This window comes from Chenopodium album, chromosome 9 (genome assembly GCF_948465745.1).
Source record: "Chenopodium album chromosome 9, dcCheAlbu1.1, whole genome shotgun sequence".
NCBI lineage: Eukaryota > Viridiplantae > Streptophyta > Magnoliopsida > Caryophyllales > Amaranthaceae > Chenopodium > Chenopodium album.
The window spans coordinates 51528470-51589417 of record NC_137842.1 but is presented as its reverse complement, the minus strand read 5'-3'; the positions used below and the strand labels follow the sequence as shown (position 1 = coordinate 51589417).

General features: G+C 34.6%; 4 protein-coding genes across 5 annotated transcripts; 2 read left to right on the top strand and 2 right to left on the bottom strand.

Annotated features, from left to right (window-relative positions):
- Window positions 1-13230: 13230 nt before the first annotated feature.
- LOC145558555 (ubiquitin-conjugating enzyme E2 36-like) lies at window positions 13231-17977 on the top strand. Of its 2 annotated transcripts, none has more exons than XM_081619832.1 (8): window positions 13231-13380; window positions 13514-13541; window positions 13714-13800; window positions 15097-15155; window positions 16322-16363; window positions 16440-16513; window positions 17076-17173; window positions 17669-17977. In XM_081619832.1, exons 1-8 carry the CDS (start codon window positions 13345-13347, stop codon window positions 17689-17691), a joined length of 447 nt encoding a protein of 148 aa, XP_081475958.1. In that variant the 5' UTR covers window positions 13231-13344; the 3' UTR covers window positions 17692-17977. The 2 variants fall into 2 exon arrangements, with proteins under 2 accessions (XP_081475958.1, XP_081475957.1); XM_081619831.1 differs by having other exon boundaries at window positions 13233-13380; window positions 17747-17977.
- Window positions 17978-19489: 1512 nt separating this feature from the next.
- On the bottom strand, window positions 19490-21334 carry LOC145559850 (uncharacterized). Its single transcript, XM_081621133.1, has 3 exons — window positions 20960-21334; window positions 20323-20364; window positions 19490-20237 (listed from the first exon to the last, which is right to left on the bottom strand). Exons 1-3 carry the CDS (start codon window positions 21134-21136, stop codon window positions 19692-19694), a joined length of 765 nt encoding a protein of 254 aa, XP_081477259.1. The 5' UTR covers window positions 21137-21334; the 3' UTR covers window positions 19490-19691.
- A 3388-nt stretch (window positions 21335-24722) lies between these two features.
- LOC145558554 (ketol-acid reductoisomerase, chloroplastic-like) lies at window positions 24723-29634 on the bottom strand. The gene is made up of 10 exons (XM_081619830.1): window positions 29187-29634; window positions 29002-29094; window positions 27986-28051; window positions 27730-27870; window positions 27321-27548; window positions 27094-27211; window positions 26871-27010; window positions 26623-26790; window positions 26222-26377; window positions 24723-25214 (listed from the first exon to the last, which is right to left on the bottom strand). Exons 1-10 carry the CDS (start codon window positions 29496-29498, stop codon window positions 24852-24854), a joined length of 1785 nt encoding a protein of 594 aa, XP_081475956.1. The 5' UTR covers window positions 29499-29634; the 3' UTR covers window positions 24723-24851.
- A 27792-nt stretch (window positions 29635-57426) lies between these two features.
- LOC145557703 (uncharacterized) lies at window positions 57427-59278 on the top strand. Its single transcript, XM_081618877.1, has 3 exons — window positions 57427-57493; window positions 57851-58459; window positions 58548-59278. The coding sequence occupies exons 1-3, from the start codon at window positions 57427-57429 to the stop codon at window positions 59276-59278; spliced, it is 1407 nt and encodes a 468-aa protein (XP_081475003.1).
- The last annotated feature ends 1670 nt before the right edge of the window (window positions 59279-60948 follow it).

Sequence of the window (60948 nt, the reverse complement as noted above, 5' to 3'; positions counted from 1 at the left end):
TATTAAGACTTAATCAAAAGGTTGTATTATTAAAAAAGAACGGGCCTAAGGTTGTATTATTTTCCGCATTTTTTCCTTAAAAATATTAGTCTTCCCTTAGTTCTTCCATCACCAATTTTATTTCTGACTGTTTTATTAAGGGGGTCATCCCCTCCCTCAATTAATAATTCTTATATTTCTCTCATTCCTAAATGTGATATCCCTGTTTCCATGAAAGACTTCAGACCTATTAGCCTTTGCAACTCTATCTATAAACTTATCACTAAATGCATCTTTAATAGGCTTAAACCGATTATGAATGACCTTATAAGCCCTTTTAAATCTAGTTTTATCCCTAATAGAACTATAGAGGAGAATATTATAATTATCAAGGAGCTGCTCACCATTTTATCAAAGCCTCTAAAAAGCTAACCTCATGGCCCTAAAGATTGATCTTATAAAGGCTTTTGACAGCCTTGAATGGGATTTTATTAAGGATGTCCTCCTTAGTATTAATCTCCCTAGTAATATTGTTAATATTATTCTCAATTGTATTTGCACCCCTAATATCTCCCTTCTTTGGAATGGTGAAATAACTTAGTCTTTTTCTCCTTCTATGGGAATTAGACAAGGCGACCCTTTATCTCCCTACATTTTTGTTCTTTGTCGTGATCGTCTCTCTTGTATGATCCAAGATAGAGTCAATAATGGTGATTGGAAGCCTATGAAAATTGCTAAGAATGTCAATATACCTAATTTATTCTACGCGGATGATGTCTTTCTTTTTGGGAAGGCATCTAAAAATAAAATCAAAGTTATGATGGAGGTTCTTGATCAATTCAAAAGCATTTCAAGTCTTTCTATCAATATTCAAAAGTCTTCTGCCATTTTTCCAAGAAAAATGAATTACAATTTTAGGAGATTGATAGGTTGTCGTACACCTGTCAAAAATAAATTCATAACAAAACCAACTAACAATGTAGTAGGGTAAGTAGGGTCGAATCCACAGGGAGATGGTATTCAATCTAACCTCTAAGAAATGGAAAAACTAAACTATGTCACGAAATTGGGATAGGGAAGTAGTCTAAATTAAAATAGGAATAAAACAATTGATAAAAAGACCTAGGGTTGTGGTTCACCATGCTTATAGTTCTAAATCTATCAAATATCAATAACAATTCAATCAATCAATTATCTAGAGCAATTGTTAAGCCTACGGTCGGATCTTAACGCTCTCAAGTCAACATATGTAGTTCGGTCGCTAACATAATCAGAATTGCTAATTGTAGGTAAGCCTCTAAAAGTAAGATCTTTCGATTCAAACTCTTATTAACATGAATTAATCATACAATTGATCAGGTTGCAAGATTATCAATAAAAACACTATCAATTAGAGATATGAATAATCAAAATATTAAAATTATCAATCAAGATTCATAATATAAACATGGATTCCCAAACCCAAGAAATAAAACTACTCTAACATGAAATAAATAAATAAAACTAGATCTAAGGAATAAAACATAATAAAAAGCAAGAAAATAGAAATAAAATACCTCAATGAATTAAAATAGTAAACCCAAGAATCATCCATGGAAGAATCCATGGAGATGCCATGAGAAACTAGGGTTCAAAAGAGAAAACTAAAAAGAACGTAAAAAAAATAAAAGATATAAAAGGCATAAGGGAAAATATTTATCCCTTGAGTATTTATATTATCCTAAAACTAATCTAAAAATAATTAAAGAAAAGAAGTAAGAAAATATAAATTACATAAGTTGAATTATTAGTGGACGATAGAAGATGACGTGGCCCGAAGACTTGTGACGATGTGAATGAAAAAGCTACTCGAGGCTTCAAGGCTGCTCGACCAGACCTGCGGGCGCAGGCTGGTGGCCGCGGCCTGGCAGCAGCACCTGCTGGTGTCGAGTGGTCGCGGGACAGGGGCGCAGCAATTATCCCGCGGGTGGCTGACAGCATCACTTGGATTCAAACGCCTATAACTTCTGTTCTAGAAGGCTTCTTGGGGCGTGTGACCTATCATTGGAAAGCTCTTTAAGTCTAGTTTCCAACGCAATTTGAATCGCATCAATCCGATTTGTAGAACTTAAGTTATGATCAAAAGAGTGGACAAAGTTCAGTTTTGCCACTTTATAAAACATCGTTTAACTTCGTTTCTAACTCAAATTCATTTCCGAAAGATGCATAGCGACCCTTGTGAATGCTATAATCATTCCTCATGCATATAAATCTCAAAATCAACATCCACAAACACGGGATCTTCAATTAATAAACTCAATTCATCGGCTTCCATCCAAATATCATCCGAATCAACTCCAAACACTACGAAAGCGTCCAAATGTCTATCAAATCACCTGAAACATTAAGAAAAACACAAACGGAGCGTAATAGTGTACAAAACAAAAAAAATTATGTATTTACGACCTAAAAAACGACTAAAAGACCTAAAAAGCAACTATAAACTTAGCATAAACGTGCCTATAAATCCTATATAAATGTGATTTATCAAATTCCCCCAAGCTAAACCGTTGCTTGTCCCCAAGCAACACTAAACTCAAGACGGAGAAACAAGACAAATAGGATTTCCAGGGAACCAGAATAAGACCGACTCGACTCTCGAGCAAACAATCAAACCAAAGTTATTAAGACCAAAATCTAGCTCGGATACAAATATAACCACTCAACATCATGATCCACAATTGAAACCAAACTTGGCCACAAACGATTTCCCAATCAAGCTAGTCTTCGCCGCACACCTTGTAGAATATAAATATTTGATGCAACAAAGGGTAACTTGACGATAGCAAGAAATAACGTTCACTCAATCACAAAATACACATGCCGATCAAAAGGACTTTACAAGCTTGTAATGGGGCAAAGGTAAAGGAGTAGGATAATATTTAGGAAAATGTGAGTAAAGAGCCAACTTGGGGAGCAAAAACATAAACGCGATCAAATAATGATCTAACTCCAATTGACATCACCAACTTTCTCCAAACATAATAAAAAACCAAGATTGAAATCAACTATACATCGTCATGAATAATTTTATTTCTTTCTTTTTCCTTTTTCTTTGCCTTTTTCTCTCAATTCTTTTGGCTTTTTCAATGAAGTACACATAAACAAGATTTTTATTCCTTTTTTTCCCTTCTTTTTTCAAGTAACACTTCTCAACTATAAATACACCTTTTTTCAAACTTTATTCCACCATGTTTTGCATAAATTGAAGCTTGACACACAAACAACGACACCACATCAATAAGCTCCCCAAGCTAGCTAGACTTGGGAATAGTAACCAATGGGGCTAAAGTGGCTTGTAATGTAGCTATATATCAATAAATGGAAAAGGCAACAACATGGGTGAGCAAAGGGAACAAATGTATCTAAATATCATCTGAAGGTTACCTAAAGAACATGGCCTTTATCATATGCAACATGCGTGAATCATAGTCGAATTACTAATAAATCTCAAGCCAAAGTCATTGAAATAAAATTGCATCAATCACATAAACACAGAGTAAGGTGATCTAACAAGAGAATTGGCTAGCTATACTTGATATGGGACAACCAATCTTCCACAAACCATTCAATTGGTTCACACAATGTCAAACAGTTAGCAATGTATAGCACATACCGATTGAATTTTAGAATTATAACTAAGATCCAAAGAAGCTCAAGAGAGTCAAATCAAATCCGCACACGGTTCGAAATCAAAATATAAAAGATAGACACAAGTATGCACTATCAAAACAACTAAAAAAAACTAAGAAAGCAATACATTGTTTTTCGTTGTATGTAAACTCCCACTCCTAATGAATGGTACAAACCATACAACACCTAAAAAGCAATAAAAAAACAAACTAAACACAACTAACATGCACAAAGTGATGATAACAATCTTTCTCCCCCAAGCTAAACATCACATTGTCCTCAATATGAACAAAGAGGAACTAAAGCATAAATAAAGGAGATACACAACTCACAAAGGGGTGGTAAGCGAAGGGAGCGTAAAAGGTATAGACACCTCCACCACAATTGGTAGTTGTAATTGGATAGCCGACGTAGCCAAGGAACTTAGCTATGTTTGTACCTAGAAACAAAGTTCATCACTTGAACACACACATTAGCATTATTATTTAAATAACAAAAAAATGAAATAAAAAAGGAAGTAGAAAAAAAAAACAAAAAGAAAATTGGGTTGCCTCCTAATTAGCGCTGGTTTTTAAGGTCCCGCACGACCCTACTCAATTCGTCAATCGGAAGAATCCAATGCCTTGAGTAACTTATCATATGCCCCTGCAAACATATCATTGAGCACCACATATGGCTTGAAAGCAAGCACACAAATCTTGAAATACAAGGGGTTAGAAAAAATAAGAGAAAAATAATCGAAAAAAGAAAAGTTAAAATAAAAAGAAAAAGAATGTATACACCTTACCCCTGCTTGCCCCTTAGGCAATGTAGACCTTTTTGAATAATCATCAAGGTCCACATGACCAAGTGTATCATGAAATGGAGACATTTTGAGAAAGTATGAAGGATTTGACATAGTGAATGAAGGAACTAGATCAAGCCTATGGGAAAACGGGATATGAAGGGGAGATGGGTTAGGCTTAACATAAATGTTTTTACCTTCAACTTCACCCTCATGAATAAGCTTGTCAAAAAAAATTTCGACTACCAAAAGATCCAAAACCATTGGTTTCTCAACCAAAGACTTCATGATAATTGGTTGTTCTTCCTTCTCCACTACCTCTTTATCATCATTCCAAAAACTTTCACCATCAGAATCATAAATACATGGGAAATTATTATCCTCTATTATACTTTCATTTGACGAGGAGTAAATATCATGAGTCAAATTAGTGCTTTCCTTCACTGAAATACAATCCTCAAAACCAATATCATTATCATCATGTATCACCTGTTGGTTAGTATATTGTTGCACAACAAGTAATTCAATAGATTTTGAAATACGTTGACAATCATGCATCAATTCATTAAGTTCTTCATGCTGATTAACAATAAACTCATTCATCATATTGAAAAGTTCCCTACACTCCGATGAATTGGGTTGAGTATAATTATCCACTTGGGATTGGTAAGAGGAATTAAAATCATGCATATAAGACTCACTAGGGTAATAAGAATTTTCACAGGAATTCATGCATATATTTTGTGAATTTTGATAATCATATGATGCATCAAACATAGAAACATTAGCATTATAATACCCAGAATTATAATCATATTGCCCTTGATAATTAAGATCATTCATCCCATACGAATTATAATCATACCACTCCATGAAAATACAATATGAGTAAAACAAAAAGTAAGTATATACACAATAAAGATAAGAAAAATATATATACAGATTAGTCTCACCAAATAAGAAGCTAAATAAAATTAAGCCGTCTCCCCGGCAACGGCGCCAAAATTTGATAGGTTGTCGTACACCTGTCAAAAATAAATTCATAACAAAACCAACTAACAATGTAGTAGGGTAAGTAGGGTCGAATCCACAGGGAGATGGTATTCAATCTAACCTCTAAGAAATGGAAAAACTAAACTATGTCACGAAATTGGGATAGGGAAGTAGTCTAAATTAAAATAGGAATAAAACAATTGATAAAAAGACCTAGGGTTGTGGTTCACCATGCTTATAGTTCTAAATCTATCAAATATCAATAACAATTCAATCAATCAATTATCTAGAGCAATTGCTAAGCCTACGGTCGGGTCTTAACGCTCTCAAGTCAACATATGTAGTTCGGTCGCTAACATAATCAGAATTGCTAATTGTAGGTAAGCCTCTAAAAGTAAGATCTTTCGATTCAAACTCTTATTAACATGAATTAATCATACAATTGATCAGGTTGCAAGATTATCAATAAAAACACTATCAATTAGAGATATGAATAATCAAAATATTAAAATTATCAATCAAGATTCATAATATAAACATGGATTCCCAAACCCTAGAAATAAAACTACTCTAGCATGAAATAAATAAATAAAACTAGATCTAAGGAATAAAACATAATAAAAAGCAAGAAAATAGAAATAAAATACCTCAATGAATTAAAATAGTAAACCCAAGAATCATCCATGGAAGAATCCATGGAGATGCCATGAGAAACTAGGGTTCAAAAGAGAAAACTAAAAAGAACGTAAAAAAATAAAAGATATAAAAGGCATAAGGGAAAATATTTATCCCTTGAGTATTTATATTATCCTAAAACTAATCTAAAAATAATTAAAGAAAAGAAGTAAGAAAATATAAATAACATAAGTTGAATTATTAGTGGACGATAGAAGATGACGTGGCCCGAAGACTTGTGATGATGTGAATGAAAAAGCTACTCGAGGCTTCAAGGCTGCTCGACCAGACCTGCGGGCGCAGGCTGGTGGCCGTGGCCTGGCAGCAGCACCTGCTGGTGTCGAGTGGTCGCGGGACAGGGGCGCAACAATTATCCCGCGGGTGGCTGACAGCATCACTTGGATTCAAACGCCTATAACTTCTGTTCTAGAAGGCTTCTTGGGGCGTGTGACCTATCATTGGAAAGCTCTTTAAGTCTAGTTTCCAACGCAATTTGAATCGCATCAATCCGATTTGTAGAACTCAAGTTATGATCAAAAGAGTGGACAAAGGTCAGTTTTGTCACTTTATAAAACATCGTTTAACTTCGTTTCTAACTCAAATTCATTTCCGAAAGATGCATAGCGACCCTTGTGAAGGATATATTCATTCCTCATGAATATAAATCTCAAAATCAACATCCACAAACATGGGATCTCCAATTAATAAACTCAATTCATCGGCTTCCATCCAAATATCATCCGAATCAACTCCAAACACTACGAAAGCGTCCAAATGTCTATCAAATCACCTGAAACATTAAGAAAAACACAAACGGAGCGTAATAGTGTACAAAAAAAACAACTTATGTATTTACGACCTAAAAAACGACTAAAAGACCTTAAAAGCAACTATAAACTTAGCATAAACGTGCCTATAAATCCTATATAAATGTGATTTATCAGAGATTTATTTGTGATATATGTACCACTAACACTACCAATATTGGTAAATACCTTGGCATTATTATATCTCATAAAACCACTTGGATTACTTTCCTCTTTTAGATAAGACTTGTTCTAAAATCAAAAGATGACAAGCTAAACTTTTAAACATGGATAGCAGGTGTACTCTTATTAAATTTGTGTTAAATTCGTACCCGGTTTATGCCATGCAAACTAATATTCTTCCTAAGTCGAGTCTTTCTCATATTTTAAAGAATTGTAAACAATTTCTTTGGAATAGAGTTAATAGGTCTAGATTCATTCCTTGTACTAATGGAAGGTATTTTGTGATCCTATGGATAAGGGTGGTCTAGGTATAAGAGATTTGGGTAGATGGAATTTATCTTTCATGGGTAAGTAAGGTTGGAAGATCTTAACCCAAGATCATAAGCTTTGGGTTAAAATTCTTAAAAATAAATATCTAAAATTCTCTAATTTCCTTGATTACACCTCTAGACTTACTGACTCAATAATTTAGAAGAATATTTTGGCTGGAAGGGACATCTTAAGGAAAGAAATTGTCATAAATATTGGTGATGGGGAGGATACTTCCCTTTGGTTTCATCGTTAAATAGGCAACTACCCTATTTATCTCATCCCTAATATTTCTATTCCTGATTCTAAAGGCCATTGGCGTGTCTCTAATATTATTAGGAACAACTCTTGGTACTTAAATGATATTTTACATATTATCCCTTCCTCTTTAGTTTCTCTAATTCTAGCCTACCTCCTCTCTACCCTTGTCCATGTTCATGATAGACTAAAATAGACATTAGACAAGAGTGGATCCTTCTCCATTAAATCAGCTTATACCCTTCCTCATAACAATCTATTGAACTTTGTTGCCGATAAATTAGCTATTACGGGAAAAACTAAGTTTAAAACAAGAGAAAGTGTTCCTTTCACTTACCCTCCTATTGAACTATTTGAAACTTATGCAGCAAAGATACCAGACAGGGCTAGCTAATGTTTTTTGCTTTAACCTATCTTCCAGCATATCCTTTTGTCATCCTTCTGATGTTGAAGTTTAATTCTCTAAAGACAACAGTGTTCCAAGTTCCTATACAACTTCTTTTGCCTACCTATTTTTAAGTTTATCCTGCCGTGAGCTACATGTGCTTCAACAGATCCTTTTGCTGTTCTAATGTTGTTGAAGATTATCTTGTTTATCTTCCGCTAATGAAAATTTCTAGTTCTAACTTTTATAGCTATTATATATTTGTTATCCTTTATATTTTGTAACATAAACTTATTGCTCTTTGAGTGGCTAATTAAGCGCTTGAAGTGTCTATCTTTAAAGTCATCAGTAGCTTTATCATCTAATATATATATATATATATATATATATGTGTGTGTGTGTGTGTGTGTGTGTGTGTGTGTGTGTGTGTGTGTGTGTGTGTGTGTGTGTGTGTGTGTGTGTTAAAAATAAGATGGTGATAGATTAAATAGGGATTTTTTTTAAGAAGTCCCTAGCAAAGAAAGGCTTGCTTATGCTTGCTTGGGATACAATTTGTCAACGTAAATCCCAAGGTGGTCTTGGTCTTCGTAAATCGGATGCTATTAATTCTGCTTTCTTGGCTAAACTTAGTTGGAAGATTATGTCTGACCAATCTAACATATGGGTTCAATCTATCATTGCTAAAAAATTACGTAAAACCCTGTTCCTTACCTACAATACTCATCCTAGAGACTCCTAGATTTGGAAAAAAAAAAAAATTCTTCAAATTTGCCCTCTCTTAATTAGAGGACTTCGCTAGAATGTAGGTAATGAGTCTTCTATCCTTTTTGGGTAGATATTTGGTGTGCTCACACCAATCTTATTGCCCTTCTCAATTTGGATCTTGATCAAATTGCAAATATCGATGTCACGGTTGATATGTTCATCAATGATAACAGTTCTTTGGATATCCCTCTTTTTCTTATTATTCTTCCCAATAATAATGAAGTTCATATTATTCGAGGAATCCCCCTCCCCTCCTCCCCTGTTCTTGATGAACCATGTTGGGGTCTCTCTAAAGATAGTCATTCACTTAAATCTGCTACTTGGCTTGCTCATTCCCATGTTCATCCTACCTCTAAATGGGAATTTATTTGGATTTGAAAATTTGACATTCCTCCTAAAATTAAGATTTTCCTTTGGAAAATCCTCCATAACAGTCTGCCTACTACTTTATCTTCACGTAATATTGATGTCCCTAGTTTTTGTACTCTTTATTGGAATCATTTTGAATCCCATGATCATCTTTTCCTCTCTTGCCCATTTTCTCTATAGAACTTTGGTCTTCTTCTTCTGTCCTTCAGTGGCTTGGTCGCATCCCTCAAAATATCCATGATTTATTTCGCTTTCTCAAAGTCAATTTGCTTAGACTCCTTCCTAAGATAACTATATTATTTTGGAGTATTTGGAAACATCGTAATGCATCAGTTTTTAAAAACTCTTATGCTAATATCCATAGTATTTTTATTCAAAATTCTCTATGTTTAAGGAATAATAGTCTCGATCTCTTCTTAACGCCATCCACTTTCCTACTACGACTCCACCGCCGCTGCCGCCTCCAAACTCCTCACCCATTGTCTCGTGGTCCCCATCCCCTTCCAATTTTGGTAAACTTAATTTTGATGGTTCTGCCAATCAGAATTCTGCCACTGTAGGTGTGGTCATTCGGGACCATCTGGGTAATCATGTGGCCAGTCGTACTTATAATTTAGGCACTTGTACGGCCTACCTTGCAGAAGCTATTGCCCTTTGCAATGGCCTCCTTCTTGCTAGAGAATTTAATATTTCTGATATTTTTATTGAAGGTGATAATTTTACTGTTATTAATATTTTGCAGGGTCGTTTTAGTAATCCATGGAAACTTCAGCTTCTTATGACTGATGTCAAAACTATTTTGGGTTCTTTTCTGAGCTTTCAGGCAAGACACATCTATCGGGAAGGAAATCGCTCAGCAGACTATGTTGTCTCTCTCGACTATTGAAGATATATATAGATCCATTTTTAGATAGTAAATTTTCTTATTTTTTTACTCCTTGATATATAGTTTAGGTCACGGTCATGTGAGAAGATGTACCTAATCTCCTCCATGTATCTTACTTTACAAAAAAAAAAAAAAAAAAAAAAAAAAAAAAAAAGATGGTAAGATTTGTATCTTAATACTTGTTGGTCTCAAGTTAAAGTCTTGCTATAAGTATAGATTCGTAATTATCTTCGAAATTGTCCCTTAAACATGGTTGTCTTTGTCTGTTTCTTGTAATGATTCATAAATGATTTACATGTTTTTGTAAAAAATTTGTTGGCAACACTAATTTATCCTATTATGTGTCCCTAACCATACTATGTCGAATCCATAAATTCTTGTGCATTGTCAAGTATATTCACTTATGTTAAAATAAGCTAATTCGCCTGACGCCTATTGATGTCAATATCTAATCCAACCCAAATCCGACTTGAAGCTATTAAGAGAAACTTGAATCTGACCTGAACCAAACTCGAACAATATGAAATCAACTTGATTTGACCATATATCATTTTTTGTAATAATATTACTTTGTAATCCATAAATTTTAAACTACTTCTGATAGTTTTATACCAATGTAAGATTATCGAAATTCGATCTGAAATCTAACCTAGATGACCAAGATTCGATCTTAAATCTAACATGAACTCGACCTGTTGACTCAAATCCTCCCTACTAATATGTAACCAAATTGACTTCCCATTGACACAAACCTAAACCTAAAGATATTCAACTCGATTTATAACTAACCAACCCATTTGACATTGTTACACCCAAAGATAAAAGTTTTTGACTTTTTTATAGTCTTTCTTGACTTTGACCAAGTTGAGAAAGTCCTAGAGTTAGTGAATGGTCTTTGGGCTAGTTTGATTAAAACATAGCATCCACATATCACGCTTTCTAATTAAGGCCCAATAATATATAGACCGGATTAGGAGGCTAATGTATGATTTTAATTTTCAAATTAACGTTGACGCCAAGAAGCATAACCGTACAACGGTTATGAGAGTCAGTCATAACCGCTTCATTTTGCCTATAAATAGAAGTACAACGACAGATTTAGGACATCAACAAATCAATTAACAACAAGCATTTCATTTCTTTTAAGCTTTCGTAGTTTCCCTTGGCTTAATAGCCAAGTGATAGTGTAGTTTATCACATAGCATGTATTGAAGATCGTTCTATATGACCATGGAGGAAACCTCTCCTTCAATTTGTACAATTATAGATCTTCTATCCTTTAATAAATGGAATGCATTTGTATATTTTGTTATATATGTTTATCTACTCATTTCTTTGAGCAATCTAATAACTTATTTTACTTCTTTTGGAAAAGCTTCCTTATTATTTGTTTTATGTTAGCAAGATTATCAATCTTTGAAATTGATAACTCGAGGGGTAGCCCCTAATACTCTAAAACAAAATAAAGTATTTATCTTATTGTTAAAGAATAATATTTACCTCAACAGACATGTCTAGCTCGAGGGTTGCTATCATTCTGGGATTTCAGCAAGGAAAGAGGTTGACATTGGCTTGTCTAGAGGGAACGATGAGGCCCATAGACCTGTAGATGTGTTACTTTATTCCTGGGATTGTGGTCGCGATGTCTGTGTAGATTTGACAGGATCTTCCCCTTTAACACACTCAGGGCTATCTGACTTTATTCCTGGACGGGTTGTGGCTGATGCAGCTCATCAGAAGCGGGTTAAGTATGAGGCTCGTTGTCAGGTGATTGGATATGGTTTCATTCCGTTCTCCGTTTCTTCGCTTGGGGAATTAGAGAAGGAAGCTGTGGCATTGCTTAAGAGAGTTTAGAGGTTCTCGATGACACAAGATATTGGAGCACATGCTGCACCTCATACATTTATTAGGGTAGACTTTTCTATAGCTTGAGGAGTGGGGGCCCAGATTGTATCTCAGCATCCCACTAATTTTCTATAGGTTGTATGTTTTTGAGATATAATGATGATGATGATAATAATAATAATAATAATAATAATAATAATAATAATAATAATAATAATAATAATAATAATAAAATCTGCTTTACTCTGCTGCAATCTACTTTACCTAGAGGCTCAAAAGAACAAGGCTTAGATCTAGGTTATTAAAGAGTATTTATCTTGTTGTTAAAGAATAATATTTACCTCAACAGACATGTATAACCCAGATCTAGTCTGTTTTTTCGCAGTTGTTGAAAGCTGGTCTCGAAACCAGGTACATATTTGGGTCCCTCATTCAGAAATGAACATTTACTATAACAAATATGAATATTTTCTAACTAAACATATTTTACAATAATTTTGTAATTCTCAATAACTAAATGTTCATTCATGTAGTATGATACTCATTCTTATAAAATAAATGTTCATTTTCATGCAATATGATGCTCATTCTTATAAAATAAATGTTCAGTTTCCTGCAGATAATGTTTATTCGTATAAAATAAACATTGACTTTATTAGGAGAAGAATTGGCCAAGAAAGCTTCGGTGACACCAAGAATAGGGTTGACGACGACCCCATCACGTTGACGACGACCACCACCACCGAGCTCCACCCATCAATGGAGGACTTTTGGAGGTGATTGCTTGTGATATGGCGGAGGATGTGGCTTATAGTGCTGCCGCCATTTCAGGATAAATTTAAAATTTTGAAATTTGGAGAGAGAAAATGGTGGTGGATTTGGAAAAAGAAGATGACAAAAAATTGGTGAACATATATTATAAGAATGAACACCTGATCGTATGAAAATGAACATTTAATTTTGTACGAATAAATATCCTATATCAAGAAAATGTTCATTTTTGTTATATTAAATTGTGAACTTTAATATTATAAGAATGAATTTTTTTTTTTTTTTTTTTGACAGAATAAGAATGAAAATTTGATATTATAAAAATGAATATTTAATTTTGTAAGAATACATATCCTATAAAAAGAAAATGTTCATTCTTGTTATATTAAATATTCATTTTCAAAATGAGCTTGAGACCAACTAAAAATTTGCGCCGTTTTCAATTCGGCTAGGCGAACACAAACCCACACCCACCCGGCCTAGTTGGCTAGTTGCACGACTTGTCACGGAAATACAACTTTATACCACTACCACTTTACAGCTTCTTGCATAAAGCCCTCCTCCATTACCATTTTCCAATATCGATTCCAAATTTCCAATCTTCAATTCTGCCTCTTTCTCTCTCCTGATCTACCACCCCTTTTCCCCTCTTTCATCTCCATTAATGGCGAACAGTAATCTTCCTCGAAGAATCATTAAGGTAACCCCTCCATGAATCTCCTCCTCTAAATCTTCGATCTTCATTTCAATATTTGTTGCATCATTTTTACAGTTTTCTTGCTTTTTATTAATGGCGGCTTCTTTTTCTTTGATTTGTTTGGTAAATTGAACAGGAAACTCAGCGGCTTCTTAGTGAACCAGGTAGTTTTTTCCTTCTATTTCCCCCAAATTTTAATGGGTTTTTGTTGTCTGAAAATTAGTTCGATTTTACTATTTTTAGTATTGATTTTGATGCTTGAGATTCTATTTTTTGAAATTGTAATTGTTCTGCAGTTTGTGTATAATTTATAATCCTTTGGAACTTTCAATGTAGCTCCTGGAATTAGCGCTTCTCCCTCTGAAGAGAATATGCGGTACTTTAATGTTATGGTTTTGGGTCCATCTCAATCTCCTTATGAAGGTTTAATTTTTAATCCATTTTAATTTCTTTGTTTTTTTTTTTATTATTTTTATTAAGTCATTAAAATTGCATGTTGTTTGTTGCTTATTCTTGTTTGTATAGCCTGTAATGTTTGTGCTTGTATGATTAATTTTTTATTTACTTATTCATGGATCTTTGAATTCAATGAGATTGGTATACTCGCGTATTATTGTGGATCGAATGGACATCGGGTTGGAAAGAATCTTGTTGTGCTTGAAGTTTTGCTTACATATATGTGGATCTCTATATAAGTATGTAACAGAAAAGCTGTGGAAGTTAATGTTAAACTTCCATAGAAAAGATAGGTATTATAGGTCTCTAGTGGTTCAAAGTTTTGTGTTGTTTCGCTATGTTTTTAGAAAGAGCTTTGTAAATGTTTGTTGGTGAGTGAAAATTCATTCTAAGTAATCTACTTATATTAAGCAAGAATTATTAACAAAGATTCATCAATGAGTGCCCTTTAAGAGTAGATCATATTAGCCTTTTCTTCTTCCTTAACCTTCAAAACTTTGTACTATTAGTTTATATTGAAACTAAATTTCACATCATTTTTGAAATTTTTGTCACATCGCCCCTTGTACTCAAGAACGCACTATGGTATCCTTTGAATCCTCTTCCACCATTTATTTAAACGAGTCATGTTAGGAAAAAATATATAAATATAAATTCTAATTTATTATAGGAAATTGTTTAGCGTTGACATTGATAATATAGTTGATGACTCTTACCATTTCTGGAAGGAGTAATACATAATCATACTTGACATTGAACCAAAAGTTTGGACCTTGCAACATAAACAGGCTTGGAATATTATTAGGATGTGATAATGCAGTTGAAGATATTGCAAATCGCTTAGTAGCCTCTTTAATACTTAAAAGTTAAAAAGGACAGGACTCAAAGTCTTTGCTAAAGCCTATCCCACTCCTTTCCTTTTCACCAGATTTTTTTTAGTACTACATGTCTTTGGTATCCCAGCTGGAACCCACTAATCCTCCCATTTCCTCCAGCTTTATTCTTGGATATCTATCATAATGCTTTCCTGGGAAAAGTAAACACAGCATGATGTATAGACCCATAATGCTGTTGTGGATCTGCTTTTGACATATCAATGATATCATCATGCCAATCATGAGCATATAGGTGAAGAGTTCAATTTATCATTATCAGCATACATCCTTTTGACATTATTTGGCATATTTTGCAATCCTTCAACACCAGTTCTCCATTTGTTTTTCTGGATTCTTTTATTAAATTTAGAATTTTTCTCATGTATAGGGGGCGTCTTCAAGTTGGAGTTGTTTCTACCAGAAGAGTACCCAATGGCACCTCCAAAGGTATTATGCATTCCATGATTCTTTCAGTGTCCAGTATGGCTTTGGCGTACATTTATAGTGGCAGCTTTTTATTGTATATCACACCATTACCAACCCCCACAAGGAGGGTAGAAGGAAGAGAAATAAAGGAAGAAGGTTGATTATGGAGAACTTGATTATATGCTTCTTAGGACTGATACTTCTAAGACCTCTTATGCTGACATAATTCCATGATTTAATGACAGTCTTTCTGATCATTGATCAATCTAGTTATGTCTTTACTAATAGATTTTTGCCATCTCTTTGCACTTCTCATCTGGCCAATGCTTTTAAGTTATGATCTTTCATTTGCATCTTTTGTCCAAATATTAAGTTGATAAAAATGCTATCACATAGTCAAAGATGATGTGTAAAAGGCAGCTAAGTAATTAATAATTTTATTTTGGTCTCACTTTCATTGATTATGAGCAAAAGATTGTAGTTATCTCTTTAAAACCATGGAACTCAATTTTAAAAATTTACATGAAGAATAAATTCTTGTAGCATGATTTTTCAGTGATTGAATTCTGAAATTTTAACTATTTTGATGAATTAATGTGGAGGAATTTAGAAAGACCGCTTTTCAACTCAACTAGGGCTATGACTTGTTTGTTTTTGCATTCGTGATAGAACCAGAACCTATGATCTTATTGTTTGGATTGACAGTCTTGAGTTGATTATATGTTGCAACTAGTTGGGCAGATATTTAGATCTCCACTATAAAAAATTGTTCTCTGATGTATGACCAATTGCTCTATCTGCATAGAGAACTTATGTTTCAATTGCGGCTTTTGCTATTATTAGTTGCTGCCAAGGTCCTAGGTCCACCAGAAAGATATTTCCAGGGATAAAGTTTCTTATATGCTCATCCTAGCTGACTTTGAAACATTATTGTTGATCTGTCATATCTTCTTGCCCTTTTCCAAGGATTAATAAAGACAACAAGCTTGTGTTTAATTTATTTTAACTTCTGTGTTTCTTGTTTTGTCTAATGACTGTTGGCTTGAATGTGGTATAAGCTTTAACAAATTGACATTTCTGTTGGCTAATGTTCTCCGGCGAATATTGCAGTTTGAGAAATGAAGTTTACTGCTCTACAAATCGAGTTTTTGTTCATTTTTATACTTATCTTTTTGTTTTTGGAACAGGTCCGCTTCTTGACTAAGATTTATCATCCAAACATTGATAAGGTGTGAACCTACTCTTGACCCAGGATATGCTACAATTTGATTCCTTGCAAGCTAATATGAAATTTTCTTTGTGCAGCTTGGAAGGATATGCTTAGACATCCTGAAAGATAAATGGAGCCCAGCCCTGCAGATCCGAACAGTATTATTAAGGTAAATTGTTGATCCTTCGATTCATGAAAATTTATGTATTCAGTATGAAAAAAGTGTATTCCGCTTATACTAGTTTTAGTTACTTAAACAGTTTGTAGAATGAGAGAAGAGGTTTAGCTTGAGAGAAGAAATGAACATGTAAGAATGTCTGTCTAGTATAGTGTGTTAGACTGTTAGCAACTATCCGCTTTCCTTTTTTGAAATGTTTTGTTTGGGGCTTTTAGTTTATTTGGAGTAGACTGGGGGGGGGGGTGATTTTAATAAATTTATTAAAATGTAATTGGAATTATCTGGGACTTGTGTTCTAAAACACTGATAGCATTCCTGAAGTTCTACCTTGTGCTTTTCAATCAGGTTTCCTTGTTATATTCTAACAAGAAAAGATATACTGGTCTTTAATCGTTGGTGATTGTCTTTGAAATTCTTCTAGATACATTATTAGATTGTAGTGTGCTTGATTTAGTTATCACTTGCAAAAGGTTGCTTGGTTACTCTTATAATATCAGTTAACTATCTGAAAAAAGTTTCGGGATCAATGACGGCTATATTTCTCTCTAATCAGTATCCAGGCTCTTTTGAGTGCTCCCAACCCAGATGATCCCCTTTCAGAGAATGTTGCAAAGCACTGGAAAAGTAATGAAGTTGAAGCTGTGGAAACAGGTTTGCAACTACTGCCCCTCTAAATACTACTAAGACTGTAGATATCCCAAGCAAGTATTTTCGCCCTTGCATTTTCTTTCTTTTTTTTTTTCAATTTGTAATTGAAATGTGATATTAGTACTGGTAAAAGATTAATCATGAACACCGATTAGCAAAATACAACGTACTTTCTCCATCCGGAATCAATATACAAATTTCTTATTACCTTTGTAAAAAGCTACCACATTTCCTATCAAGTAATGAATTATAATTGAATCTCTTTAAGTGATGTTAAGGGTATAGAAATGAGAGATGACAGTGTGAATAAAAAATGATGATAGCTGATTATATTTCTAAAAATCATGTCATATACACTGGTGACAATTAATTGAGATAGTGGGGTTGTGGGAGTAATCCGTAATTTGTACCTATGTGACAATTAATTGAGATAGTGGGAGTACTATAACTGTACTGATACTTTTGAGTAGTACTTTAATATATACACTGGTATTGCAGCAAACTTATTGATAATAATATAGCTGTGAAAGATTCACTGGTTGTCTAATACTTGTGCTGTGCACTATCATGTTGCAGCAAAGGAATGGACGCGTTTATATGCAACAGGAGCTTGACAGCAGGCGCTTATCACACAAATGCATTTCCCCATTGTAACTTAAAACCAAATTACAATTACTACTGGTTATTTCATGGAAATGGAAATTGAAACATGTTTTGATGATTAGTGTGAAAATCTGAAGGCCTCCAATTGCTGGTTGTAGATGAATCTCATCATGAAACTAATTTAGTCTTGAGTTGTTGTCGAAACCTGTAATGCTTTTTTCCTTTCATTTACATACTTGGGCATGTTTTGATGTGGTATTTGAGAGGGGGTGGAGGGTTTTTATGGCTGCAAAAAATCCCATGGGGCCATACTCAGTTACTCACCATGGCCATGATTATGTCTATATTGGCGCATTTCGTGGAATTAATCTGGTCTAGAAAAAATATCTAGGTTAGATATTGCTCCAAGAGTCATTTATCAAATTTTCGTATTGCTAAGACTTCGTGAACCTATCTGCTCGATTTCTGATTCTTGTTTTACATTCTCGTTCCAATTTTAGTGTGAGCTCGTATGTTGAATTTGTATTGTTACCCATGCAAAAGCTTGCTAGTAGTTGCAGTAAGGTGTAGTTTTTGTCAATCATTTTCCTTAACCAAGAAGTTAATCTAGGATTGACAATTTGCAATGGTATTAAGGCTAATTGTGTAAAATGATTTTGCATCGCAACTGAAATGTATTTGGGATGAATTAACAATTTCTTTGAAAATTTGCTATGGTTGAGGGATACTGTAACATTTTATCTAGAGGTTCAATAAGTGTGTGTGTGTGTTTTTTTTTTTTTTTTTTTTTTTTTTTTTTTTTTTTTTTTTTTTGACAAAAAGTGTCATTATTGATGCAAAATGGTAATTAATGTGTGAGAGATCAGTTTTTATAAGAACTTTCTCCTTTACCTCTAAAAAAAGTGTAGTGTGTGACCAATTTTTTGAGATTAGACTTATGGATGAGAATAAGTTAATTTTCTTTTATTTTATATCTTAGCAAAATTAGAAGTTTGATTTTGAGAAAATTTGTCTCTCTTGCTTAGAATCCGTGATTAACTATTGTACTCAAGTACTCCATATTAGGTATCCATTCCATCCTATTTTAATTAGTTCATATTTCATTGTTTGACGTGACGTCTCATTGAATTTGCTCCACACCATAAATGATACAAGAGACTACTACTTTGCTATCATGTGCTTCGCTGTTCTGTTTTTAATCTACTCCCTACGTTTTTAAATACTTGCTCCATTTCTCCATGCGCGGAGTTTTAGGAGAAATGGGAGAAAATAATAAAATATGGAGGTAGTAGGGTTGGTGGAAGAATTAAAAAATTGTAAAAAAACAAAAGTAAAGGAGAAATTGGAGGTGAGAGAATATGAAATGAATAAAATATGATATTTGTTGGGTCCATTAGGTGATAGAAATGAATTAAATATTGTAAAAACTTTCCAAATAAGAAAATGGAGCAAGTATTTAAAAACGGCCGAAAAAGAAAAGTGGAGCAAGTATTTAAAAACGGAGGAAGTATATGCTAAATTGCTAATGTATGATCGTATAATGACTGGGATACATAACAATCCTCCTATGGGGCAATTTAGCTTACAAATAAGTACTAATCTATATGCATGATCGTATGAATCATACACATTGCATTAAATACAAGTTTGGTGTTTCAATGTTTCATATGAATTTAATTGACAAAATTAGGAATAGAAAAATCTCTTCAACTAGCATAGACAAATCCAAAAATTACAGTGTCTGATAAAGTATTTCCAGTGGAACTAAACAACATCAAATGCACATACTCCACCATTGAGAAACAAATTGTAGTTAACAGCACTAAAAACTTCACGAAAACGTGATTAGGAGTATTAAAAATTTAAAACAGCCAAATTAATCCTGGTGAGGCTCAGTATGAACTATCTTTCAGTACTGCTAATTAGCCCCTAGGCAGACTATTGCATGGAGCATTTTCTTCCCACCACCTCTCTTCCCTCCTCCTGCTGAAAGTGAAGACGACGAACAACCACCAGAAGCACTGCCACTGTCAATGCTAGGACCACTGCAGGAGCTCTCTGTCAATGATGCTAACTTCCGCCTCTTTACAGTTTTCCGCATTTTGGTAGCTGTTGCAGAAGGAAATACAGGAACCAAACTTTGACTAGTACCAGAACCACCACTGTCATTCGGAACACTGCCTGAGCTAATCATCGACGATGCTAACTTAGGCTTCTTTTTTGCCTTCAGAGATCCTGATTTGGTGGTTGTTGCAGTTGAAGGAGAGACGAGGACAAGTTTGTCATTCTCTGGTTTGATTGATTTGAAGGAAGTGATTGAGCACTCTTGCCAATTGAGAGCTTTGAGATCCTTGATTGCTTCGTTGAAGTCCATGTTTGCTTTGATTGATGATGAAATGTCTTCGGTCAGAGTTGATCGCGCTGCATCGATTGGCTCGAGTTGCTTCAGTGCTTCTTCAGCTTTCTGCAATCATTTTGTCAGTCAAATGAGAGAGTAGGAGATGAAGAGAAAATTGAAAGAAAGAAAATGAAGATGAAGAGTCCAGAACCTTCCGTTGACTGGCCTTCTTGAAACCATGGATTGAAATTATCTGCAAATTGTGGAGAAAAACAATCAAAATCTCAACTACTTCACATGAATTTTATTTGAAAATTTCATTTGTAGCCTCTCAGATGATCCAGTAAATCAATGGAGAGAAATGATTTCACAAAAATATGAGATAACATTGAAATTTCTCGTCGAAATTTAACGAAAACAAATTTGAAATCAAAATTCATAGTGACATTCAGTTCAACTAGTAATTAGAGGAAAAAATTCATTTAGATACACAAACTAAAATCAAATTTACAACTGACATGAAAAATTGAGAGAAATTATAGTTCAACCACTAATTAACAGAGCGAATTCATTCACAAAAAATAAATAAAATCGAAATTCTCATCGGAACTTTCAACTTAAAAGAAATTTCTGAGAAATTCCTTTGTAAATTAGGTTTAATTCACACATATTTCCAGTTTAACTAGCAATAAAACCAAACACATTCGATTCAAATTGTTGTAAACCTCAAAAAACACTTACAAACAGAGAGAAAATATGTTTTAATTAAGAATTCAAACAAATTAGTAAAATTCAACATGAAAACCTAGAAATCAAACGAAATTTTAAGAAAAAGTTATAGAAATTACCATATTGAGTTGATCGGCGGTGAAGTTGGCAGAATCGGCAGATTGGAGGAAGGAAAGGTAGTTTTCGAGAGAGAGCTGCTTCCTTTCCTTGAGCTTGAAATTGATCATTTGCTCTGTCATGTGCGTATGATGATTGTGGTTATGGAGCTGCTCTGCAACTGGACTCACCATCGCCATTCTTTCTCTCTCTAGAATTTTCTCTCTCTAACTGCTGCTGTGAAATGGTTATGAGTTTTGAGATGAAAGCATTTTAAGTTGGGTATTTAAAAGAGTTGATTTGAATTTAGTAATGATCACATTTTAGCGGGGTATTCTTACACTTAAAATTTTTGAAAATGGTTTATTTTTGTGCTATTTTTTGAGAGGTGGAAAATGAAAAGAATTTAGACGATACTTGAATAATTATTAACCACTTTATTAACTATTTATTTTTATTATTAATGTCAAGATAATTAAGGTTGTACTCTCTTCACTAGAAAACAAAAATAATAGAGTATATTGTGAAAATGACTAAGTTAAATAATGTAATAAGTATACCCTTTATCCCTAATTGTTTGCCCCATAGAAATAATTCATTTTATTAAGTTTTAAGAGTACGGAATTGACGAGAAAGAAAGTGGTGGGACCTAAAGTGCTTTTGTGATAGCAAAATAGTTATCCCCGTATAAATTAATATTGTAATATGAAACAATTTCTAAGGGACGACGTTGAAAATTGGAGCAAACAAAAAAAAGACTGAAGAAGTATGATATTGAATCAACAAAAGTAAGTTTTAAGAAGCTTAATAAACCTCATGTGAAAATAATACGGAGTATGGTCTAACATATTAAAGATCAAAAAGTACTCTGTAATATCTAATAAATTGATATTAAAAAAAAATGTAATAGGACAATATTAAATAGTTAACGTTTTCTTCCTTTTTAAATTTATATTAGTATTTTTTTTTTTGAAAGGGAAATTTATATTAGTACTTTATTACAAGTATTTCGGATTGAACATAGAATTAAGGTAAGTCTTTTTTATTAACCATGGGAAAACTTGTCTGGACCTGAAATCTATACACGACAACTGACATTATGTTGAATATAGTGACCCTAAATTTAACCGTACCTTATTTAAAACTTTGCGAGCCGGATTTGAGGTCCACATGTACACTTGATATTAATTTGAGCATAATAACTTTAATTCTAACATAATGACCTTTAATATTCATATTAACCGGTATATTAAAATTTTCATTATAATATACTACCTCCGGTTCAATTTAGTTGCAACAATTTTCATTTTGGGGTGGTTCAAATTACTTGCAACAAATTTTTTTTTTTCCTTATTTGGTAACTTTTGGCCTGTAAAATGACAGATATACCCTTACTTTTTCTCTTAAACACTCTTATTAAATTACAAATCTGATTTCATTAAATTAAACCCCAAGCTTAATTAATTAAACTCTCACCCCTTTAATTTTCTCTCTCCTCCTCCAACTCCCTTTTCATGGTGGCTTCATGGTGTTAAGAGCGGTGGGGGTTGTAGATCGACGGCGTGGGTTTGGTTTTATGGGTGGGTTTTGTGGTTTCTGATTGTCGGGTTTCGTGGGTTGGTTTCGTGGGTAGGTGTCGTTGGTTTGGTGGGTTGGTGGTGCTGGGTTTCGTGGTTGAAGATCGGCGACGTGTGGGTTTCGTGGTTGAAGATCGACGACGTGTGGGTTCGTGGGTGCTGGATTCGTGGGTTGCTGGGTGCATGAGGGGCGGTGGTGGTGGGTGGCTGGGTTCGTGGGTGCTGGATTCGTGGGTTGCTGGGTGCGTGAGGGGCGGTGGTGGTGGGTGGCTGGGTTCGTGGGTTGCTGGGTTGCTGAGTGCGTGAGGTGGTGATGGGCTCGCGGGTGGCTGGGTTCGTGTGGTGGCTGGGTTCGGGGGTTGCTGGGTTGCTGAGTACGTGAGGTGGTGGTGGGCTGGCGGGTTGCTGGGCACGTGAGGTGGTGGTGGGTTTCTTAATTTAATTTAGGTTAAATTTGGTTTTTTTTTTTTATTTGGGTTGAATTAATAGTTAAGCATAAACCCTAATTTGCCCATAATCAAGTTTTCAATCTTTTGTCTTGGTTTCCGCAAACATGTCCTTTGTTGCGACTAAAATGAACCGGAGGTAATACATTAATCTCTTATGACTTTTATTATAACTTTCGTTTAACATAACAACCTTTGTTTTAACATAGTGACCTCTTTGTTATTAATGCCTATAGGGTTTTTTATTTTTATTTTTTTTGGTGCGCACTATAAAAACCTTTAAGTTTAAATAACAGCATTTAAAAATAGTGATCTAATATTAATGGTCCATAATAAATTAGTGTGTACCATGTCTATTTAAGAAGTTTCACCCTCTCATCAAAAAAAAAAAAAAAAAAAAAAAAAAAATTGTCTTCTTGATTCCTTAGGGCAATAGCAATAAGAGGTTTGTGGGAATAATTTAGAGGTTTGTTGTGGGTTGAAGTTTGTTTTCTAGACAAACCGGTTTGAACTTGCTGAGTTGACAAAAATTTTAATGAATTTAATAAGTTGTATTGATAGTGGGTCCCCTACATAAACCCTTAAGAGGTTTGTTCTATTGTAGATGCCCTGGATTAGATTAGTAATGAAATAAATTCTTATAAGCACAACCGCACAAGTAACAAAAAGCTTATTCTAAGATTGTTGAGAGGGTTGCTCCATGTCATTGCTGAACGAGAAAATTCTACTCCTGAAACCATTACTGAATATCAAGATTTAGTTCGTAGTATCTTTAGTGCTAATTGCTAAGCACTCCTTTTTTCGAGTTTACAGATTAAGTTTTTGTTAGCATTTATTAACAATACTAGTTTTGTGCCCCGTGCGATGCCAGGGTTGTTTATTGAATTATAAAATAAATTTTTAATCTTTATACGATTTGCTAGATTGTAAAGTATATTACTTTAACCGATTAGTATATATTATAAATGTATGTTTAACGCTTTGAACTATTTCCTTAGTCCGAAAAATATTATGATACAAAAATAATTTATTTGATAATTTTTATGAATTATAATCTAATAATTTTTTTAATAAAATTATAATTGAATTTGTACATTTGAAATATTGGTATTTTATCGAAAATAAAACTAATTTAATCCTAAAATTCTATCCAAATAGAATTTTAAATTAACTTTTTTTTATCTTATGAGATCTATTTAAATCTATCCAATGTGGCGCGACACTTGGCGAAAAGTTAGAATGTCAAGTGTCGCAGCCTCGTGACCTGGCTAAAAGTTTAGCTTTATACATCAGTTATATGATTGGTGGGAAAAAAAACCATCACAAGAAGAATTTTGTATAGTATACCAGCAACAAAGATGACGTCGACTGGGGACTGGGGGAGGGGGTTCGATGGTCTGTTGAGTTGAGTTCGAGGAACAGGCAGAGACCGGTGTAGCCATGCGAGTGACTGGCAAGCTTACATAGGTTGTGACTATGATTAAAAGTAGGGGCAGGAAGGCATGTAGAAACAATAATACTCTCAACAGGTAACTTTTTGCTTTAATAAAGCAAGCATTTATCTTCTAGGACCAAGACAATGAAGTTTATGACCAGCATGCAATTGTAGAACGATGTACGGAAAGATCTTTATTTCCGACAGCATCACACGAACCAAGCATAAATGATAAGATACTAAGATAGCCCCGGGAGCATTGCAGCCACATACTACAACATTATTGCAGCCACATACTACAACGTTACAACACAAGTTAGACAGGCACTCTCTAAAGTCCCAAATTAAACATAAAACTCTAGCCAAAACTTGGAGAATATAGAGGGTCTTGTTTCACGGGACAGAAAAGATTAAAGTACAATAAGCTCGGACCTTACAACTCAATACCTAATAATACTTATGCCTGGCGCAACTCAGGGCGCACAAAATCAGCATCAGCAGTCACAGAGATATCAACAGATGGTCTGAGCTCTGCGCAAACTCCAATAGCTTCATGAACAGGATCCGACAAGAAGTTGCTGATCAAATCTTGGTTGATTGGAGCACCTTTGTCAACAGCTACAAAGGCTTGTTGGTTTAAAATGTAATCAAAACGAGGGGCCCATTTTCTTGATCCAAGTCTTGCTGTGGTTGAGCAGTTGTCAACCATAAATGAGACACCCCGGGCATGCATGAAGGGGTTCAAGGAATCTACTGCTTCAATCACACTCTCATTGATGATCTCAGAGTAAGAGTGACCCTTCTTCCTCAAGATCTCAATCTGGTAACATTATATCAAGGTGTTAGAGAATGCAGTCTCCAACATATATACTAAAAAAACAGCACAAAGTATTATAAAACACTCCATATGAGATTAAACTTATTGCAGGGAATTGAAATAATATATCTAGGACTAAAGTGTGAAGAGTATGCCTATACTAGGTCAGCTGATGACTGATTTCATACACAAACCCTCACTAAGCTATTTATATAAGTAGGTTCAATCAGTTCATATCACTTCACATATTAGTACATAAAAAACACTTTGCTGATGACTGATTTCATACACAAACCCTCACTAAGCTATTTATATAAGTAGGTTCAATCAGTTCATATCACTTCACATATTAGTACATAAAAAACACTTTGCTGCTACCCAAGTAAGTTCAATTGAACCCGAAAAGTAGCGTTAGCTCTTCACCACCTACACCCCCCCCCCCCCCCCAAAAAAAAAAAAAAAAAACCCAAAAACAAAAGCCCATAACAAACTAGACATTCATTTAATTGCACAAGAAACAACATCATTTAATTTTTCCCAGTAATATGAAAGCAAATCTTAAAAATCACACGCACATATGCCATGATTGCCATCTAAGGAAATTAGCAAGGCATCAACAACAGCTAGGGAATTAAATTTATCACAAATTTATAATTTAGAACATCCAAATGAAGAAAACTTTAACTGTTGCATGCAAGAAGTGATATTTAATTAATTTAAACCATCAAATGATACAAGATCTACATAAAAGAGAAGCAAAAGCTACAATTAAACAAGGGTAACAAGACAGGTTGCATAGGTAGAAAAACATCCACCCTTGAGGAGGCAAGGCAGGCTTACAACCCAAAGTGTCTCTTCTCATGCATGTTTAGGGGATTACAAAGAACATCATGTGATTTTAGTAAGCAGAAATTATAGTTAGAAATATCTCACTATCTTGAGCTCTTTTTAGACTTTGGAAGCAGTCATATAAACTTATGAACCATGAGCAAAGTAGCAAATAGTCTTACCTGGGCCATCATAAGAGCAACATAGACACCAGCAGTAAAAGGATATAATGGGCCCAAGTCACCTGCAGGTCTGGTTTCTCTGACCTTCTGACCAACCTTCCACATTCTGGTTTGATCAATATTACCCATGGGAAAAGCTGGGAGACCTTCCTTTTCCTGGAATGAAAAATACAGAGGGTTAAGATAGAGTTCAAATGGACTAAAATATAACAGCTCCAGCAAAACCTTGACACCTTGAAAAAAAACACTTTTACTATAACATGAATACATGATTCAACACTGATTCCTTATACCAAACATGGATTGGTTTCGTTTGAATTTTAAAGTAAAATATCTCAATCTTAAGGGACACTCCAAACAGAGGTGATGACAATTTTTTTTCAATGATAAGAATGACATACATAGAATCGTCGTCCAGCCAAAACAACACTTCGGATCTCACTACCACTAGCAACATCTTCATAGCACTCATACAAAATGTCCATGGACGGGTAGTACGAGGCGCTGTAAGCTGTTTGGAAATCCTTTTTGCCTTCTTCTGACAAAGAATTGTACAAGGCCAGCATTCCCTGACAGAATCAATTCATATCAGCAGCCATCCACAAACAACTTCTAGCAAAACTAAAAATTAATTACTAAAAAATCCAACCTTAGTTGAGATGGTCTTTGATATGACCCCGGTAATGCACTCAACAGTGTTCTTGTATGCTAGATCTTCACTCATTCCATTTTCTGTGTACCTTCTGAACAAGCACTCAACAATTCCATGAACAGCACCAAGCAAGATACCTACAAAGGAAAGAAACAAAGTGATTCATTGCCTCAAAAATCCATAAGGAAGTAACACAAGAGATAAAGAAGGTTATATCTACCTCGCTCCCCAAAGATGTCACTCTTGTACTCCTGCTCAAGAGTAGTGGCAAATGTGAAAGGGGATCCAAGAGCAACTGACCAGCCAAGTGCTACATCTGTAGCCCTACCATCAACATCCTACAAGCAAAAAAAGGGTAAAGTCTAATTATATCGAGTGCAGATTCAAGCGTAAGAAAAGGCACACCGCCAACAATGCATTAGCAAGAATCAATGAAAAGAGCCAAACCTGGTGAACGGCAAAGCTAGAGTTGATTCCAGCACCATTGACCTCTTTACCCTGGACATACAACCTCCTTACAGAAGGCCCCATTCCCTTTGGGCATACAGCAATCACACTGAAATTCTTGGGAAAGTCCTTTCCCAAAGACTGCAGATGCCCCAAAAGAAATCCATGAGACAACCCAAGAATGCTGTTTGGTTTCATGTGGGAGAAAATCTTTTCGTAATTGTCAGCCTGAAATGTAGACAAAGGAAAGGGTGAAGTTAATTTAACCAACATAAAACATTCAGCTAAAACCAGGGATACGATTTCACTACAAGTTCATAACTAACAGAACTAATTTAAATATGCAATTGAGAAATGTGAAAAATAAAGCTTCCACGCTAGAGGAGCAAGATTGCAGAGTGATATAAACCTGAGCAGAGTCAGAAATCAGCAGCATCACAAGATCACTTTCGGAAATGGTCTCCCACATCTCACCTAAAGTGTCATTCTCTTCACTGAACCCAGCAGCACGTGCCTCAGCAAAAGAGCTAGATCCTTTGCGGAGACCAATCTGCATCACAGAGGCAAAAAAAGCCGTGAAAAGATATAACTTGAAATCACACATGTTTGTCACGTAGTGACAGAAGCTTGATGAAGGGATGACAGAAATTTAGTATTCAATTAACCTTGACAACAATATCAGACTTTGCCTCTGTCAGAGAATCCCTCAAGTTCTGAGCTTGAGCAGGGCCCTACAAAAAAACCAAGCATGATTAATATGGACTCCGAAAGGAAAATTTCTACACATTGTTAACAATATCGTTGACTTGTATTAACACTAAACAGGAAAGGAAGACTGTTCATTAGTAACACTAATGATATCTTATTTACTTGTCATTTATCTCTCCTTCTATTAGTGTTCCTCTCCGCTCGTCATGAAAAAATAAGAAAGAACTCTATCAAATTAATCTCATATATAACACTTGTTAATTTTAAGTAGCTTTTGTAGCATTTCTTATTAAGAATTACTGCTACAATTAAATTTAAATATGACTAAAACTGACCTTCCATGATTACCATTCCGGAAACTAATAGCGAAAAAGTGATCAATAATACCCTTATTTGTCACTCTATAGCAGCATATTGATGCATTAAGAGTCAAGGTTATTCATTTGTCAGCTTAAAAGTGGTTCTTTATTAGAGAAAGAAAAAAAAAAAAAAAACAAAAAAAAAAACCCATTAATTCATCAAACCCCCATTCGCTTAAAAGGGGCATCCGGTAACATATCAATACTATACAAAGAATAAAATGAAGTATTTTTGGTAATTTCGCTGAATATTTAAGGGCATATTGGGAAATTCATTTAAATTCATCAAGGGAAAATTGAACATTTAAGAGTAGATGCATTGAAAGTTTGAAACCGTATGATATACACTTATGAAACCAAATGATGTACTTTTACACATAAAAATTGAACAAAAGATTCACACTAATTCACAAACATGCCATTGATATACACAAATATGAACTACATATCAATTTTACTTTATGAATTTCCCAGCTAGAAAAATCACTGATTTAATCAATCAATTTATCCTATTACAAAAATAACCATCAAATAAACAACAATCAAAAACCCTAAAAATGAACATCAATCCGTACAATTCATTAAATCAAAATTTCACAATCAAAATACAATACCTGAGAACCCCATCCGATAACACCAATCTTCTTCACACCCTTAAATGCTTCCGGCAACAACGGAAACAAATTCCTTCCTCCCCTCACAATGTACTGCAAATTTACCATTTCACAACAAAAAAAATAGTCGATCATTTCACCATTTCACAAAAAAAAAAAAAAAAAGAGAGAAAAAAATGAGAAACCTCGTCATGACCGGAAAGAGTGACCTTCTCCTTCTTAAAAACAGAGCTCTCAAAGTCAAAGGTGGTGGCAGGCGGCGAGTTAATCGAAGGCGCGGAAACCATTTTCGCAGAAAGCGCAGAAGATCCAGTACCACTAGAAATACCACGAGCTGATGATTTCAGCGACCTGCACGCTTTGGTAGAAGACGAAGAGCCGATAAACCCTAGGTTGAAAGCCGAGGGTTTAGGGGTTTGCTTCAAGGCTCTAGCTGAGGATGATGTTGAAGATGTAGAAGAGGAGAGAGAAAAGGTGGTTGCTGGTGTAGCCGCCATAGAAGGATGGATGGGATGGTAGGTGGAGGAGACAAAGGAAGAGAGTGTGTGTGAAGAAGAGATGAGAGAGATGATGGAAAAGTGGCGGAGGGTTTATTGAGTGAGTTTTTATAGTGAGTCAGGGATGAAATGAAGATGAAGATATGCCCTTTGTTGAATACCAAAACGCATACTTGTTGGATTATTATTTGTTTATGAATTTTATTAATTGAGTTGGTACCCACTTTGTGAGGATTTATTGTGTGTCACATATTTTGTAATTTTTTATTATTACTCTCTCCGTCTCATATATACTTTTCTTTTTGAGGGTTTTACGCGTATTTCTATTTAAAGAATTTTTTTTTTTGACAATGTTCCCTCTGTTTTACAACAAAGGATTTCAAAGAGATCAAAAGAAAGCTTTTAGATATTCCGATAATTGTTGTGTATATTTCCTTCAAATTTTGCGGGGATTTATAGTACCCTTGTATGAACAGTGTTTCCTCGATATGTTAAACACGTAGTGAAATGTCTAATCGAGCATGAGGTTCTGAGCGGCGATATTTACTTTTGCATGGGAAGCTAAACGGTGATGTTTGGCAGTATTCTTAATCCGTTCATATTACGCAAGTCATCGATCTTGCCTTCTTTTTCCAAGTCATGAGTAGAAAAGAACTTGGGGTCGATGTGTTTTGTTCTATCACCTTTGATGTAGCCTCCTTTAATTTGTGAGATGCAAGCAGTGTTGTCTTCAAATATTGTAGTTGGGTCTTCTTCGACTAATTTAATGTCGCTTTCTTTTAGTATATGTTGGGTCACAGATCGCAACCATATACATTCCCTACCAGCTTCATAAAGGGCAATCAATTTAGCTTGGTTTGATGAAGTTGTTGTTAGTGTCTGCTTGGTTGACTTCCAAGAGATTGATGTATTGCCATAGCTGAAAAGATAACCAGTTTAAGATTTCGATTTTACTGGATTTGATAGGTAACCTGCATCAGCATATCCCACGAGAGTAGGATTTCCATTTCTTGGATAGAAGAGCCCTAAATCAATTGTTCCACGTATATAGTGAAGTAGGTGCTTCACTCCATTCCAGTGTCTGCTTGTAGGTTAAGAGCTATACCTTGCTAATAAGTTCACCGAAAATGCAATGTCTGGCCTAGTGTTGATAGCCAGGTACATCAAAGCTCCTATTGCACTTTGGTATGGCACCTCTGGACCAAGTACAGCTTCACCTTCTTTTCGGGGTCTAAATGGATCATCTTTGATGTTTAGAGCACGAACAATCATTGGTGAATTCAATGGGTGTGCTTTGTCCATATAAAATATTTGTAATACTTTCTCGGCATAATTGGATTGATGAATTAAGATACCATCTTTCAGATGTTCAATTTGTAATTCGAGACAAAATTTTGTTCTTCCAAGGTCTTTCATTTCAAATTCTTTCATCATACATTTAGCGGTTTCTTCGATTTCCTTATGTGTTCGGATGATGTTTAAATCATCAACATACACCGCTATTATGACAAAACCATTTTCGGACCTTTTGATGAATACACATGGACAAATTTGGTCGTTCTTATACCCTCCTTTGAGTAGGTACTCACTTAAACAGTTAAACCACATCCTCCCAAATTGCTTTAAATCATAGAGTGATTTTTTCAATTTTATGGAATGTAGCTTTCGAGGTTGTGACCTCAAAGGTTCAGGTAGTTCAAGTCCTTCAGGGACTCTCATATAGATGTCGGTATCAAGTGACCCATAAAGGTATGCAGTCACAACATCCATCAAACGCGTTTGTAGTCCTTTGCATGCTGATACACTTATGAGGAATCTTAGTGTCGTGGCATCTACCACATGTGAATATGTTTCCTCATAGCCGATTCCCGATCTTTGAGAGAAACCTTGGGCTACAAGTCTAGCCTTGTATCTTACAATTTCGTCCTTTTCATTTCTTTTTTGTATGAACACCCATCTATACCCGACGGGTTTCACTCCTTTTGGAGTCTGGACTGCAAGATTGAAAACTTCGCGTTTTGCGAGAGATTTTAATTCAACCTGAATGGCTTCTTTCCATTTTGGCCAATCACTCCTTCGTCGACATTCATCTACAGATGATGGCTCGGTGTCCTCAACATCAATGATGATTTCTGTGGCAATTGAGTATGCGAACACATCATTGACATAGGTTTTTACTCTATCCCACTGTTTTCTAGTGTGGATGTAATTTATTGAAATTTCATGATTGTCGACGATTTCATTTTCACGCTCCCCCTCAGATGTACTATCCGACTCTTTAGATTCATCTTGGGGGTTGATGATATTTTCATCAATTTGGATTTGATCCACTTTATTTGAGGAGTTTTCACTCTTTTTATTCCTCATTTCCACTCTTTTAGATTTTCACGGCTTTAGATCTTTAGCTCCGAGGGGTCTGCCACGTCTTTTGCGTGCTGCAATTTTATCTGAAAGTGGATTATCCATTTTCTTTGTTTCAACCCTAGCAGGGGCATTCACTGAAGGTATATGTGACTTTGTCACTCCTTTTGTATCAGTGAATGCGTCTGGCAATTGATTTGCGATGTTTTGCAAATGTATTATTTTTTGCACTTCTTGTTCGCACGCATTTGTCCTTGGATCAAGGTATGATAGATTTTGGGCATTCCATGATATTTCTTTCCAGCATGGGCCCTCTTTATCTCCCCCTAAGGTTGGGAAGACTGTCTCAATAAAGTGACAATCTGCTAACTGAGCTGTGAAAAGATCACCAGTCAATTGTTCGAGATATCGTGTGATGGAAGGTGATTCATAGCTAACATAGATTCCCAACCTTCTTTGTGGGCCCATTTTAGTACGTTGGGGCGGTGCTATGGGAACATAGACTGCACATCCGAATGTTTTTAGATGTGTCAAGCTAGGTTCCTTTCCAACTACTAGTTACATTGGAGATAACTTATGCGTCACGCTTGGTCTTAGTCGTAGCAAAGCAGCGACATGTATTATAGCATGTCCCCATGCAGAAGATGGGAGTCTTGATTTCATTAGTAATGGCCTAGCGACTAATTGTAATCGCTTTATTAATGATTCTGCAAGGCCATTTTGTATATGAACATGGGCTACTGGGTGTTCCACGTTGTAGGGAATAATTTCAAGCCTTTAAAATCTCACTAGCTTGAACCCCACTGTGATCATACACTAAAGTACGGTGGCGTCCAAAAGGGAAGAAGATAGAGCAAAAGAGTCGCCAACAAGTTTTTTTAGGAACTTGTAAACCGTTCACAGGATGAAGGTTACACCCCTTAACGATCCAAGAGATCGTCAACTCCATAAGGTCATGAACCAAATAAGGGTTCGGGGATGATGGTACAAATCCAACCTAAAAGAGATTGAACCTGCCCTAATAATAGGCCTCTACTTTATTCTGATCGTATTCATGTGCGCTTTCTGATTAACATGCAATCAATAGGATTAACCCTAAACCTGTTTAATCTATGTTGGTTGAATATTAATGCACAAATAAATCTATTATTGGCGATCACTTGAAATTATAATCATATTAACCCTAACAAGATTATTAAATATCTCATTAAGCGTGATTACAAGTACAAATTCCCTTTAAACATGCATAAAAGGCGTGATCAAGCAATAAATGTAAATATTGTATCAAGCAACATAATAATAATAAACAATATCATGAATAATAAAATTATAATCATCATCAAGATAATAATAATAATAAAAATAATAATCATAATAATAATCATCATAAATAAAATCATAATAATAATAATAATAATAATAATATTAATAATCATTATAACAATTATAATCATAATCATGTTCATGTTAACATTAAAGCATAATAATAATAGCAAGATCCTAGGCATGATACTAACAAGATTAATAACAAACCCTAGCATGTCACTAAGCAATAAAAATCAAATCTTTAGCCCTAACATGATGCTAACAATCATAAATATTAGGAAGAACATAAAAGGCATCGCAACAATCATATTTAATATTAAAAATACCCTAGACATGATACTAGGAATCAATAATAACAATGTAAACATGATGTCTACATCATAACATCAATAAAAACCAATTAAAGCACTTACTTTGATGCCTCGTACCTCTTTCTAATAACAAAATACACACGTTAGTAACTTCAAGGAAAATAATAATCAAAACAATTAAATTAAATAATTGAAAGAGAGATTTGGGACCAAACCCTCATAAATTAAACCTTTCACGTCTAGGGCGAAGGCAACTTCGAATATGGCTAGGTGTTTCTAGATCTTGTGAATGCGGAATTTTGTATGAAAAGCAAAGTAAGAAAGAATTGAATGATGAAGAGAAATGAATGAATGAAATCAATTGGTGAATGAATGTAGATGATGAATGAATGTAGATGATGATAATTGGTGAATGAAAACGGAGTTTTTAATACGATATATATAGAGAAAATCAGCCAAAAAAGATAAATTAACAAAACAGAGTCTGACGCTCAGAAAACAGAGCTGGCGCCAACCCTGGCTAGCTGGCGCCAGGTGCCAGGCCTGGTTCCAGGCGCCAAGGCCTGGGATTAGGCGCCAAGCCTGGTTCCAACGCGTTTTCGAAAATCCGATAAGTTTACCGTATTGGAGGATAAAATAATATAATTTCCTCAAAAATGCTATTTGATTTTGATTAAAACTCTGAAAAGTCAACGAAAGTCAATTTATCAATGCTAATTGAATTAGGAATGAAAAGAACCTTCTAGAAGAATCTAGAAGACTAAAACCATTCCTAATTGCATTAGGAATGATAAATCATATTAGGCCCTCCCCAAGATCATTGGGCCGTACATAAAGCTCAAACCGGGCCCAGTTTAGTAAATTGGCCATAACTTCCTCAATATTCATCGGAATTGGGCTTATAATATATCGTTGGAAAGGTCTTTGCAAGCCCCATCCATCTACACTACTATTGGACCCATATCATGGACCAACCAAACTGGATTGGCTGTTTTCTTAAAATAAGTTTTCAAAAACAAAGAGAAGAGAAAAGAAATAAAAACTATCCGCAACACTAGACTTTCCACACTTTCGTTTTATTCGATTATGATTCAACGTGAAAGGTACTCATCACTGGGTTTGGTTTTGGGGAGACACAAATGGGTGTCTACACACGTCTATCCCAATTGACATACAATAGTCATTAAATGTTTGGGATGTAAATTCTCCGGCATTATCTAGCCTAATCCTTTTGATCGCATAATTCGGGAATTGAGCCCTTAAACGTGTGATTTGCGCAAGAAGTTTTGCAAATGCAGCATTCCTGGTGGAGAGAAGACTAACATGTGATCAACGTGTTGAGGCATCAATTAACACGAGGAAATATCTAAACGGTCCACATGTCGGGTGTATTGGCCCGCAAATGTCTCCTTGTATTCTTTCTAGGAATGCAAGATTTTCACCTTCAAGTTTACCTTTTGAAGGTCTAATGATCAGTTTGCCAAGTGAACAAGCTTTACAATGAAGTTCATTTGATTGTGGGGTCCGTATATTATTTAACAGATGTCCATTTGAACTTTTAATGATTTTAATCATCATGCTTGTTCCAGGATGACCTAAGCGGTCATGCCATATATTAAACATTTCCTGGTTGTCTACCTTGTGGTTAGACACCAAATATGTTTCAATTGGGCTGATATAAGTAAAGTACAATCCTGAGGAGTATGCTTCTAATTTTTCAAGAGTCTCGTTATTGCCAGATTTTCTTTTGACGAGGTACATGTACTCCTTTTTATTTTCATTAACGGTTTCCATGTGATAACCATCCAGACGTAAATCTTTGAAGCTCAATAGATTACGTCGTGTTTTGCTAGAATATAATGCGTTTTTTTATTGTTACTTTTGTACCTTTTGGTAATATTACTGTAGGGAATAATTTCAAGCCTTTAAATTCCACTAGCTTGAACCCCACTGTGATCATACACTAAAGTACGGTGGCGTCCAAAAGGGAAGAAGATAGAGCAAAAGAGTCGCCAACAAGTTTTTTAGGAACTTGTAAACCGTTCACGAGGTGAAGGTTACACCCCTTAACGATCCAAGAGATCGTCAACTCCATAAGGTCATGAACCAAATAAGGGTTCGGGGATGATGGTACAAATCCAACCTAAAAAAGATTGAACCTGCCCTAATAATTGGCCTCTACTTTATTCTGATCGTATTCATGTGCGCTTTCTGATTAACATGCAATCAATAGGATTAACCCTAAACCTGTTTATCTATGTTGGTTGAATATTAATGCACAAATAAATCTATTATTGGCGATCACTTGAAATTATAATCATAATTAACCTAACAAGATTATTAATTATCTTACTAAGCGTGATTACAAGTACCAATTCCCTTTAAACATGCATAGAAGGTGTGATCAAGCAATAACATAGAAATAATATCAAGCAACATAATAATCAATAAAAAATAATAATTATAATCATGACAATAAAATAATAATAATAATAATAATAATAATAATAATAATAATAATAATAATAATAATCATAATAACAATAATAATCATAATCATGTTAAAGCATAATAAAAATAGCAAGATCCTAGGCATGATACTAACAAGATTAATAACAAACCCTAGCATGTCACTAAGCAATAAAAATCAAATCTTTAGCCCTAACATGATACTATCAATCATAAATATTAGGAAGAATATAGGAAGCATCGCAACAATCATATTTAATATTAAAAATACCCTAGACATGATACTAGAAATATCATAATAACAATCTAAACATGATTTCTACATCATAATATCAATTAAAACCAATAAAGTACTTACTTTGATGCTTCGTACCTCTTTCTAATAACAAAATACACACGTTAGTAACTTCAAGGAAAATAATAATCAAACAATTAAATTAAATAATTGAAAGAGAGATTTGGGACCAAACCCTCAGAAATTAAACCTTTCACGTCTAGGGCGAAGGCAACTTCAAATATGGCTAGGTGTTTCTAGATCTAATGAATGCGGAATTTTGTATGAGAAAACCGAGTTTAAGAGGAGAAAGAGAAAGAATTGAAAGATTAAAGAATGTTATTTAAAACTGATTGTAGATGAATGATCGTGAGAATTGGTGAATGAAAACGGAATTTTTAATACGATATTTATAGAGAAAATCAGCCAAAAAAGATAAATTAACAAAACAGAGTCTGATGCTCAGGAAACAGAGCTGGCGCCAACCCTGGCTAGCTGGCGCCAGGTACCAGCACTAGCGGCAGGTGCCAATGGCTAGCGCCAGGCGCCAAGGCCTGGGGTGGGACGCCAAGCTTGATTTTAACGCGTTTTCGAAAATCCGATAAGTTTACCGTACTGGGGGATAAAATAATATAATTTCTTTGAAAATGCTATTTGATTTTGATTAAAACTCTGAAAAGTCAACAAAGTCAACTTATCAATGCTAATTGAATTAGGAATGAAAAGAACCTTCTAGAAGAATCTAGAAGACTAAAACCATTCCTAATTGCATTAGGAATGATAAATCATATTAGGCCCTCCCCTAGATCATTGGGCCGCATATAAAGCTCAAACCGGGCCCAGTTTGGTAAATTGGCCACAATTTCCTCAATATTCATCGGAATTGGGCTTATAATATATCGTTGGAAAGGTCTTTGCAAGCCCCATCCAACTACACCACTATTGGACCCATATCATGGACCAACCAAACTGGATTGGCTGTTTTCTTAAAATAAAGTTTTCAAAAACAGGGAGAAGAGAAAAGAAATAAAAACTTTCCGCAACACTAGACCTTTCCACACTTTCGTTTCATTCGATTATGATTCGACGTGAAAGGTGCTCATCACTGGGTTTGGTTTTGGGGAGACACAAATGGGTGTCTACAATTACGCAAGCTTTTCCTGAGCCCTTAACCATATTGACGCCGACAATTGTGTTGAGATTGGTATTTATTGGCTTGATATGAGTAAAGTATGACTTGTTGCTCAAAATGCTGTGTGTGGTTGCGCTATCAATCAGGCATTTTTCAGCATTTGTGTTGTCATTTTCCATTGTCTTCACATGAATAGAGAAAGGATTAGTAAAACTATCATCTATAAAAACACGTATGAGAAAACACATCTTTATTATAACATATTTTACAATATTAAAACATACTTGATACTAGGAAAACATGCTTAAAGAAAACTTAGGATCCTGGATGAAAAGGAAAAACAAATACAACAGACAAAAAAACTCGAAAAATATATGACAATGGCGATGAAGCAAACACCATAGGACAAGCACATGATCGATGTAGTCTAGACATTTTCTATGTCATCGACAAGATAATTGGCTACATCGAGTTCTGGGTTAGGGGAACTTTGTGTGACAAAATTAGTTTCTTCTTGTTTCCCTTAGCCTCCTCTTGAGGCAATATATAGGTCCACAAGTTTTTTTGTTGTACGACAATCCTTAGCCCAATGGCCTTGTATTCCACATTTAAAACACTTTTCTTGTGGCCTTCCTTGGTTTTGAAAATTTCCCCTTCCTCTACCGCCTCTACCTCTTAGGGTGGGAGTATTGGAAGTATTTTGACGCCAGTTTTGACTTCATCTACCCTATTGTGGTACTAACCTCTGCCCTGAAAACCTCCTCGTACAATATTGTTATTCTAGCGCCTGCTTGTTTTTGTGGCATTTGTTTCTGGTATTGCACTGGTACCTGTTGGTCTCTGATTATGATTAGACAACAGGATTTGACTGTTTTGTTCTGCGAGTAATAGTATGGAAATTAAGTCACAAAACCTTTCACAATGCCTTTCTCGGTACTTTTCTTGTTGTATCATATTATTTGCGTGCATTGTAGTGAGAGTTTTCTCGATCATGGCTCTTTCAAAGATTGGTTCTCCACATAATCTCAATTGTGAAGTTATGCGGAGTACAACAGAGTTATATTCACGTACTGAGCTGAAATCTTGAAGTCTCAAGGTAGACCATTCATGTTGGGCCCTTGGCCCAATTATTCTTTCTAAGTGTTCGAATCTGTCTTGGAGGCAAACCCAAAGTTCTCTGGGATCCTCAATGAGAATATACTCAGTTTTTAATTCGTCATGAATTTGGTGTTTGATATACACCAAAGTTTTAGCTTTTTCTAGAGGAGTAGGGTTTCCCTCTTCGGCGATAGCGTGTTCTAGGCTTTATGCCCTTAGGTAGGCTTTTGCGTCCACCCGCCATTCCAGGTATCTTCCTCCGGAAATGTCTAAAATTTCAAAGTCCCGGTTTGCAATTCAAGCCATTTCTGATTACACGAATTTTTTTAGAAATTAGTAAAAAAAAAAAGTTAAATATTTTTGTATATTTAAGGTTTTAAAGATTAGAAAATATCACCGTGGAATGCAAGCGGTGGTGGTCCGAGTACCCAACTTACAAATAAGAGGTTGGGGGTTCGAAACTTGGTAAAAGCATAAACCCCGCAAAAATTAATAAAGGCTGCATATTGATGTGTCTATTTTATATATTATTTTACCCCCGTCCCTTGGTCATAATTAGTAGTGTTTTTGGCTCTTTAGAGCCACTTTTATTACTAATTGGTGTTTTTCTAGTGTTTTCGTAGATTTGGTTGACTTTTGCAGGGATCTATGCTTTTGGAGTATTTTCCCGAGATATTTTGGAGCAATCACGAGCATTGGAGAAGCACGACCAGAGTTTATAGCCCAGGGCCGGTTAGAGCCATCGAACCGGTGATTAAGGGCTCGGTATAGGTGATACCGGGGCATTTGGACCGAGTATTCAAGACCCAAAGAGGAAACCCAGATTGGCCCGAAGAATTGGAGCCCAATCGAAATCCAAATAGTGGCCCAATTGAGCCGCCCGGCCAAAAAGGCTGGCGCCCGGAGGCGCGCCCGGCCGGGCGGGAGAAGCTTAGTCTGGCGCCCGGTGACGCGCCCGGCCGGGCGCGAGATTAGCATTAGAGTCAAAAAAGGCGCGCCCGATCGAGCGCGTGTTTTATTAGTTGACGATTAACGTAGTTTTAATTTGTTTTAGCGTAGGATTTTTGTACGGAGTATAAATACTCCTCCGTAATACGTTTTTACGACTTCTTCTTCTTCTCCTCTTTACTCTTTCTTTACTCTCTTAATTATTCTCTTAGAATTCTCTCTCTAAACCTTTGTTCTTAATTCTACTTTTAATTCCAGATTTATTTTGGTAACGATTCCTCTTCTCTTAATCTTAGTTATTTATTCTATTCCTTTAATCATGTCTTATTTTATTGCTTTGATTTGTTTAGTTTTTAATATGTGTGAGTAGTTTAATTTCTAGGGTTTATGGGGATCTAATAAATAATATGAAGGGGTAAATTATTGTTGCTGATTATCAATGCTAGATTAATTTCCTATTGATTGATTTAATGCTCTGTGACTAGATCAGGCCTATCTTTTATGCATGAGTTTGACAATATTGATTCAAGAATCGAGAGATGAGAATTAATGTTTAGGTCTAGTTTCAATAGGCAAGTTAATTTATAAATGGTTAAGTCAAGATTCAAGAGATGAGATTTAATACCGGTAAATTAATTGTGTGATTGTAATACGTAGCGAAAGCCCTTTACAATCTGGTTAATTGATGCATTGATGATTGACTATTATTGATTATTGATATTGCATGATAATTTCCTATTGAATTGTTTTAATGTTTTACAATTGCGGCTTGTAAAAGTATAGCAATATTAAATTGATGAATCGAGCAGATGTTAATTTGATATTAAAGGCTATTTTCAATAAGAACTTAGATCTAGTAAATTGCGAGAGCCTGTTAGATCTATGTTGATTAATAAATTGCGAGAGCCTGTTAATCATGTTATTTATGCAATGTCAATGATTGATTACTATGTTTTACCCTGGAGTATTATTTATTGGTGAACCTATGCCCTAGATTCTTTCATATATTGTTTTCTTCTTATTCTCAACCTTAGTAGTTTAGCTTCCTACTTAATTATAAATATTGGTTACTTAAATAATTTAGATTATATTAATTAATTAGGAGTAAAAAGACTTGTTTCCCTGTGGAGATCGACCCTACTTCCCTATCTACTTTAGTTAGAGGACTTAGGAATTATTTTTGATTAGGGGATACGACTTTACCCTGTCACATATTTTTATTTATTTTTAATTATTAAAACTTTAATTATTTAATATTGTAGGATTATTAATTAATTAATAAAACAAAGTTTGAATTGTGTACTGTTTGGGAGTTAAAACACAATGGGCATTATATAATCGTTGTAAGCTGACAACGCATGCAAGTTATACACAAAACGAGAATATATTTGCATGTTGTAGCTGACAACACATGCTAACAACCAAAAAAAAAACAAGACAATGCATGGTGTAAACCAACGCATGCAAATTACAATATTGCATGCACATGCATACATACTTCCAAGACAATTGTATAAATGCATGTATTTATGCCAGACAAACCACACATATGCGGTTGAAATATATATATTTGTAACAGTTTTATTTCCTCTCTCTTCATGCATTCTTATCCTTTCTCTTCATTCATACTCATCCTTACTCTCTTCCTTTCTTTTTAAAGAAATATTCATACAAAATAATTAGGAGAAGAAAATTGATTATAGTCAAAAATAAATTTGCTTCATGAAATAATAGGCAAAATTAAATTCATGTAATAAACGGAAAATTTGTCTTCGTACTTCCGGCCATAAATTGCCTACCATTTTAGGTGGCCTTGTTCTCAAAATAAAACGTAAGCGACCATCAAGGCGGTTGTAGACACCCATTTGTGGCTCCCCAAAACCAAACCCAGTGATGAGTACCTTTCACGTCAAATCATATCGAATGAAGTGAAGGTGTGGAAAGTCTACTGTTGCGGTTAGATTTTATTTCTTTTTTCTTTCTCTCTATTTTTGAAAACCTATTTTAAGAAAACATTCAATCTGGTTTGGTTTGGTCCATATCAAGGGTCTAATAATAGTGTAGTTGGGTCGGGTTCGAAAAGAGCTTTCCAACGATATATTATAAGCCCAATTCCGATGAATAATGAGGAAGTTATTGCCAAATTACTAAACTGGGCCCGGTTTGATCTTTATATGCGGCCCAATGATCTAGAGGAGGGTCTATTATTGATTTATCATTCCTAATGCGATTAGGATTGATTATAGTCTTCTAGAATCTTCTAGAAGGTTCTTTTGAATCCTAATTTAATTAGCATTGATAAATTGACTTTGATTGACTTTTAAGAGTTTTAATCAGAATAAAAGAAGTGTTTTTAAGGAAAATACAATTTTGCCCTCTCGTACGATTAAATTTTATCAAAATAAAAAAACGCGTGAAAAATTATTTCTAGCGCCATACGACAGCTCTGTCGCCAGCGGCATTTTGAGAGTTTGGCGCGTCCATATAGGCGGCTTAAAATGCAAATCTTGTCCTCCATAAAGGAGGCTAATTTGCTTAAAGTGGCCTATTAGTCGCCTTGGCGACATTTACTACGAGTAGTAGCGATGGTGGTGGTATTTGTTTCATCTCTTCCTCTCTTATTAGTATCTAGAGGAGGGTGTTCGGTTTCGGTTGGTGGTACTGGGGGATTTTCATTGAGGTTAGGGACAACTTGTGGAATTTCGATGGCTTCGGCGGCGCTAGTGTTTCAGGCTTGATTTGTACTTCCTCGGGCTGGTTGTATTGTACCACACGGTATGACATTACGCTTTACTACGAAATATATATGTGAAAGTGATATATTATTCAAAAATATATTGACGCCATTATGTTGGTGTTCTATTTTTGAGTAATGAATAATTTGATAGTTAAATTTAAAATTTGAAAAAGCAAAACTACATTTTGAGTAATTTGAGCAAATTGGTGTTGATAACGTTTTTACAACAAAGGATTTCAAAGAGACCAAAAGAAAGCTTTTAGATACTCCGATAATTGTTGTGTATATTTCCTTAAGATTTTGCGGGATTTATAGTACCCTTGCATGAACAGTGTTTACTCGATATGTTAAACACGCAGTGAAATGTCTAATCGAGCATGAGGTTCTGAGTGGTGATATTTACTTTTGCATGGGAAGCTAAACGGTGATGTTTGGCGGTATTCTTAATCTGTTCATATTATGCAATACGGTGCGTATTACAACACCCTATTTTTTATTAGTTGTAATAATTTTTTTGTACTTTTAACATTATTTTTCATTGTTCTAATCGCCCTATTAACATCCATCCATCAACCCCACTTCACCCATCATTCATGTCCGTTCGTCCATCATCCGTGGATGAAACGAGTGGAGTGGATGACTAATAGATGAGTATTAAAGTGAAAAAAAACTCACATAAACTCAAGTTTCTGTTTTTCTACATTATAACCCTCCAATTTTCCGTTTTCTACGATGTGCCCTCCCTTTTTGATAAATCTACACTGTAACCTTAAAATACATTTAGTTTCTATACGGTAACCTTGCCGTTAACAAATTCCGTTAGTGGGGCCTACTCACCATTTTATAATATTTTTTTTATCAATTTGCGTGTTGAAAATGGTTCCATTGAAGGTTTTGGGGGTATTTTGGCCCTAAAGGGTCCAAATTGAGCTCAGATTTAGCAAAATAATAACACAAATGCCCCGTTTTGCATATTAAAAAAGTCTCGATTTGCGTGTTTACGTAGTTAATATGCAAAACAAGACATTTGTGTCATTTTTTTGTGAAATCTGAGCTCAATTTGGACTCTTTAAGGCCAAAATACCCCCCAAAACCTTTTACGGAACCATTTCTAACATGCAAATCGATAAAAAAAAATATAACTAACGGAAATTGTTAATGCCAAGATAACGGCAAGGTTACCGTATAGAAGCTAAATGTATTTTAAGGTTACAGTGTAGATTTTTCAAAAAGAGGGGGCACATCGTAGAAAACGGAAAGTTGGAGGGTTATAACGTAGAAAAAAAAAAATTTGTTATATAAATATATATAAAAAAAACATGTACTTAAAAAAAAATAGTTATATAATGTTGCATCATAATCTAATATTTACTATGTTATTAAAAATATACTAAAATGATGGTTAGATTAAATATATTAATGTTGTATAAATGTATAATTCATTAAGCTTATACCGTTATACGTTTAGAGTGGAAGCTAAATAAATGTGTATTTACTATAAAAAAATAATAAAAAAATGTGTATTAATTTGTTGAAAAAAATGTGTATAATTAGTTATCAATATCTATGTCTATTTAATATTGTTGTATTATGAATATCCAAAAGTAGTGTGGAGTATATACAACAATATTGATGTCAAATTCAAATTTCACACCTACTTGCTCCTAGTTTCTAGCTAGAAAAGGCACACAAAAAAAATAAAAAATAATAATAAAAATAAAAAATGATGACATCATAGGTAAAATTTGGAGGGAAAATTTGTATCACAGTTTGACACGTAAGCATTGATGACATCATCAACGTTTTATTTTAGTAATAGTTAATAGATTCTTAATAAAAAAATTTAATATATGTTAAACAGGTGGATGAATGGTTAGCAGAATAGCGGGTGAAAAAAGTATCATCTACATCCGATTCGATCCATCCCCCGCTTCATCCGTCACCCGCTTCTTATCCATATAATTCGAGTTTTCGTCCATTTATTTATAACGGGTTAGCGGATATCCACTTAATACTGTAATCCCTACTCTCTCTATCTCTTCAGTAATCTATATATTATACTAAAAGACAAGCGCCTCAATGTGAGGATGACAAATGCCACTCTCTCATTGGCCTATCTTAAGTATTAAATATATCTATATAATTACTGCTTACATATTTAAGCATAGTTATTTTTGTTAAACTTCAAACAATAAAAGCAAGTTTCTATACATGCATAAGATTTTCATGATTTCCTAACTTAAATATTGATTTAATTTTTTTATAATAAATATATGCTTTCCAATACTACAAATAATCCATAAAGTCTTTCCAATCTTTATTTATAGTCAAGTTAAAGAATAATAACTAATTTGAAGCAATATGATTAAAGTGGCATAATTAAGGAAACAAATATTTCGTATTTTGAAAGGCTAATATTGTTTTTTTTTTTTTTTGAAAATTAAATAAAATCGATAGAATTTAGTTTGACGTCAATTATGAAATCAATACAAACATTTAAAAAAAAATCAGATGTACAATAAAATATTGTGCACCTATTATAAAAGCTACCCCGTAAAGAATGAAAGTTATTTATGCTTTATTGATAAAAGTTACCCAAAATAGTCTACAAGTTATCCTAAATTCAATTCAAGTAATCGGATGAATACAAAAGTTTTTGATAAAGATACAAAACAGTGTAAAAATTACTTTTATCGTTTGTTGTACTCCTTGACAAATACTGAATACTGAGCCGAAATGTTGTCTTGGAAAAAAACACATAATCTTGAACATAAATTTAATTTTAATCGGCCTTTCATTTTCTATACAATGTCTTTTACATTGACCTTTTGTTTTTCTTGCATAAAAAAAAAAAAAAAAAAAACTGAACCAATAACCAATCAAAACAAGAAGAATAAAAGTTAAATTGAATTAGACATTTGACGAAAAAGGGTATTACTCGTGTTTTAAATTGTAATATTCGTATTAACTAACAATGCTATTACTTATGAATTTTTTTTAGAAAAACTAACATTTTGATTTAAAAATCGTGCATTGCTCATGTACTATACTAGATATACAACAATCATGTGCAATAATTTATGTTGTTTTATACATAATAATACTTTTAACTATAATAGTATGTGTATATAATATAAGTTTTTTTATAATATAAAAAAGTATATGTATATAGTATAATATTTTGTAACACGTGTCATCCATACCAAGTGTTTGGTTGTTGGTGTAGTGGTGATTGAGACTACACTTGTTAGGGAGGACCTGTATTCAGTCCCCTGCAACAACAATCGGAAGGGGAGTGGAACCTAATAGCCTAGAACAGATGCTCAAATCTGGATTAGCCCAAAGGGTGAATCGGATAGAACACCCAAAACTCAATGCATATATGATGGGAATTAACTTATCCTTTATTTATCTTATACAAAACTCCAAAGTCTAAATTTTTTTCAAAATATAATAATAACATTTGTAAATTTTTGTTAATATGAAAGATATAAACCTATCAAAATGTATATATAGTTAAATTGTTTAATAACTTATATCGAATGCGTAGTTTTATTAAAATTATTTGCATGTAATCATTAAATGTATTGGATGTTGTGTAGCTATGCAATGTCCACAACTTTAGTTGAGCGACTTTGATTTAGTGATTGTACTGTAAAAAGATATTGACTTCGATCTTGAAACCTAATAGTCTAATAAATTCTAAATAGAAATATTAAAACAAAAGAAAATGAAAATAGTAAATGGCTTTAAATATTGAAATAAACATAACCTTTTAAATCAATTTAGCGAATTCAAGAGACAATTTTAAGGCTTTTAAAATTAAATGGGGAAAAATATATGTAAAAAGAACATTTTTAGATATATAAATTTCCATGCACTATTATAAGAGTTTTGTTAACCATTTTATAATTAACGTAGGGATAAATCTTAGTAATATATACTCCGTATATTTTATTTATATAAAATTATCAATATCCATACCTATATACGAAGTATTTGTGTTGTATACTATATTTAATCAGCTGTTGGTTATATATATGACTATTACATAATATATAGTTTTTGGCACAATGCTTAACTTAGGAAAATATATGTTTTGGTAGGTCAAATATAAGGTTATTATTGTCTCTATAGATTTAATGACTGCGACGGGTAAATAAAACATGTATATATTAGATTGATTGTAGCTACTGATGCGGATGGCATGATAAGAAAATTTTAGTTTTTTCTCAACGGGAGATATAAATAAATTAGTCCACTTCTTATATAGCTATGTGGAGTATTATTCAATTATTTTTCAATTAATAAAATAACATTATAAAAAATTAAAAGAAATTCAAATAACATAAAATACTATTCAAATAACGTTCCTTTAATTTTTTTTTTTATTGACCATTAGTAACCAAGTCCTTTAATAGTAAATGAATTACCTTTGTTTTTTTTTCCCTACGGGTTTAATAGTTTGATTTATAAACCGTGCATCGCACGGGCACTATGCTAGTTACCAACTATTTTTTTTCTCTCTATCTCTCTCTAACCCCACATGCACATTTGTACTTCCCAATCATAGATTTTAAGCAATCTCTAATTTCTTTAATTTCCGTGAATAAAAATGAGAAATAGGCATGTAGATAAGAAGCGGAGGGAGTACACCGTAATATGAATTCTTAAATTAAATAAAACATAAAGCATAGTGTACTTTGTATTTAGGTTATGTTTAGTTCTTATCTAAATCTAAGTTCAGATTAAATTTAGTGTATAATTATTTTTTCACAACAAATTGTTTATTACCCTTTGCTTTTCACAATAAAAATAATTTTTTATTTTTGAGATAATTACGAAGTATGTTATAGATTTGATTCTTGATCCACTTGTACCATTCATGGATAACATATGGATGAATGCGAGTGATGCGTTAAACACAAACATTTTAAAAATAGAAAGTTGATCCACTTGTACATCAACTATAAAATTACCTTAAAATGATTAGAAGTTACTCTATAATGAATGAAAGCGACCTAGTATATATAAGTTACTTTATTAAAAATAAAAGTTATTACTCCCTCCGTTTCATAATGTTACTCTCATATACTACTAGGTTAGGTCCCGTGTCTGTAATACCCGAATATTTTATGATTTTATATAATATATTCTATAAAAATATAGTTTATTTTTATTTATTATACTACCTCCGGTTCATTTTAGTTGCAACAAAGTACAACTTTACGCAAACCTAGACAAAACTTTTAAGGGGCTTAATGCATGTGAAGATTAAGTAATTAAGGGAGTTAAAAAGGAGGGAAAGCATGTGGTCCCCTTTTTTTAATAAAGTAGAACAAGTGGGAAATTTTGGTGAGGTGGAGTTTTCCCACCCAAAAAAAATTGACTTTTCACATGGGTGGGAATTCCCTCCCAAATTTCCAGCCAATTTTAAGAGGGACTTCCCTTTTTTTTGTTTCCCACGAATTTCCCTCCCAAATTTTCAAGGGAAATTCAAAATTTTTGCCAAAATACCCCAAAACCTGTTTTCTTAACATTCAAATCAATCCCCCTCCAAAGCACAAACAGTTTGTTTTTCAACCAAAAGACAGATCAGGGAGGGGTTGGGGGGTTTAGGGTGAATAATTCATTGTTTACAAAACACAAGCCTACAAATTACAAAAGCCTACAATTAGTTTAAAATTAGCCTAAATTCACAGTGCTAAGTTAAACAAAAGCAGCATCCATGTTCAGTTCTTCTAGGCTTCGTTGAAGACCATCCAAAAAATTCCAGCCACCACTTCATCACCTTCAGACAGCCTGAAAAAAAAAGGTAAGGGACTCATGGCAGAGTTCTTTGAAGAACTTTTTTCTAATGAAAATCAACTATACAATGAGGAGTAGACAATGGCAGCATGGCATCATTTCACAGAAAAAGAAACTGAAAAAGACAACAGCAACTCAGAAGAAGAAGCTGGTTATGATGCAGATGATGATGGTGAACTACATGGTCCACTGCATATGTATGGCAGACAAAGCAGAGAAATGACAGTGGAAGAAAAGTGCCAACTAGTTGATGAGACCATGCTCAATATGGAGGGGGATTCTTTACCAAGAGGATTTTTATCCAGTTTGGCCAGAAAGCATCATGTGCATAGATCAACAACAACAAGATGGTTTAAGGTAATTAAGCAACACATGTTAGAAGGCAATGTTGTAGATGTTAGGACCAAAAAAATAGGTACTGTTGGCAAAAAACAAAAGGAGTACACTGATGAATTCTTAACATTTGTGCCTTTGTACAAAAGACAAACTGAAAGAGGATATGCTGCAGCACTTCATGTGTCTAAGTCTGCTATTCACAGGTTAAGGAAAAGGGGTAGACTGAGAACACACACAAGCATAAACAAACCAGCACTTACTGACCAACATAAAATAGCAAGGCTGAAATGGGTTCTGAGTCACATTACCCCAATTCCAGTAGAAGGGGACCCTTCAATTGAAGACATGCAACAATGGATACACATTGATGAAAAGTGGTTTTTTTATAAACCTAGAAACAAGGACATTCTATCTTCTTCCAACAGAAGACAATCCATACAGAGCACAACAGTCCAGAAGGTTTAAGATAAAGGTTATGTTTATGGGAATGATTGGGAAACCATTGTATGATGCAAACAAACAATTATTACATGATGGGAAGTATGGTCTTTTCCCTTTTGTCAAGTATGAGGAAGCAAAGAAAAAGAGTAAAAACAGAGACAAGGGAACCATAAAGGATAAGGAAGTCCAGAGTATTAACAAGGAAGCAATAAGGGACATGCTACTTAATCATGTGTTGCCAACAATACATGAACAATGGCCACCACAGCTTCCCAAGGACATAATTATTCAATGGGACAATGCCAGGCCTCACCAAATACCACAAGATCCAGAATTTCAAGAAGAATGTCAAGCATATGGATTCAACATACAATTTGTTTTTCAACCAGCTCAATCACCAGACATGAATGTTCTAGACTTAAGACTAATTAATGTCATTCAATCACTGCAGTATCAGTCATTCCCTCAGAATTTAGATGATCTCATCAAAGAAGTTGAATAACATTAAAAGGATTTGATCTAGAGTTGAACAAATACAGTTGGATTACACTTCAGTCATGCATGATTGAGGTATTAACAAGAAAAGGAGGAAACAACTATACACCACCACACATGAAAAAAAGAAGTCTAGACAAGCAAGGTATTTTACCAGATTTGCTTTAGGTAGACATGGAATTAATTGCAGAGGTTGTTTCCTATCTTGATTCAATCACAATCCCAAGTACAAGTGCAAATGAATTTCAAATGGAAGTTGATGCAGATTGAAGAATATAAGGAAGCACAATAAAACCATCTGAGCCAAAGACTGCCACACATAACCAGTACAATCTTAACATGTTTTTTTGTTGTTTTTGTTGGTATGGGTTAGGTGTATTTTGGTACATACTTAAGTTACACATTCTTAGGCAGTCTTGTATGCTAATTTAGTTTGGTTTTGTACAAATCACAACCTTTTGTTATTAATGGAAACACAACCTTTTTTGGGTACTAATCATCCATCAGAAAGGGTTACAGTTCTCTTTCAAGGCATCAATGAGTTATGGTACCTCAATAGAAACCTCAATCCACTACTACAAAAAAGGGCTTAGAGAACGGTTAAAATAGGCTTTATAGAACGTCTTAGGAGTGTTCTTCTGCTAAGCGATGTGTTAAGTATAGAGAACGGGTCAAATAGGCGTTCTATGTACTGACAAATAGAGAACGGTTGTTAGTCACAACCGTTCTCTTTTCCCTTCCTAAAATCGTAAAATAATAGGAAAACAAAACGGTTAGGCTACTTAACCGTTCTATATAATATTACAAAAGAGAACAGTCAAGTTAGATAACTGTTCTCTATTTTTCTTTTATTTAAAAAAAATAATAATATCCAATTTATATTGTTGCCAGATTTTTATACATGGAAGGAACTTTTGTTAAAATACTACTATACAATACAATGTAAAATACATACATATTATTAGTAAATATACAATAAATTCATCTAATTAATAAAATACGGAGTATTATTACCAAGTATATCAAATAGAACTACAACTTTTACCCTCTCATCACAACTACCCTGAAAATTAAAAACCAATAAGCTGATGTACAAAAACTTGTATACTCAAACTTTTTTACTTATAACCTCAACAAATCTTTGTTACTCCGTACATTAAGCTCCTTCCGCTTCAAACAATTACTCCATATCACTTATGAACTCTTTGACTTCAAAATATCTGCAAATGCAAACAAAAGTGTTACTTCGTATATTAGATTAATATATCAACAATAAAAACACATTCCATATTCAATAAATTAAAGTTAGAAAATAATCAATTGAAAAAAAAACACAAGAAGAGCAAGATACAAAGTTCAAACAATGTAATGTAAAACTTATATCCATGAATATCATAATCCTAAGTCTTATCAATTAAAAGAAAAAGAATGAACTCGATCATCCTAAAGTTATACTAACAAAAGCATATCCGTCCCCTAAAATCAACTAAAAATATATAAGTGGAACTTATTTGAACTCCAATCAGATCATCAGAAATCAAATAAAGTTAAACAAGTTATTTGATCTAAAAATATATAACCAAAATTATGGGAGCAATTGATTACAAAAAATAGATCTAGTATAAAAAAGAGGGAGAATTCGGACTAATTGAGTAATTGATACAGAGTATCATATATATCATAAAATACGCATCTTTAATTTCATAGGAGTTGGGGATTACATAGGAGAAGATATGACGGAGGAAATTATAAGAAAAAAAAAATTCAGATCTTAACTTGTTTAATGGCCTGGTAATTGAATCTAATAATTGGAGTTACTATAACATGAATCAAATCGATAATGGCAATGCATCTCCATTTCGAAATCAATACATTGGGATACAATTAAATATACAACCATTAGTATACTTCATTCTAAAAAAAAAAACTAACAGATAAAAAAATTCTTCAGTTTAAAAATGTAAAAAAAAAAAATACACCAACTGTTCAAAGAATTGACAAGATAGATCTAGGAAATGAACAAGAAGAACATACCATTTCTATTAATCCTTACCCTATAAAAGCACCAACACACAAAAAATTGGGGTTCCTTATGAACAGTGTTCAGACCAAATTACCCCTGTATTTGTGCTGGCATTTCCTTATCTACAGTGCTGTGACTGATTTGCCCTAAAAAAACCGTGTGCATCATTGCTGCCAATTCACTGACCACGTGTAGGGGTGGGTGACAACGTGTCTGAGAATATATGACAAGGTGGGTGATTAAAGTTATCATCTTTGCTTAATTTCTGGACACTTATGCATCGCATTAAAGCAGCTGAACATGTAGGAATTCATTTGACATTGTTTTTGATTGCTGATGCATTGATTCAATTAGAGCTTAATTTGTGATTTGCATAAATAATGTAAGGCTAATTTCCCATTGTTTCTGATTGCAGATGCATTAATTCGATGTTCATGGTGCAGTTGTTGGTTTCCACTTCTAAGGTATTGTTTAGTTTGGTCTTAGAAATTAGCATTGCACATTTAGCTGATTATATTATGTTTGTTGTAACTGATTAGTGGTTAGAGGGTGGCGATCAATTTCAGTGATTTGTTTGTTTAGCTGATTAATTTATGCTTACAGTTATTTCTTCGTTTAGATATTAATTTATGCACCTTTGTGGGATTTACAGCAATTCAGGCATTGGGAAAATGGATTTGGGAGGACTAAATTGTTTGATCCTTTTTATGGTGAGCCTCTTAGTTATCCCTTGGTCTATTGTTTTGCATGCTGTGTGAGAGGGTTTCTCTTTTACAGCTTCTGCTCAAGCTTTGGGAAGTGGGATTAAGGTTTCAAAATAGATTAGGCTACTGTTTGGTTAGCTCAAGTGTTGGGTAGTACGGTTAAGGTTTTTTAGTTTTAAAAGGATTAATCTGTTGTTTGGTTTTCAAATCAAAATAAAATCACTTTTATTTCTGCTTGCAGCTGCGGTCAAGTTTTGGGAAGTGGGATTAAGGTATGTAATAAAAAGATTACTTTGCTATTTTTCTTTTACAGCTTCTGCTCAAGCTTTGGGAAGTGGGATTAAGGTTTCAAAAGAGATTAAGCTACTGTTTGGTTAGCTCAAGTGTTGGGAAGTACGGTTAAGGTTTTTTAGTTTTAAAAGGATTGATTTGCTGTTTGGTTTTCAAATCAAAATAAGATCACTTTTATTTCTGCTTGCAGCTGCTGCTCAAGTTTTGGGAAGTGGGATTAAGGTATGTAATAAAAAGATTACTTTGCTATTTTTTGAAATAAGCAAATTGTTAACTTTTTCTTCATTGTGAAGTAGATTAGATTTGGGTGTCATAATTACTTTATTTGATTTTTGGCTTAGGCCTTTCACACACTTTTTGGCTTTTACAGCTGTTTCTTTTATGCTGGTTGCAGCTCAGCTTTTTACCCAGTGGTTTTTAGATGCTGAACCTTATTAGCTATCGGTCTAACACTTTTCATACCAATGGGTAAATGTTTTCCTCTTTTTTAAGCCAATACTGATACATGGCTCATTGAATTACCTGCTGTGTATGGCTTAGTTTGTTTGCATTTGTTTGTCTTCTACTGCTTTGTGTTTGCATAAATTAAGGATACAAGCCAGTTCAGCTGGTTTTCCTCATCCTCATTGCAACAAAAAAAAAAAAAAAAAACTACACACACTCAGCATAGTCCCATGGAGGTTACATTAAAGGTAATCATGAAATTGGATAGAGCCTTCTTTGCTATAGTAACAACAGTACACCTCTAGAAAACTAATCTTTGATATTACTGACCATGAACACAGAACATAGATGAACTTGCTTCAAGGATTTCTTCAGAATCATGACATTTTTAAACTTAACAAATTGATTACATTGTTTAGATTAACTTGGCATGGTTAAATTGGTGGCCATTATTAAAATTAAATAGCTTATGTACACACAACATTTTACCAAATTGGTTGCTTAACAAACTTTGTGTGATTTATTCAACAGCAGTTAGTTTAAGTATAGTCTATATATTAGTGATGAAGTAAAGATTTAGTTACATTTGTTTTGGTAAAGGTTGGCTAATTAGCCTGCCATATTTTTGTGTGGCCTGTCTTTTTAAGTGTTCTTTGGTTCACAGTTAGTGTGGAATCTGGAATTGGTTACATGGGCTGGCTTAAGCTCTGGTTTACATCTTTTTGCTGTTGATGATAAATCATGCAATTGTGATTGTAATAGGGATCAGTTTTTGGTGAAGGCATTGAACATTAATTTTTCTTTTTGCCGTTTCTATTGTAGAGTTATGAGCTTGCGATGGGTGGAGGTGCAGGCTCTGCTGTAAGTACTCCATTATTTATAGCTATGTTGATTTGCTGATTTTTTTTTTTTTTTGGGGGGGGGGGGGTTTGAAGAATTGCATTGCATTGCTGTTTTTGTTCAGTGTTGGTTTGTATGGTTTTAGTTAGTATGTAATGATGTTGTTGTGTTCTTTATATCATGTGTTACATGCTTTGGTAGGTTAGTTTGGTTCTTTTTTATGGTATATATGTTTGGTTGTCTTTTTAAAGGGCCAGCTATGTTGATTTGCTGTTTTGTGTGTTATGTGTAGTGGCCTTGGTAAGTTGCTTACATTAGTTAGTATAAGGTGAGTGTTTTGTTATTTTAAATGGGGTATGTTCTGTTAAATGCATAGTTATGTTTGAAGGTGATATGTTGCATGCTTTAGTAACCAGCCTTGTTGTTCTTTTGTGATGTAATTGCATGGGCTATTTAGATAGCTTTGTTGTGTGCTGTGGATTTAGCCTTGCCTTTGTCTGTGTCTTCCAACAACACATGTTTCACTACCTTACACCAGTAGCTCAAGTGATAATATGTCACTACACCAGTGTTAGCTGCAAAAGCCCTTTTCTTATGTTATGGTATGCACACAAGTGGTTGGTCCTGAAACTCGAAAAGTGTCTATTTCTTTTTCCTGCTTGCTCCAGCAAGTTGTAGAGTATTTGAAAATTCCTCAGCCGGCTTACTACTTGGTTGATGCGAGAAAGAATGCTGTGAAGCTTGTCTTGGAGACTGACCCAGTTTTGGGCTTCTATGTGTATGAGGGTGGTCCAGCTAAAACAGTAGCAGAATCGCGCGAAATAGCTGCTGAAAAAGGCGTTCGTTCACTTAGGATGGAGTACAACATTCAGGTTGAAGACTTGACTTCTAAGAAAATTAAGAAGCTCCAGCGTTGTGAATTTCTCTATCAGATGAAACGCATTGAGCTCGAGTCAATGGAAAGGGAGGCAGGGAAAGTGCCAGTCAAGTGGCCAGATGTGCCAAACCACAAGCGCTGCAAGAAATATGTGTGCATTGATTACATGGATGTTCTGCGTATTCTAACTGTGGAGACTAAAGCGCGTGTTTCGGCAGTTAACACTTTCAAGCTAGGACCAGAAAAGTTCATTTCGTGGCTTACGATTTACGCTCCTATAATTGCTACTGGAATGGAATGCATTTTTAGTGGTGCTCGTGCTGACTGCAATGCTACCAAACAAGAGGCTGCTAAGAGGGCTGTAGATTTTCTGCGCACTGCATACAATCTTGACATAGTGGATTTGAACTATGGCAATGGGGTTTATGCTGGTATTAAGTGTTCGTTGGCTAGGGAAAGCTACTTAGCAGCTAAAGAACGTGTATTGGGGATTCAAGGTGCTTTGCACTTAGCTCCTTTTTTAGGTGAAGATGGCTGCATAACACCTAAGTCTGTTGTGCACAGGATTCCAACACCTGCTCTTCCTCCACCTCCACCTCACAAACCAAAAGCTAGGCCATCTTTTGGTGACCGCTTCAGTCAAAAGCCATTTGCAGTGCCTCCTAAGTTGGACACCTTATTTAAGCGGAGGAAGTTTGATTAGGGATCAGAGTGGAGTCACATAAGACCTTATTTTGCTGGCTTACATGTTTTGTTCTGTGTGTTCGTGTAGGCCCTTAGATATGGCATATTAGCTTAGTGTGCTGCTTGTATTTCAGCTTATTTTGTACTGCTTTATGTGTTAGTTTTATTGGCAAGTCATGGTGGGTGTTTTCCCAGAATATAATGTACTCCAGCCTTTTGAGCTTTGATTAATGAAGTCCTATTTTCTTGCCAATGCTCATTTTTCTATGAAAATTCTTGCTGTATTGTTAAGCATGCTTTTTTATATGCACAGCATGGTTAACCATTACATTTTTGAAATTTGATCAGTGTGCAATTTTTTCCTTGACAGGTTATACTAGCTGCAAATACATTGTTACACTGTTCCATTTATCGAAAGATTCTGCAGTGCCTATTTGCAACTTCTTGCTGTCAGTAGCTCAGTTTATATTACCACCATGCGTACATACAAGTTCCTTTACTTGTTATATTTGTCGCCCATGCTATTCAAAGCACCTTATAAATTATCTATTGCTATTAAGCTGCAATCATTTTATTTTGTTCTTTTAAAATGAAAATACTTTGTTGGTGTCCAGATCGTGCTTTGCTTCAAAAAAAACCATTGCAAAAAACTCGAGTTAGCAAACGTTTACAGATGATACAAGCTATGTCTCAAACCCCTGCTCTTATGAGGTGTTAGCTTGTGTTTCTTATCACATGTTCAGAAAAACTTTTTGTTATTTAGAATTTTTAGGTTTTTGCTTGTTCTTAGCAAGTGTTTCTTATCATTCAATATAGGGAGTTGGATGGGGCAAGTTCTGCCACACATCAGCAGCAAAAGGCTGGACAGATTGAGCCTGAAATTGCTTATGCAGGGAATGTTACCAACATAGTGGTTGCAAATTCAGCAACACAGTTTAATAGTAAGCAAACTTGTTTTTATTTGCTATTTGCATTATTTTGGCAAAATTCACTGAGTGAGGTTAGAAGCTGAGCTAGCTAAAACAACTATGAAAGCTGCCTGTGTTTGGATAGCATTAGGGTCAGGTTTATTCTAGCTTAGATTATTTAGCTCTGCGTTTGAATGGCAAATTTTTCATTTACAGGCCCACAGCTTTTGCCTGCTGATTCAGCTGTAGCTAACATAGCACAGGCTGTGAGAATAGATATTAGCATCGCTCCCTCAGACCAATTCATGTTGTATACGCAACTTCCTGAGAAATCAAGGTCTAGCAAACGTAAGCGAGCACTTGCAGCTATGGAACAAGAGCCTGAGTTAGTAAGGTGCTTTTACTTTTTTTAAACCACAAGAACACATGCCTTGCTATATTTCTATGTTTTTGCTGATATTGGTGTTATGTTGTTTTCCCGTTGGCTATACAGAGAAATAGGTGAAACAAGTGCACAGGGTAGTAAAAAAAACTAGGGAACAAAACAAACAAAGGCAAAAAACAACAGTAAGACATCCTTAAATCAATCCTTGTTCTTTAAAGCTTCTTTGCCCATTTGAAATCAGATTAAAGGCCAGGTATATTTGAGAAATTTAGCATTATAGTAAATGTAACCATTACCTGCTGTTAGCTAGCAGCCTAAGCATTTACATCACTTTAACCTATCACCAAAACCAGTAGGTCTTATCTGACATCACATTGTCTTTGTCCTCTTCACTTTCAATCTTCTCAGCATCCTCATTGTGCTTAGGCGCCACCTGATCCTTAGCAGCATCAGATATCATGGCTACACTATCATCAAGGACATCTTCATTATTCTTCTTAGTTTTTTTCCCTTCATTACAGGTTTGCATTCCTTCAATTTCAATGGACACTTCAGCTAACTCCTTCTCTATCTTCACAACTCTCTTTCCCACTTCAAAATGAATTGCTCTTGCATCTGCTAATTGGCCCTGTAAATTAGCCTTTCTAAGTTGAAGATGCTCCAGCTTGGACTGCATGTTACGTTTTTGAGACATAGAAAAATGGTTTGAAAACATGTTTTGATTTTCTGCCATGATCAATTGTGAACTCAGATAGAAATGGATGTAAAAACCTTTCATATACATATAAAAAAAACGATGCGCCAGTATGCAGTTCAGCTAAGCAGGCCTAATTACTATAGGTAATACACAGTGTGTAAGTGTTATAGATGAATAAATGCTCTCTTTCCCACCACAACTTTTATAGAAGCGTTAAAAGAAAAAACTTGCTCAATTATATGAGACAGATTAAGTGAATTTTATGTCATACCTGATTACATTAGACCAATTTAACCACTAAATGTTTAGTTTTGTTATAACTTAACATGTAATTTTCATATGATAGAGAAAACTACTGCAGCTTCTCAAAAGAAGGTGGTCAAGCAAGCTACAGTTAAAAAGTCCAGTAAGTTTTCCTATGCGTATTTTACTATTTTATTTGCTTATTTTTTGCAATGTACCATGCTGATAAATTGGTTTGGCATGCTTGGTTGAATATCAGAACCTCCAGCAGCTGTAGTTGGCTTAAAATTTCCTGCCACACCTTTGAAACATAAATCCCCTTCTATTTGCCCACATTGCTGTGCAAAAAAATTTGAACATGAATCACTTCATTTCTGTTGTGGGAATGGATCTGTTAAACTAGCCACTAATGAATACCCCCCTGCACTATATAGACTTTTAACATCTGATGAGGAAGATGCATCACACTTTAGACAAGACATTTGATTATATAACAACTTATTTGCATTTAGCTCATTAGGTGGTAAATATGATGGCAGCATACATAAAGGAATATATGTTTTTAAATTGCATGGACAAATTTACCATAACTTGCCTGATTTAATCCCTGATGAACAAGGCCCTAGATATTTACAGCTCTATTTTTATGATGGCCAATTTGAATCAACTGCTAGAGCAGATTGCTTTAAACAAGTCAGGCAAGATATTATAGACATACTTATGGAGGTATCTACTCAAAATCCTTACGCTCGCTTTTTCAGATCATTAAAAGAGCTTGACATTCAAGAAGATACACAAATTACTATCAATAAAAACACCATTTTAGACCAGCGGGTTTATAATGCACCCACAACAGATGAAGTAGCTGTGATTTGGCCTGACAACAGTTCATCAAGCGCGTCCAATGGCCCATACATCACTGTCAGAGGAAAGTCAACATATTCTCATCGCATATACCATAATTATGGATGCTATGATCCCTTGCAGTATCCACTCTTATTCCCGCATGGTGATTGTGGTTGGGGTCAGGGTCTGGCCAAGGATAGCGGTACAGGACAGCAGGAAACAGACCCCATTACATCTTCAGCAGTGCATACAGAGGAAGATGTCCTTGCACAGGAAGCTACCCGTGAGTTTCATCTGCCTTGAGTTTCATTACAAAGTGTCCTTCTCATTTTATGCTACTGTTGACACAAATCATGCTTCTGTAAATGCAGGCTTAGCGGATGCAGGTGGTGCTTCAGTCCGACATATTTCTGCCCGTGAGTACTATGCTTACAAGCTGCAATGCCGCCCAAACAATATGCTCCTGCGTGCAGGCCGATGTTTGCAGCAATATATAGTTGACATGTATGTGAAGATTGAGAACACTCGCCTAGACTATTTTCGCCACAACCAAAAAACAATCAGAGCTGATTTGTATCAGGGGATTTTGGATTCCATTGAAAGTGTTGAAACAAATCCCATAAATGTAGGACGACGAGTTATTTTACCCCCCACTTTTATTGGTGGCCCGCGAGACATGAAGCGGCGATACCTCAATGCCATGGCTTTGGTTCAACGTTTTGGCAAGCCTGATTTGTTTCTCACAATCACTTGTAATGCAAACTGGCCAGAGATCAAGGCAGAACTAGCTCATAGAGAAACAGCTCAAAACCGGCCAGATCTTGTTGCCCGTATATTTCGATCGAAATTAATCTGTCTGAAAAAACAAATCATGAAGAAGCATATTTTTGGGAAAGTGGCTGCTATGATATATGTCATTGAATTTCAAAAAAGAGGTCTTCCTCATGCACATTTCCTTATTATCCTGAAGCCTGATTACAAATTGAAAACATCTTCTGATTTTGATCGTTTTGTCTCTGCTGAGCTACCACCCCACAGCTCCCCAGATCTACGAAAAATAATAGTACGCCATATGATGCATGGCCCCTGTGGAGAAGTGTAGGGAATAATTTCAAGCCTTTAAAATCCCACTAGCTTGAACCCCACTGTGATCATACACTAAAGTACGGTGGCGTCCAAAAGGGAAGAAGATAGAGCAAAAGAGTCGCCAACAAGTTTTTAAGGAACTTGTAAACCGTTCATAGGATGAAGGTTACACCCCTTAACGATCCAAGAGATCGTCAACTCCATAAGGTCATGAACCAAATAAGGGTTCGGGGATGAAGGTACAAATCCAACCTAAAAGAGATTGAACCTGCCCTAATAATAGGCCTCTACTTTATTTTGCTCGTATTCATGTGCACTTTCTGATTAACATGCAATCAATAGGATTAACCCTAAACCTGTTTAATCTATGTTGGTTGAATTTAATGCACAAATAAACTATTATTGGCGATCACTTGAATTATAATCACAATTAACCCTAACAAGATTATTAATTATCTTATTAAGCGCGATTACAAGTACCAAATTCCCTTTAAGCATGCATAAAAGGCGTGATCAAGCAATAAAGAATAAATAATGTATCAAGCAACATAATCAATAACAATCAATATCATGAATAATAATTATAAATAAAATAATCATGACAATCATAAATGATAATTAAAATAATAATAACAACAATATTCATAATCATGTTAAAGCATAATAAAAATAGCAAGATCCTAGGCATGATACTAACAAGATTAATAACAAACCCTAGCATGTCACTAAGCAATAAAAATCAAATCTTTAACCCTAACATGATACTAACATGAATAAATATTAGGAAGAACATAGGAAGCATTGTAACAATCATATTTAATACTAAAAAAAATATCCTAGACATGATACTAGGAATATCATAATAACAATATAAACATGATATCTACATCATAACATCAATAAATCAACTAAAGTACTTACTTGGATTCCTCGTACCTCTTTCTAATTACAAAATACACACGTTAGTAACTTCAAGGAAAATAATAATCAAAACAATTAAACTAAATAATTGAAATAGAGATTTGGGACCAAACCCTCAGAAATTAAAACCTTTCACGTCTAGGGCGAAGGCAACTTCGAATATGGCTAGGTGTTTCTAGATCTTGTGAATGCGGAATTTTGTATGAAAAAGCAAGAAAGAATTGAATGCTAAAAGAATTAATGTTTATTGAGAATTGATGAAAGATGATGAATGAATTGTAGAATGAGGAGAATTGGTGAATGAAAACGGAGTTTTGAATACGATATTTATAGAGAAAATCAGCCAAAAAAGATAATTTAACAAAACAGAGTCTAAAGATCACAAAACAGTATTGGCGCCAACCCTGGCTAGCTGGCACCAGGCACCAGTGGCTAGCGCCAGGCGCCAATGGCTAGCGTCTGGCGCCAAGCCTGGTTCCAGGCGCCAAGGCCTGGGGTTGGAAGCCAAACTGGATTTCAACGCGTTTTCAAAAATCTGATAAATTTCCCGTACTGGAAGATAAAATAATATAATTTCTTCGAAAATGCTATTTGATCTTGATTAAAACTCTAAAAAGTCCTAATTGAATTAGGAATGAAAAGAACCTTCTAGAAGATTCTAGAAGACTAAACCCATTCCTAATTGCATTAGGAATGATAAATAATCATATTAGGCCCTCCCCTAGATCATTGGGCCGTACATAAAGCTCAAACCGGGCCCAGTTT

Excerpts from the sequence above, each read along its gene's own strand:
- LOC145558555 (XM_081619831.1), top strand. The coding sequence starts at position 13,345 with ATGGCGAACAGTAATCTTCCTCGAAGAATCATTAAG. Across the intron at positions 13,542-13,713 it reads GCGGCTTCTTAGTGAACCAG|CTCCTGGAATTAGCGCTTCT; the intron begins GTAGTTTTTTCC and ends CTTTCAATGTAG. Across the intron at positions 16,364-16,439 it reads ATCATCCAAACATTGATAAG|CTTGGAAGGATATGCTTAGA; the intron begins GTGTGAACCTAC and ends TTCTTTGTGCAG.
- LOC145559850 (XM_081621133.1), bottom strand. The coding sequence starts at position 21,136 with ATGGCGATGGTGAGTCCAGTTGCAGAGCAGCTCCATAACCACAATCAT. Across the intron at positions 20,365-20,959 it reads CCGCCGATCAACTCAATATG|ATAATTTCAATCCATGGTTT; the intron begins GTAATTTCTATA and ends CACAATTTGCAG. Across the intron at positions 20,238-20,322 it reads AGAAGGCCAGTCAACGGAAG|AAAGCTGAAGAAGCACTGAA; the intron begins GTTCTGGACTCT and ends AAATGATTGCAG.
- LOC145558554 (XM_081619830.1), bottom strand. The coding sequence starts at position 29,498 with ATGGCGGCTACACCAGCAACCACCTTTTCTCTCTCCTCTTCTACATCT. Across the intron at positions 26,791-26,870 it reads CAAAGACCATCTCAACTAAG|GGAATGCTGGCCTTGTACAA; the intron begins GTTGGATTTTTT and ends TGATTCTGTCAG. Across the intron at positions 25,215-26,221 it reads TTGCTCTTATGATGGCCCAG|ATTGAGATCTTGAGGAAGAA; the intron begins GTAAGACTATTT and ends TAATGTTACCAG.
- LOC145557703 (XM_081618877.1), top strand. The coding sequence starts at position 57,427 with ATGATAGAGAAAACTACTGCAGCTTCTCAAAAGAAGGTGGTCAAGCAA. Across the intron at positions 57,494-57,850 it reads AGCTACAGTTAAAAAGTCCA|GTGGTAAATATGATGGCAGC; the intron begins GTAAGTTTTCCT and ends TTAGCTCATTAG. Across the intron at positions 58,460-58,547 it reads CCTTGCACAGGAAGCTACCC|GCTTAGCGGATGCAGGTGGT; the intron begins GTGAGTTTCATC and ends CTGTAAATGCAG.